Source organism: Phocoena sinus, chromosome 1, assembly GCF_008692025.1.
Source record: "Phocoena sinus isolate mPhoSin1 chromosome 1, mPhoSin1.pri, whole genome shotgun sequence".
In the NCBI taxonomy this organism is placed as follows: Eukaryota; Metazoa; Chordata; class Mammalia; order Artiodactyla; family Phocoenidae; genus Phocoena; species Phocoena sinus.
Genome location: NC_045763.1, coordinates 77,996,110 through 78,068,198, shown reverse-complemented (window position 1 = coordinate 78,068,198; position 72,089 = coordinate 77,996,110).

Genomic DNA, 72,089 nt, shown 5'->3' with positions numbered 1-72,089 from the left:
AGTGACACATTATTCAATCATTATCACAGTACCTTGAGGAAGAAAAAACAAACCATTTGTGTTTCTAATCAAAACACTCTCTAGGGCTTCCCTGGTGGCGCAGTGGTTGAGAGTCAGCCTGCCGATGCAGGGGACACGGGCTCGTGCCCAGTCCGGGAGGATCCCACTTGCCACGGAGTGGCTGGACCCGTGAGCCATGGCCACTGAGCCTGTGTGTCCAGAGCCTGTGCTCCACAACGGGAGAGGCCACAACGGTGAGAGGCACGCGTACCGCAAATAAATAAATAAAGTCTCTATAAATGACTGGCATAACTCCCAACTTCCATTTGACAATAAAATAATTTCAAAAGCTTCTAAGAGATGGTGATTATTAACATTTTCATGGGTGATTTTTTTCTATTTTATATTATCTTACTATAAGTGAAGCTCCCACTGTCAGAAAGGTAATTTTTATTCTCTAAAATCAAGTCTAAGTATTACCCAGATTAAGTTTAGTTCTTTTCCCCTAGTGATGCTATTTTATACCAGGTTTATTTTATTGTGTTTCCTGTCCTTGGTTGATTTTCTTTGTCCCCATCCCAAACACTTGATGACTTTGTCATATCCCAATGTGTAGACCCTATCATCATTCAACACAGTTACACAGGCTTCTCTTTAATCTCTTCTTGATAAATTCTTTCCAATAACCATTTAGAATTATCCTGCTCTGGTTTCTATATTTTCCTTCTCCTTGTGGTGTTGAAGTTCATGCAAATATGGTAGCCCAGCCTTTTAAAAGGAAGAAGTCTGTGTTTCCTGCACTGAGCCCCAAGGACTATAGGTCTGTTTCTAATTGTGTCTGTGGCGTTTTCTGCCACCTCATTCAATGTACCTGTGGTAGGCCTAAGCAAATGATCACCTATCTAAAGCAATTTACGTTCTTTTAAAACTACACCTCATAATTTTCTCCTCAATTTACTCCACAATTTCAACCTCATAATTTACTGTCACCTTTATCTGGTTTGCTTCATTGTCCAAATCACTAACAAAGGCAAAAGAATAAGCAAATAAGGACTTACTACTGACTTTGAAACCCATCTGTTAAAAAGCTGCTTCTTCCACTCCCAGTCAGATTTTAGTTTACCGATACTGACTGACCTTTTGCTATAGGACAGACTGTGATAGATGCTTTCATAGACATTTTTTCATTGCATCCTCACAACAGTTCCTGAAGAAGTTTTTTTTTTTTTCACATGTGAAAACTGAGGCTCAGAGAAATTAATAAGCTACATAAGGTCACACAGCTAATGAATAGCAGAGCCAGCATTTGAACTCAGTTTTTCCAGCACCAAGTCTAGTTCTTATCCCACTATACCATCTATAATATTAATTTCTGTTACTTATTTTATTTTCACTTTAGCTTCTTTAAATAGCCATATAGACATCCTAGTTTAATTTATTTTTTATATAAAATATGTCATCTATTGTTTTAGCATATGATACATAAGAATTTTTAATCATTTATCATATACAAATGGAAGCAAATGAATTTAGGTCCCTTGATTTTTCATTTTTAAATTTTTTTTAACAAAGCCTATTTATGTAATACCCTACTTACCTGGTGAGGTAGAATTTTAAAATTTAAAATTTCAGTGGCTTCTCTGCTCACAGATGAAAACACCAAATAATCTGGAGACAAATTTTCATCATTGTGAGAGGCTTCCCTTGAGTGCGCCCTTTTTGTTAAGAAAATGTGGGAAGGGAGAGTGAAGATTCATCACCATAGGGGAAGGCCCATAGTAAAACCGTATGGTGGCTTGAAAAAGATGGCACCTTTGGGGATCCTTTAGTATAGACAGTTCTGGAAGCAGAGTTGACTCATTTTTATCAAGATCAAGGCTCTCTGGTTCTCTAAGATTCAAGGTATTGGGTAGCTCTCATATTGGACTGTAGTTGCCCTGTGGAAGGTACATTGACAAGAGAGGTCCCCAGAGACCCCAAAGAAAAAACCTACCAGTGGATGGGGGGACCTGGATGCTGACTTGAGTTCAACACAGACACCTAAAGGTTGGGTTGGAGAACTGGTTCCAGCATAGCCTGTACCTGTGTCTGGAAGGCTCTCTGGAGCCACCGGTGGGGTTTGAAAATATACATAACTAAGTAAATGAAATTGAACTAAAAATTCATTATTTTGATTCCACAGGAAAGGCGCACATGTCCCACTGCATCCCAGTGAGTGCAGGACCAGTCTTCAACAGCGACATCTTGAGGCTGAACTATGGAATAGTTCTTCAGACAGTACAGTCCCCCAGAGTTCTTGGGCAACTCAGAATTGAGTGGACCTCAAAAACAAAATACCAAACTTCCTGAATATAAATGCAAGTGGGATTTCAAGCAATTGATTAAAAAAATAAAATTGATTCATTATTGTATCCTAAGATTGGAAAACAGACTCTTGTGTACATACTGACTATACTCACTGCATCTTCATAGCAGCTTCTTTTTTTTTTTTTTTTTTTTTTTTCAGTACGCGGGCCTCTCGGGCCCAGCAGCTCCACGACATGTGGGATCTTCCCGAACCGGGGCATGAACCCGTGTCCCCTGCATCGGCAGGCAGACTCTCAACCACTGCACCCCCAGGGAAGCCCAGCAGCTTCTTAATGAGTCTTTTTGTCCCCCTTTCCCCTCTCCTTTCCAATTTTTCCCCAGATTTCTAAAAATCAACTGTGCCCCAAAAGTCTGCAATGTCTTCTTATCACCTACAAAACAGAATCCACACTCTTCACCATGTCATTCAACATACCCAATCTGACCCCTAAGCCCTGAAGGGATGTAGAAAAGAATAAATATTTATTATCTATCATGTGAGACACTTTATATATGTTCTTGTCATTTAATTTCCTCTTCAACATTATTTTCCACTACGCTCTTTTAATTGAGGTGTTAATTACATACAGGAAAGAACACAAATCCTAAGTGTACAACTCAATAAATGTTTACACATGTATCTGCCTGAGAAACTATTATTGAAATTGAGTTGCAGAACATTATCACTTCCCCAAAAAGCTCTCTCATTCCCTTCCCACACTATTCTCCCCAAAGGTTACCACTATTCTGACCATTATCACCATAGGTTAGTTTTGCCTATTCCAAACTTCACATAAATGCAGTTGTACCGTATATATTCTTCTGTGTCCAGCTTCTTTCACTGAACATTATTCTTTAACTCAATATGAGTACCACTATAGAGTCGTTTGTTCTTTTTCAACACACATAATGTTTCATCATGTGAATATAACATAATTTCCTTTTTTTTCAACATCTTTATTGGAGTATAATTGTTTTACAATGGTGTGTTAGTTTCTGCTTTATAACAAAGTGAATCAGCTATACATATACATATATTCCCATATCTCTTCCCTCTTGCATCTCCCTCCCTCCCACCCTCTAACATAATTTCCTAATTTTTCTTTTATTGATGGACAAATGTTTTTTTCTTTTTTGCTATTATGAATAAAACTGTAGTGAATATTCTTGTAGATGTCTTTTTGTAAACGTGAGCACTTATTTCTGCTGGGCGTACTCCTAGGAGTAGAATTTCTGGGTTATAGGGTGTATGAATATTCAGATTCATAGAAACAACCAGTTTTCCAGAGTAATCGAAACAATTTATATTCCAAACAGCACGTAATATAAAAACTCCATTTACTCCACATCTTTGTCAACACTTAGCATTGTAAGTCCTTTTCATTTTAGCCATTCTGGTATGTAGTAGTATCTCATTAAATTTTCATTTTGATTTTCTTGTTGAGTAATCATATTGACTACGTTTACATGTGCATATTATCCATTTGGATATCATTTTTTAATGAAGTGCCTGTTCACGTTTTTTGCCCATTTTTTAAATCAGAAACTTGCCTTTTTCTTATCATTTTGTAGAAGCTCTTGATATATTCTGGATACAAGTTCTTTGTCAGATATTTCACATATATTTAAAAATAGACGCATACATATAAATATAGATATAAAAATGTCTTCTCTCATGTGGCTTGCCTTTTTATTCTCTTAATGACATCTTTTGATTGACAGAAATAGTTCAATTTATCAATCTTCTATTTTATGATTGGCACTTTTGGTATTCTGTTTAATAAACCTTTTCCTTCCCCAAGATTATGACAATATGAAAATATTTTCTCATGTTTTCTTCTAGAAGTTTTATTGTTTTCTATTTCACTTTCAAGACCATAGTCCATTTTAAATTAATTTCTTATGTTTGGTGAGATCTCAGTACCCACTTTTGAATTCTTCTACTCCAGACAAATTGATAAACTCATTGCTATCTCCTAATTCCTCCTTTAAAAAGTAATATTGGATAATTCTGTCTCTTTACTCCTGGCTAGAATTCTATGGTCTCCTATTTCTGAGTCCTAGAATCTGGTCCCATCTGTGCTCTTGCCTCCTGAGTGAGAAGTGCACTTAGCACTTACCGTTTTACACTGTTAGCTATTTTCATATATGTGTTACCTTGCTTCCAACTAGACTGCACACTTCTTGAGGGTAGAAATTGCCCATAAAGGTTGCCCTGCATATCATAGCCATTCCACAAATATGAGGTGGCAGCTGATTAACATGTGTACTTTCTTCTTTGAGAGCATCAGGGGATCTGCTGAGGACGATTTGCTGTGTGGCCATCTCTATGAGTGGTGCTGCTGTCGTGCTGACAAATGTGTGGAGTTCAGTGGGACAGTTTTTAATATCATCAAGGTAGTATTTCCAGGCCTTTTAACAAGTATTTTCCAGGTTTATCTCCATAGTCTTGTAGATATTCACTTCCATCTTTCCACGTTGCACATTTTTGCTTATTTGTTAACATCCCTCAGTTTTCATTAGTGCCTTGACCAGTCTATTTTATTTTATTCTATCATTATGGTAGAAAGTACAGGTAACTTTTTTTTGATGTAGCTCCTTTAAAAAAATAGTCAGAATTAAAAAAAAAATATGAAACAGATCCAAACTCTTCTCCACACTCCCTTTCCCACTCAGGGAAAGAAAAAAATCAGTGGGTCTAAATTTGTCATCTGTCCTCTTAACAGTTATCCTGTGTCTGTCATCTAGATCTGTTGATTTCCAAATATGTCAGTGTACCTGTTCAAAATTATTTTTTTCCTGCTTTGTGACTTTAACAGAGGTGTCAGTATTTTTTAAAGTATTTTTTTTCAAGCCCCTCACTTTAAAAGAGTTTAAAAACAGAGTATTACCTCATTGATTTGGAGTCATAGTTAGTGGCCTTGCTTGCTTTGCTTCCCACATGAGGTGCCAGTGCCTCTTCTTCAACTTAGCTACTTAATTCAGCTTATTCATTCTGGTTTTTGTCATAATTATCATTTCCTCTAAAAAAAAAAAAAGAGTAGGTATTATGAGAAATTTCTCTAGGGCTCCCTCCCTATTTCCTCACTGCCATTACAGAGCCTCTGTCCCATCAGTCTTGATCAGGCACGTTGGATATTCTTACTCTTTGCGTTCTTCTTTTCTCAGAGCAATTGTAATCTGCTTTAATTATGGTGGATACTCCAGCAGCCTGCCCTTCTCCTGGGTTTTAGTATTCCCTCCTTCAATACCATACTCACTAGATTTTTTTTTTTTTAATTCCCCCAAATTAGCTCTCTTGAATTCTAATGCCCTGATAGGACTGCTTGCATTCTGGTTATGAGTAAGATCCCACCAGGTTTCAGAAATGCCGACGAAAGCAAAGCTTCCTTGCATTTCTGCATACCTCTGAACGCTCACCTTCGTTTTTCAGACTCCTTTCCAGCCTCGGGCTTTGCCTTTTACTCTGCTTAAATTGCTATGGCAGACCTTTTTCCCTCCGAGAAGAGGGGAAATGTTGTTTTAGATGCCTGATAATATATGACTTTTGACCCTCTTGTCCTTTTAAAAAATTTCTCCAGTAAAAGACATTTTTAAAATAGCTATTTATGTTTAAATATAATTTTTAAGTTTTATTCCATACACTCTAGTTTTTACTCAATTCTTCAATTCAACTAATTCCCCAATTAGTTGATCTTAAGCTCCTGGCCAATGCTGTCACCTTCCAAGCTTCCTCTCTGATGTCCAGGGGAATTTTCACATGGTGAAGAAAGTGCAGAGGCCAATGGCACATACTCCAGCTCACCCTGCCATTCCCCATCAATGCTTGTGTTGTACACACACACACACACGTGCCAGTGAATAGCTCTTCTTTCCCACAAAAATGTTGGCTTTAATCATCTCAATACAACCAAACAAGACATATTTATACTTATTTTTATGAGGGTAGAGATTTCAGAGCCTCCAATGTTTATCTCTGAGAATAAAGGCTTAGGACATCTGCCCTTACGGGAGGGAGATACGCCCATTACACATCATGCTTATGGTAAATTCATAGTTGACTCCCAGCCCCCAGCAGCCCCAGAACCACTCTGCCTCCAGTTCTTATTACTGTATCAGTGAGAATGCATTCACTTACAGTTAAAGAAAACACAGCTCGAGCTGATTGAAACAAAAAAGCGGATTTACAACTTTCTATCAATGAAAAATGCAGAAATATGGCAAATATCAAGTGAGACTCAATCCAGTCATTCTGCACTGTCACCAAGTACCTATTTCTTTTTCTCTGTTCTACCCTCTGTGATGTCACCTCACCATAAAGATGGTTCCTACTGTGGTGCAAAAATGATATCAATAATCTCCTTGCCTACATTCGTTCTCTTTCAGATCTAAGGAGGAAAAGAGCATTATTTCTGCATTTCTAGTAAGCCTTGGCATTCCTCGAATTGGACCGGCTTTGGTCACATGGACCTTCCAAAATCACTGAGACTGGCCAAGGGGATGCATTCACAGGCTTGGCCTGGGTCACATCACTAACCCTGAAGTCAGGAAAGAAATCTGTTTCCTAAGAAGTACATGTTTCGCAAAATGGAAATTATAACCACCAAGAAGGGAGAGGAGGAGGGTACTTTCTGGAAACAACACAAAAATTGAACTCCATAAAAATCCTACCCTAAAGCATGTTGAGTTTACCCAGTCTACACTGCAGCCCTGTTGTAATAATGACAACAGGAAAAACCCTTCCATTTAAAAAGAGCAAACATATACATAAACAGAGCAAAATATATATCCTGGCTTCTAACAGGAAGCAGTTTGTTTCCTTGGGAAAGTGACTAGAAGTCTTTCCACTTTTATTTCTCCAAGATTGCAAAGAAGATTGTTCTAGAGACAAATGCAGGTGATACTAAAAGTTGTCCAGTTGTAGCCCTATTTTGTCCAATTTTTTAAAATAATTTCTACATCACCAAGAGAAAACATTCCTAAATATTTCAGTTAGGTTAAAACAGTGTCTGCACACAGCAATGGAAGCAAATGCTTTTATGCTGCAATGAATAAACATTCTTCTTCGGGATAATAAATTTATTTAAATGCATAGCATTCAAGGGGTTAAGAAGCAGGACCCGATCTGTTTGGCTTTGCCTTGGATCGTTAGTCCTTTGAAGTCCATTTACACCAGATGGATCCTCAGGGATCCCTGCCAAACAAGAATGAGAAAACTCAGGTGAGAACAAGGATCTGAGAGGTGAGCTGTAACACGTGTCATTCTTTCCTCCCCGGGATGATTGCTGGGGAAATAGATACAATGTGTAGCCGTAGGGGGTCTATAAAAGAGCAATTTCTTTTCTTTTTTTTCTCTCTCTCTCCCTCTCTCTCTTCCTTTCTTTCCTTCCTTCCTTCCTTCCATCTTTCTCTTTCTTCTTTCTTCTTTCCTTTAACTGGAAAAGTGTTAATTTTTTTCTTTCCTTTCTACATCTTTCTATCTTACCTCATGTTTCAAATCCAGCCAGAGGGTATGACTACCTAAGGTCCATCCTAAGCTGAACTGGGCTCAGCTGGGGGTGGGAGATGGGGTGACTCAGAAACACTTTCTAGAGTCAACTGAAGTTCAGAGAAGTGAAGTGACTTACCTGGGTCTCTCAACTAGAAAGCTAGCTCTCCAAACTCTGAGCCAGTTCAGGGCGCAATACCTGTGAGTTCCCACTGACAGCGCAATGCTTATTGAAACTGAAGAGACAGATGAAGTAAAAAAAACTTTCCAGAGCTTAGCACATAGTTTCTCTAGGAATGACACTAATTTTCCTGAGTGCTTTTCAGGGTTGTTCAGAATGTCATCTGTATCTCACTTTTTTTTTTTCCAGTTGGTGTCCGTGATTGACTATGAAACTTACAAGAAGCTTTGCATATACACCCAGCATTCGGGAAGGAACTGGGGAAACACTCTTTGGTTTTGGGACTTCTCCAAAATCTCTCACTGAAAAATATTAAAGCCAACTTTTCAACCTTCCCCAAAAGCTTAATATGGGAAGTTTTCCCATCCATCAGATTCTGAGCTAGGAAAAATGGAACTAATGGTTTTGAAAAATTACCTACATTTTCCTATGTACATTATAAATCATTCAAGATCACTTATTGATGTCAACCTGAACAGACAGCTTACATTCTCCTAGTTCCTTCAAATGTGTCTTAATACAGAACAATTTCCTTTAGTAATCTCTAAGGAACATACAGATATTTAGTCAAAAGTCTGCCACTCTCCAATTCTGAATGTGCACAGAAATGTGATATTTTGTAATCTGTTTACTTTTCTGTCTTGAAATTTAAAATAAAACGTAAGTCCTGCTTGGTTTTTTACCATAACTGTGTTGATTAACCAATAAATAAATATCTGTTCTGAACATACCGTAACTTATTATTCAGAATGCAGTGCTTAGAATTTTCATGAGTTACAAGACCAGTTGTGACCTACCTGCTGCTAGCAATCAGTAGCAAATCTTTTGTTAGAAAGTCTAGTTTCCAAGGAGCTAAGTGTGGCTTTGACATTTTTTGAAGAATCTTGGGCAGTCTTGTAACAGAGGTCTTGACAATACAAAATTTTTAGTTTAAAAAAGAAACAAAACTCAAACACTTCTGAAAAAGAACCTAGTAGAATTCCTAAAGCATAACTTGAAAGGAGTAGCAAGTCATGTGACCTTGCTGCCAATTAACCTTGACTCTAAGGCCAGAGGTCAGGGCTATTCCTATAGATATGTCCTCCAGGTGTGGGGTTAGGGGGGAAAAAGGTGACAATTTGGAGGACAATTTACAAGCCACACATAATCATCTGAAATGTTGATTCTGTGTCATCCTAAGAATTTATGGCGGCCAGAAGGAAAGCAAATACGTTGTGCTAATTCAAGCAGTTACGGCTTCCTTCCCTGTTACCCTGTACAGGAAAACTCCTACAGAAGTTGTAAATCTCACCTTTCGGCAAAACTAATGAGATGGTGTCACTATGTGGGGGGAATGACCTGGGGCCCCTATGAACAGGAGGCAGTATAAAAAGGGGCTTCCGAAAGTTTCACCTGGAAACTGAAGAGCTAACCAGGAAATGAGAACCGTCTCCACATCAATGAGTTCTCCTTCATCTATGGAAGTGAGAACCCATAAGTATGGAAGGGAAGGCTGGTTGATTTTCACAATACTGATTTTCCTAATAATTGTGGTAATAGATTTGGTTTGAGCCAGGAACAGTTGTTTTTTTTTTTTTTTTTTCTCTGCTCCTTTGCCTTTCATCGATTCATTTATTCACTGAACGATCATTGACCATCTAGACACTACATTAAGCTCTATGGAAACAAAAGCGAGTGATATATAATCCCACTGAGTTCACAGGTTGGTAGAAAGGGAGTCATGAAAACAAATAAAACAAAGACAATGAAACAAGTGCTATAAGAGAGAAATGATGGCATCAAGATTGGTGGCAGGATTTGCAAAATGGATAATTGAAGTTTAGAATTTAAACCGTGGTCATGAACCAGACTGAAGCTAAGGGCCCTGAAAGTGATTTAACTGAAGACCATGACCTCATATCTACAATATTCAACACAGAAAATACAGGTTAGGTGGTAAAAGAAAAGACTTCAGACACCCCCTCAGGCCTAGGCCTTGCTTTTCAAGGTGCTTTGACTGTAGTTGAACCACATTGTTAAAACCACTTGACTATCTATAAGCTACTTATTTTACATTAAAATTGAACCCCTGGGCTTACTTGCACATATTCTTAATTAATTAACTTCTTCTTTCATTAAGCAATAGATCATAGATGAGGACTTCAGGATAAGTATAGAATGAGGCTTCTGGATCAACTATAAAGTATCAACTTGGGATAACTGGTTATTGGGTCTGTGTCCTGAAGCTGCCTTATTCCCCCACCCCCACCAACATATGTGATCTCCAATGACAGCCATGTCCCTGCTGGATTCAGCATCATCCCCAAGGAAAATCTGACTTCTGTGGGAAAGAACTGTAATCTTTTCACATGGATAAAAGCAGGTAAAAATTAACTTTTGGGGCAATGTCGAAGGGTAAAAATTGATGTGCGTGGAATTGGAGTGGGTTGGAAAAGCATGTTATCCACCATTACCTTGACAAGGATAAGAGTTCCTGGCATGTAGAAGGACCTACACAAATATTCAAGGAATAAAGGTGAAAAATGATAACAGAGGCTAGATTGTGTTGAAAGAGATGTCCTTTTTGATTATTTGTGTTTCACCTGGAACTGTAAGAGGTAAACTAGAAGAGTGCTCTGTATGGATTATTTCATTTGACATTGTCTATTTTGCACCGATGAGGAAACAGGTTGCCAAGAAGAAAATTTGCCAAGGGCTTTCCTCAAGACAACATAGCTAGCAGCTGCCAGACCCAGAATTCAAATACAGGTTTGAACTGATATTTTTTCCTGATATTCTTATACCATGGTAACGCCTCACCACTTACATGGGTCCTGTAGATAAAATGCCTTTATGTGTGAACACCGTTTTCTGCCTGATATTATGCATAAATATTGAAAGAGAAGGCATGAGGGAATGGATATTAGCACATGAGGAGGAAAGAAGGCATCCTTCTAGGTAAAAATAGCAAATAACTAGTTCTCCCCTATATAGCTCACCAGAAAGGAAACACCTCCACACCCTGATACAAAGCTCTTTGGGGGTAACACTGCACTTGCCACATCTCCCAGGTCTCTACAGGAAGAACTGCAAAGAGCAGACGAGGATTGATTGCCCATTAGTGAAAGCCATGCTACTTAAATTGTTCTCAAATGTCTTTAGTTCTTAATGGAAATTTTAATAAATCCGAGGACTTGTGGAAGCATATTGAATACAACAATACTGGGGGGGGTTAGAGAACAGACACAGTCGTGATCTGGATTCACCTTTTGCACACCTTTTCCAGTTAGTCACGCCTTTACCCGTGCATTTGAGTTTTCCTGAGGCATTTATGTGTCCTACAGAAGAGTCCATTGGTTCTTTCCTTTACTTCATGGGAAGCCCCAGTCAGGGGTGATCTTCAAAATATTTATCAATTCTTTATCGATATTTACCAATACCACTGGATCCAGTTGGAACAGATCACAGCTATGAACACCCAATACCACTGTACCAGCTTACTTACTACGTATCAGCTTTTCCTGAACTTAGATTCAGATCAATGTTTCCCTCACTTATGGGATGAAGATTAATCAAAGTGTAATAAGATACACACACACACACACACACACACACACACACACACACACACGCTCACCAGCCTGAACAAATACCTGAATTTTGTCCTTCAAATGAAGTAATCACCTCTAGAGGATAATACAGTTATTTAATGTGCCATCATTGCCCAAAACACACTTAAAACTCCTCTTGGAATTGCCTTCAGGGTCAGTTTATGAACCACAAAAGACAATTTTTCTTTCTTTTTTATAGTCACACATCTTTTTTGACAAATTCCTAATACCTACCTTCATTACCCTTAATCAGAAATGGCTCTAAATCACTTCCAGCTATTTCCAAAAATCAACCCAAATTTCAAAAGACAAAATGTGTCCCAGTTAAGTCCCAATATGCAAACAAATGTGACACAAGCTATGGAAGAAACTTTAAAAGAGAGTAAAATATTTTTCATGTAAAATTCGGTTGCTTTTTTAAAAAATACATATAGTAAAAGTCCCATAAGAAAAGGTACAGTCTATTATTGCTCAACCTTGAGTTGATGTGCCTCCCCACATTCTCATCCACAGGAAACAGTCTGCCCCATAGCCCCTCTTACTCAGGCTGCCATGTTTTGGACCATGTGACTGGACTACCCAAACTCCATCTTTCATTTACAGATCATTGGACCAGTGGTGTACGCCTGATTCAAGATAACCAATCTGCAAGCCGGCCAATACCTGTGGCCTGGATCAAAAAGACAAGCTGGGCTAATCAGAATCTCAATTTTGAGATATGAATTAAGAAAGATAAAAAATATATGTTAAGCACTATGGACACTGAAATTGAAAAGTCGTAATATGATAGGAGGAAGTAAGGATAAGCAGAGAGAAGGCCACGACTGCCAAGTATAAATCAAAGTTATAAAGGAATGGGAATATGGTAAGCAGGAGAAACAGGACAATGGACACAGGAGACTGGAGTAGACGGCCAAAGAGAATTGGTTATGGTTTGGGAGACCACAGAGAACACTTCTATGTTGTCTTCCCATCATTGATTCTCTCCTCAGCAACCCCGATTTTCAATTTGGGCAGCTATGGGATTCTGAGCATGTGACTCTACCCATGCTACCAGAGGGAAGCAGTGACCCAGGCGAGGCCAACAGGCACTTATTTCAATGGTTATAGTGATTGGCTTAGGGGTAGGAATGTGGTCCAAGCAATTACGGTGCATATCAGGACTTTTGTGTTGAATGCTAGAAAAGATATCCTCTCTCTCTTTTTATCTAGAAATAAGAAAAATGTTTTTCTGAGAGCTATTGGTAACCATTTTGAAATAATTGGTCAACCTTAAAATAGAGCTGACACCATGGAAAGAACAACAGAGACACTGAATAAAAAGATACTGGGCCTTTGGTGGTATTTTGGAGCTTCTAGATTAAGACTCATCTGAAGCTATAGATCTGCCCTCTATTTTTTTTTTTAACTGAAACCACTCAGTCCTTGTTATTGTTTAAGTCAGTTTAATTGACTTTTTCTTATTTGCAAAAAAACAAACAAAAAAACCGCATGTTGACACAGAGAATAGACAAAAACCTGTCTCCAGAAACTCTTCAATTCCTAAAATTTCAGTTTAAATTCTAGTTTATGTTTATCCTCCAGAATAAACCCTCTTCTAAAAGCTAACCTAAGTGCTTTTTTAACCCCAAGAACCAATCTAGATGAATAATGTGATCGATAAGCGATTATAAAAGATTACTTTTATGTTTCTAGATGGGTTCTATTCTGATACCAAGCATCTTACATCTCTCATTTTAATCCAGAATCCAACAATCTGAATGTCCTTTACTTTAGTAATTAGCTGTGTTTTTTCACTATTTAAAATGGAATATCCTATAGATAATGATATTAGAGAATTTAAAACGACAAGTTCCCAGTGAATTTATTTATTAAATCCCCCAAATAAATTATAAATATTTTAAATAGTAAGTAGCACTCATTAAACAAAATTACTCAATACAAAAGGATGTAAAGACAAAAGTGAAATTCACTCCCCAGACCCTCCATACCTACTTCCCAGGATTCACTGTAAAGGTTAGTTTGTATTCTGCTAGATCCTTTGTCAATATGCACATATAAATTTTGAAATGACAATAGAAAGAGACTGTGCATGCTGCTTTCTTCAACTTGTTTTTTTTTTTTTTTTTACTCAGCAGTATATTATGGGCATCTTGTCACATTATTCCCATTCATTTTCATGGCTGCATTCTATTCTGTGGCAGTGCCATATTTATTTAACTTTTCTCCTTTTGATGAATATTAGGGTTGTCTCCAATTTTGTTGGTGATACAAGTAATACTATAATGAGCATCTTGTACACATTTTCTTATATATTTGTACAAATACTTCTGGCAGAAAAATTGTTTGGAGGGTTCAAAACTTGTCAGTTCAAAAGCAGTGAAAGGCCAGTATAAATTACTATATAAAAAAAATTTTAGTACATATAAATGTACTAAAATTATATAATATTGTACAGCAACTATACTTTAATAAAAATCACAATTAAAATATTTTTAATTTTTAAATTTTGATATATCTGTCTAGTTGCACTCCAAAACAGTGTAGCCACTCTCACCAGCAGCATGTGAGAATGTTCCCTTTGTTGCATTCTCACCAATATGAATATCATCAATGTATTCATTTATTCTTCACCGTTAGATTTCAATCTTAAGCTGTAATAATAAGAGCAACATCTTGAAGTGTAGGGAAAATATCATAACAAATATGACAGTATTAACCAAAAAATTTTTTTCATGAAGTAGGAGATATTTAATAGTTTTCTAGGGATTTTGGACAAAATGTCAGTAATATTAATAAAAAGTCAGTTCCAGATACTCAAGGATGCCATAATAAAAATTAGATAAATAATGTTAAAATGAGGTCTAGCTTTAGAACAGACACTTGTCATTCCCTCTATAGATTAGTGAGACCCTGGACCCTACTGCCAACCTAAAACCAAAAGATATTTATTTTAAATTCTACTTCCTTCTCTTGAAAAGTTTGGGGGAGGGGATCCAGCAGAAAAATAAAATTTGCATGTAGATAATTCTTTCAAAAGTAAGTATTCTAATTAAGGTAAAAAAAATCAATATCAAATGAAGCAAATATTTATTGGAAGCATTTTAGAAGGACAAAGCACTATGATAGGTGTTCCAGATTGGGAGCATCTTGTAGTTCACCAACTCTCAAGGCAACAGTGAGGATCAAAAGGATATCAAAAAGATATTATATTGCCTCTAAGTAAGGATTTATACTGATTATTTAACTCCAGTGCCTTCAATTTGTAAATTAAATGACTAACTGTGAATAGATTCACTCTTGAAATCTTTGTAGAGTTTCTTCCCCACCCCCAGCTCCCGACAACTGGGGAATCCTGGTATTTGGTGGAGGGGGCAATTGGGAGGCAGAGGCTTATCTAATGCTGTAATTTGATAAAGTAGCCAGAAGCTACAGCACTAACATACCACTTTCTCTCAGTACCTACCCAGCCTGTCTTTCTTAATCATCTCCTCCTGCTAAAAGGTTTGAAGCCAATCTTCTTGTCTTAAGAATACAATATGTCAGAACATCACCAATTTACTTGTCTTCCTTGATGCCCTGGCTTGAAAGACCTGAATCCCATCAAAATTAGCTGTTTATTGGAGACACCTGGGTGGTACTATTTCCATTAAACAAAGGAAGATATTTTCACTAGAGTTTAGAAACCAGAAGAAATGCTGAACTAGAAACTACAGGATCCAACAATGGTATACAAATCTCGGTGGAAAAACCACCCTGGAATATCCCTGCTTGTTTTTGACTCCAAAAGCTCATTTTATCTCTTTTCTCACTTAGAGGATACAACATTTTTTGTATCTACAACACGTAGAATATAACTTGCTGAGGTTCTTAGCCTGTATGGTATGAACCTAACTTGTATATGCTGGTGGCAACTCCTTGAGATTGCTGTAGAATGTGGCTGTCTTAAACAGAAGCCAAAAGTAAACCCCCTAAATCCTTTCAGTGACCCTGATTATCTTATATTTCACATATAGTTCATTTTATAGAGGTGCTAACCAAAAATCTAAACTCTCCTTTTCATGTTTAAATTGTAACTTTACATAGATAAGAGTAAATTAGTCTTAAAGCTCTAGTAATATTAGTTACATTCTTATTTCTCAAAACTTGAGTATCAAAAAAGAGACTGTCCTATTTTTATTTGAATCTCAAGTGTGTAGCTTCATCTTTGCCTCTTTATAAAAGTACAGAAAAATATCTAATGGAGAATATGATGGAACAATTCAAATTCGAATGAGACAATCCTGGCTTGGCAATATAGAAGGAAATAAAGAAAGGATTTGCATGGTAAAGTTGGTTTTGGAGTCCCATATCCTTTCTGATGGCAAAGAGTAAGAGTGCTATTGAAACAACAGCCTGAACTACCGGTGGGGAAAGTCTCTCTGGCTATTCCACTTCCCTTACCCAGCAACCCATTCCCACTCCCTACTCAAACCACCCAATCCTCTGCACATAGGCAGACTTCAGTGAGGAAGATATTTCAAGCTAAAATAAAACCAGAGTTCAGGGTAATATGAGGGAACCAAGGGAGACGTGTCATCCACAAAAACATGGCTTAGATGAAAGCGTATTTGAACCAGTGGAACAGCTATGAAGAAAGATGAATGAAGATATGTTCCTTTATTCTATTAAATCAGCAAGTCCAGAAATGTGGAGACTTGTTTATGTGCTAAACACTGTCATGTGCAGTGCTGAAGAATGTTTATTTCCTAGATAACCTATCATCTTGCTATGTGTTGTATATGGCAATACAGTGAAATCTTGAAATAGGTGAAATTTGAGTCCTTCAAAGAAAATAAGTAAAATCAAAGTTAACAGAATTATTACTATTGATAAGACACAACTTTCTTTGTTCTATTAAGGCACTTTAATGATAGTTTCATACCAGTTTTCAAAATATTAGTAGACTTTCCTCACTAATCATTTTAGCCATTTGAGAATTTTTTTTTTTTAAGTTCTTTCCTAAGCAATATTTTGAAGGCCCTGGAATTTGAATTCAATATGGTTTTTGGATTTTATCTGTTGTGGAAAAAAAAAAACAGCTTAGACTTTGTTTGAAGCTACATCCAAATTTTGAGGATTTCCCAAATTATCTGAACTTTGAAGCCATGGAAATATAGCAGAATCCAACTTTCTTGCAAGATTTTCCATATTTTCTGTTTGAAGTGATGGTTTTGGGGATAGAAGAGGAGAGTAGATTTATTGTATGGTGTCTGAGCTCACAGAACTTTTGTGCTGTAATAGTCTTGTTTTCTGTCTTTGATGAAAACAAGGTCTCTATTTTTCCAGTTTTTAAAATATTATGTTTATGCAACTTGTTTGTTTTTCAGAAATGCTGACAGTGAGATCTGGGAGAGGCATGTGGATCATGATCTAGCGGGTCTGATTTGTTTCTCTATCCACTTAATCACACCTTGCCCAAAACCTCCAAAACTTGACACCCTGCTTAAGCAACTGATGCCACTGGGCTTAGAACAATCTCTTCTTTTGCTTTATTTCCTCCAACGAAGGCATTTAGAACAAATTTTACTCTCCCAAACTTGCCCTCTCCTAGAAAATAAATAATAAAATACACCCAAGGCAAGGGGCGGGAGGGGAGGAGAGTAAATGAAACATTCAATGCAGAGTTTTAGTGAAAAATCCTTGTGGTATTTTGCTTTTGAAATGTGTTTAGCACAGACTTTAAGGATTGGCAATTTGTTTAAAGAAATGGGTAAAATATTTAAAATCACCACTTTATTTAAACTATTGTACCTCCTTCAGTAAACATTCAGTACATAATTGAACCCTGTATGAACTTGTGCTTTTGCTGGTTAAATAGAATCTAAGCTCAAAATGAAAGGGGGCTGCTATTGAAAAAGGGACAAAAAACTTACATGTGCATTTTTTTGGCCCACACACAAGCACTCCCCCCGCCCCCGCAAAATATCATGTGAGTGAGATCCTTTATTAAGATGCTCCTAGTTTCCCCCCTCCACCCCCTTGGCCTCAAAGTGTTAAACTGAAAGCAAGCCGTTAACAGAAATGAGTAATTATTGAAGCTCTAGCAGGCAGCTTTCATTGAAGTTGATTACAGCAGCCATATAATCACTTTTAGGATGCTGTAATCACAGTAGCAGGGAATGCTTCACTTGGTTCTTATTGTTTTCGCTCAGGGTGGAGGTAGGGGGCCTGCAAGAAGCCCGTTTTACCACCTCGGTACAATTTCTGCTGCAAAAGAAATCTACACAGCCCTGAATGGAGTTGAGAATCATTTATTCTTTCTTTATTAGCATTTTCTCCTCCCAGACACAAGATCTGTTGGAGTCAGGAAATTGCTGTTATTCAATATGCAAGCCAGAGGTTGTAATGACCGCTTGGAAGGCTAAGACGGCTAAGACCAACAATTATAGCCCTTAATGAATAGGGGTAATCTAGTTGAGACTAAACACTAGTAGCAACTCTGGGCTGTCTCTAGTTAAATTAAAAGAACAGCAATGCAAAGGAAGTTAACAAGAATTAATTAGTTAGATCGAACTGAAAACCTACTCATTAGAGATGTTATAGGCAAAGTAAAAGCCTATCTTCAGTGCAATTAGGTAGACAAATGAATTGTACAGCTGACTGACTCACACCTGCTAACAGCTAAGGGCTATAGCGCTATGTATGGGATCCACTTTTTTCCAGTTCATGCATACTTGCATAGTTTAATGGATCTTACATTCTCAAATTAGCCTCCATTCCTTCAGACTTTTACTTGGATGTTTGATCTAAATATGGGCAGTTTCACTGTGGCAGGGATTTAACAAGCACTGACTGAAGAGGGCAAAGGATGTGTTTGGAACCTCCCAGAGAGGGGTTGTCTTGCCTAAAAAGCCCCGCGCAGGTTCTCCTGACCACTTATCAAAGAAAGGAAGTGCATCTTAAAGGGTGTCAGTTTCCAGATAGGCCTGTAGGCTAATTATTCGATCTTAAATCATTAAAAGAAAGTCTGTGGTACCTGCCGGTTGGAAGCAAATAAATATTAAAAATAGGAAAGTAACTCTAGAAAGATTTATAACGCAGTTGTCATTTTTAATGACACGGAGGGTTAGGAGTTATGCACGACGGGGGCGGGGAGACACCAGGGCAAAGATGTCTGCTTTGCTTTTGGAGAGGGGGGTGTACAACAGATAAGGAAAGGAGAAACCCTAGAAATCTTAAGCTGAGCCCTTTCTGGGAGTTGTTATCATAATTATACACTCTGGTATTTTTTCCAGATGTTTCTCTGGTCTTTTTCTACCTATTGCCTTTTGGCTTCCTTGCTTTCTTGTACAAAGTCCCTGAAAGCTTTCACGGCCTGATATATTTGTTCCTGCACTCTAGTTCGGGATGGACATTTAGTTAAAGTAGGAGGAGTAGGCAAAGGAATTCTGGAAGTGGATTCATCTGCTTATATTTATGAGTCGGGTGACAGGCGAGGGGTAACTCGGTTCATCCTGGAATGGTGTCCTAGGACAGCGATCAGAAGTCAGAAGTTTATTTTCCAGTACTGCCCCAGTGTCTCAGGATGAACTTGGAATAACCTCTTCGTGGCCCATATTTTTGCCTTTTTAATAAGGGTGATCACCAAGGTTTCCAAAATTTATGGATCAGTCACAGGGGGAAAATTTCCACTAGTCCCCCTCTCACCACCTCTGAATCACCTCTGCAATACCAGCCACACTGCTCTCTGCTGTGGCACCATGGCATTGGTCTGGTACCAGTCTCCCTTTCAATTTTCTTTCTTGTCAGTAGGGCCGGAGGACAGACCAGGCAAGTGGGAATCCAGACTACTTCTCAACCCCACTTTTCTCTCTACTTTAGTCCCCCCTAGGATGCCCCCTACTGGTGTGATGGAGGATGGGGCATCTAGACAGGCTCTTAGGAGGCAAGTGTTTAGCAATAGTTGAAAGTCCTGGTGGTGGCTTTTAATCACCTTCTGATAAGGGTGGGTCCAGTTAGACTCACTCCTTTGAGTCTCTGGAATGGGAGGGTCGTGAGTGCATGAGTTGCAGCCTTCCCTTGGCATTATTTTGTGTTAATAGCAGTCACAAAACCCAGTGTAACTCAAGTGCCCTCCCGGGCCGCCATAACCTCTAAAGCTCCCAAGTGAAAGCCATTGAGCAAAAGCTTCTTTGACATTTTAGCCTCTTCTGCTAATACACAATAAGCACGCAAGTAATTAGAGACTAGTTTAGTTTATTTAACACAGCTCCTCCTCACTCTGAGCCAAAGAAAGCCCTTATGATGCTGCCCAATTATGGGTCAGAAATAAATGACTTAGGCAACAATGTGGGGGAAAGGCTGCAGAGAGACAAAGAAAAGAAATGTCCTCTTCAACTACGAGCCAAGAGAACAAACCATGAACATGCTTAGAGTGTCAGAATACAAAGCCAGCTTGGACATTTTCCCAGTCTTGTGTGAGAGCTGGGCGGCCAGGGCGAGACAGTTGAAAGCTTTTGGGGGTCTCACCCCACAGGGAACCTGGAGACTCATGGGAGAATCCCCTGAGGACAGGAGTGACATTGTTAGGAGCCGCACCAGTGACTCTTTGTCCTGTCACGTCATTCCCCTTTCTTCCAGCTGTTGGACTTCTGACAGCATTGGCCTTTTCTATAGGGTTCGTTCACTTCAACTTTTTTAGATCTTAAGTTAACGCACTCATGAGCAATTTCCATCCCTCAAAGCAGTCCCAGCGAGAACTCTGATCCAGCTGTTGGCCTGACAACAAGCTTCCATTTCCAAGCCTGTCAGGCCACTCACATTTCTATCTACCTAGATGGAGGGACTCTCACTTCTGTTTTACTGATGGAACTAGTACTAGTTTCCTAGGGCTGCAGTAAGAGCCAGTCCTGGAGGCTACAAAGTCCAGAGGCTCTAGACTGAAGGCTGAAGACTCTTCCCTTGCCTCTTCCAGTTTCCATTGGCTCCTGACATTCCTTGGCTTGTGGCCACATGGCTCTAATCTCTACTTCCACTTTCACATGACCTTCTATGTTTCTCCATGTCTCAAATCTCCCTCTCCCTTCTCTTAGAAAGACACTGGTCATTGGATTGAGGGCCCACCTTAAGTCCAGGATGATCTCATTTTGAGATCCTTACCTTAATTATATCTACAGTTGTATCCTTAGTCCACATAAGCTCACATCCTGAGGTTCCAGGGAGACATATTCTTTGAGAGCCCCAATTCAACCCGCTACAGGACTATCATTGATGATGCTGGTTCGTTAAAACCTCACTTCATAAAGTGTATTCTGTGGAACACTAGTCCCTTGAGATTCTTTGAACAACACCTCACCTCACCCCCGCCAAAAAAAAAAAGGAGGTAAGATGTTCTGTTGTCAAGTAAGTTTGGAAAAGCTGCATTCCCTCTTGAAGCGTCACAAATCACAGAAGCTCATTAAAGGTTTGCCAGGTCCTGCAATTAGGAAGCTGTTTAACTTTGTCAAAGTCATTGTTTCCCCAAACTTAACTGACCACAAAGAGCTTCTTCTTTTTTTTCTTTTAAATAACACGTTGTTAACGTTCCATGGAATGTACTGAGAAATATCAGACCCACAATATTTCAGTAAATTAATATGAGCCTCCAACCTCACACCTCTATTATCTAGTCTTTCCTGAAGTTTTTCTTAGGATTCAACAGTAGCCCACGGATAGCCCCTTCTATTTCTTTTGTTTACCAAGTTGTAAGCAAGCCTATTTACAGCATGACCTCATATCACACGGATTTAGCCGGACTGTAGGACAGGTCTCCTGAAACAAAAAAAAATATTGCATCAAAACATGATCTTTTAAAGCCTTTACAAGGAGTTAGTATGGTCCAAACCCAGCATTATGAAAAAAACTCATTTCATAATTTTTCCATTTTTGTTGATCCAAGGTTTCCTCCCCTTTGGTGTTTAAGCTTTGCGATATCTGGCACCCTTTTACTCAAAATAGCATTACATGTCAAGGGAGTAAAATTCTGATCCTGAGTGTACCAATAAAGACCTGAAAAGCTTTATGCAAATCACTTAATTTTACAGTGAAGCCTCAATTCCTCAGTCTGAAAAATGGGTTTATTTTAGTCTAATAACCTCATGGAATTATTTTAAAGATCACATTTGAAAATAGATATGTAAACATTTTACCAGCTTTAAAAAAAAACACCTTAAGTTTTTTACTTGTTGTTATTAAATAGCTTTTGGAAAGGAAATTGGGAATGACTGCTCTTTGTGAAAGAATTAAGACAGAACCTATTAAAATACAGTGCTGTGGTTGAGAGTCTGCCTGCCGATGCAGGGGACACGGGTTCGTGCCCCGGTCCGGGAAGATCCCGCGTGCCGCGGAGCGGCTGGGCCCGTGAGCCATGGCCGCTGAGCCTGTGCGTCCGGAGCCTGTGCTCCACAACGGGAGAGGCCACAACAGTGAGAGGCCCACGTGCCGCAAAAAAAAAAAAAAAAAAAGAAAGAAAAAAAAAAAAAAATAGTAAAATACAGTGCTCACGTGTAAATTATACTTGAGCCAGTGAGGCCCATGTATCCTGAAACGAAGGAAAGAGGGAAGGAAGGAAGGATGGAAGGAAAGAAGGAAAGAAGGAAGAGAGGGAGGGAGGGAGGGAGGGAGTCCACCTAGGGCCGGCTTCTGGACAGACAATCTGTGCAGTCACACAGGTCCCATACCTAGAAGGCCCCCACGTTGGTTTAATACTCTGCTCTCACCATCTTGAAATTCTTAATAATTTTTGAGCAAGGGGCCCTGCGTTTTCACTTTGCACTAGGCCCTCCAAATTATGTAGCCTGTCCTAGACCCACCCTTCCTTTCCCTTAACCTGGTAAGAAAGCTATTGAGAGACCCCTCTCCAGCTGAAATCAGACAACATTCCAACTAAATCGATCTTACAATTTCATTTCTGCAAGTAAAGGTTACCATTAAGGAACCTCATTCCAGTTCACCAAACACTAAAAACCAATCTTTGGACCTGCTCCAAGTCCTGAGTCCCTTCATATTTTAAGTTTACGCAGTTTGAAAAAACCCAGGCCACAAAGCCAGCTAGAACATTTTAAATTCTGGGTGTGGCCCAAGTGTTATTTTTAAGCCATTAAATGAGTCCTTTCAAAATTTGAACTCTCACAAAGTTACTCCTGTGCTGAAAGCTTTTTTAATGATCAGAAAATGGCAATTTGCAATAAAAATGTTGACACAGGCGCACTCCGGGGGCAGGGTTTCTCTGCTCTGAGCATAGCACGTGGCAATATGGTACTGCGGGCAGCAACACATAACTGACAAGAAGCAGAGTCTGACCAGGCATGGAGGTCAGAGTTTGAGAGTTTGTGAAGCTGGGATGGATTCTATCACTGGACTTTGGTACACATTCTTGCCAATTGTGTTGGCCTGTACTGCTGCATATTTATAATAACCAGGTATATTCAGATTTTACTTGTTTTACTGTATTCACTTCAAGGTGTTAAAGAGAATGGCATTGTCTCTGTAACTTCTGCTGCTCAGAGAAAGATAAAGTTTAAGAAAGGATACTGAGTGAATTGGCGTTGAGGTCCAGAAATTGTCATTTATTTGGATAGTAGAGGTTATTGAGTTGTTTTTAGGGACCACTGAGTTCTCTCTCTTTCATTCTCCCTCTCTCAGTCTTGTTCCTTTCGATTGTTTTAATATCTTGGAAATTTGGACATCACTTTAATATATCTTTATGATTTTCCTCTCTCAGATTCAGAAGGCAAGTGCTGTGTGCTTTTTCCCCATCTTCAACTTTGCACGGAATTGAAATGGTGTTGGTGCACTCCTTTACCGGCAACAAAAATAGCTTAATTTATGTGGCCCTGTGTGTTGCCAAGCCAGCTCAGTTTGCACCCTGTCCACATCACTGATGATGGCACATCTCACAACAATACTTGTTACTAGTGGAGACTGATTCAACAGATGGAGTCCAAAACAGTGTTTACACAAGTTCTATAAAAATAGTGGTTTTTACAACACATTGGCAATTTTATGGTAGATTGAAGAAGAAAAAAGAACCTACTTATCATTTAGATTAGCTTTTCCCATAAGATTGTGAAAATGTTAAGAGAGATTAATCTCAGACCAAAAAAGAAAAAAGGAAAGAAAGAAATACCTGGTATGGTAAGAAGAAGTGAATATTAAAAGAGAGGAGAATCTCTCAGATAGATACAGAAGACTGAATGAGAAACGTTGGTTTAACCAAACTATGTACCATTGCCAGTAAAATCATAATACTTCTTAGGTATCATGACACCCTTCCATCCATCAGAATTAAATAAGAATTATCATCACCATCAGACTTTGGAGGCACATGGAAGCTTCACTGTGGGTCAGACCACACTGTGTCTCAGAAGCTAAGTGAGGTCTACACATAACCACAAAAATCCTAGAATTTTAACATTAAGGAACCTTTAGCGGTCATCTAGTCCAGCCCTATCCAATAGAACTTTCTACAATGCTGGATATGGTCCAAATCTATGCTGTCCGTTATGATTGCTATTAGCCACCTGTGGTTAGTAGGCATGAGAAATGGGACTGGCAACCAAGGAATTATATTTTTCATTTAATTTCATTTAAATTAATTTAAGTTTAAATGGTCACACATGGCTAGCAGCTACCACAGTCACTAACCCAGCATGGTTCAGCCCCTCTGGTTTACAGACAGGAATCGAATCTAGAGAGGTTCAGGGCCTCATGCAAGGTCCCACATCAACTTAGTGAGGACCCATCACCATCAGAGCAAGGGGGCTGCCTCCCAGGCAGCTGCTCCGTTTGCTCGGTGCTGGTGCCCAGTTCCTGGTCCCCAACAAAGCCCAGAGTTGCTCAAAGTGAAGTGAAAAAGACCAGGGCAACATCTTATGTCTTTCATACAGCTCAATAGACTCAAGTTTTAACTTTTTATAGATTTTCATTGATGTTATAGTTTTTCATGCTATTATATACAAATCCCATATTTAATTTTAAAACTATTGAAGAGATAAGTTAAAAATTGACAAACCTATGTTGTCTTCCAATTTGTTTTATTTTTTAAGTTTTACTGGTCTCTGAAGTCTAGTTCCAGAGTCTTAGAACCAGGTATTAAACCCCAGGTAGGCAGTGCACCAGAGTCAGGTGTAACCTCTAATTATGTCATAATTTCTCAGAAAGCAATAATTTCTTATACCTCTTTTGAAACCTCCACAATGTATACAAACTTGCTAGACACATAATAGGCATTGAGTAATTCCTCACTGGACAGAATTAGATTTTAAAAATGACGCCCTCTCTCATAAGGCAAACATGCAAGTTATCTAAGCAGAGTATTATTTTAAGTGATTGTCAGTCATTTACACAAACTGATTTTACCATAAGGAGTACTTTAAATAGATGGCATTTTCTAATTCATAAAACCCTTTCACCCACATTCTCTCCTTTAATCCTAACAATATTATGAGACATAAGATAGAAGACCACTACAATTCTCATGTTGCAGTCAGAAACCAGATGCAGAAAGGTGAAGTATTTGTTCAAGGGTCCACAAGTAGGTGTGGAGCCAGGACTGCGGTAATGCCCTGAACTCTGTGGCCAGTTATCTTTCTGACCCATCTCAGAAAGAGAGTGAGGAGATGAAAGCTGGGGATAGGGCAGCAACGCAATCTCAGTAAACTCAAATTTAACGACCACATTTATAGAGCACCTTCTGTGTCCAGGTTCCAGATAGTGTAGGGAACACAAAGATAAATGATTCAGAGCCCCAGCTCTCAAAGAAGTTTACCTGAGAAGCAGGCACTGCAGAGAGAAGACAGACCGGTGAGTTCAGATGGCGGGGGTGGGAGGAATGGGTACAGGCGTTCAGAGCCTCAAGTGCCATCCCAAGAGGAAAAGCCAAAGTGATGGGGAGGGAAGTGGGCCCGATGTGCCCAAGGAAGCAGGAAGCCATTGAATTTGTTTTTTTCCCAGCTTTTTGGAAATATAATTGACATACAACACTGTACGTTTAAGGAATACAACGTGATGATTTGATGCACGTATATATCGCAAAACGATTACCACAAAAAGATTAGTTAGCACATCTATTACCTCACACAGCTGCCATTGTGTGTGATGAGAACTTTTAAGATTTAACCCCTTATCAACTCTCAAGTACACAATACAGTATTGTTAACTCTAATCACCATGCTGTGCATCAGATCCCCAGAACTTAATTATCCTGTAACTGCTAGTTTCTACCCTTTGACAAAAATCTCCGCATTTCCCCCAGGCCTCACCTCTACCACCAAGCTACTCTGTTTCTATGAGTTTGACCTTTCTAGACTCTACATGTACTTGAGGTCATACGCTATTTGTCTTTCTCTGACTGACTTATTTCATTTAGCATAACGCATTCAAAGTTCATCCATCTTGCTGCACGTGGCAGATTTCCTTCTTTCTTGTGGCTGAATAATATTCCATTGTGTGTGTGTGTGTGTGTGTGTGTGTGTGTGTGTGTGTAGATATAGATATAGATGATATAGATATAGATATGTCACATCTTCTTTATCCATTCATCCATCAATGGACTCAGGTTGTTTCCATGTCTTGGTGATTGTAAATAATACTGCAGCGAACATGGGGTTGTAGATATCTCTTCAAATAGTGGTTTCACTTCTTTCACAGATATACCCAGAAGTGAGATTGCTGAATTATATAGTAGTTCTATTTTTAATTTTTTGAGGAATTTCCATAGGTTCCCCCACTATCTTCCACAGTGACCGTACCAATTTACATTCCTGGCATTGAATTCTTAAGCATAGGGGGTGACAGCAGAAGAGACCTAGGGCCACCTATGGAGAGTGAAGAAACAGTAAAATCAATATCTCCTCTTGCTCAGGTACTCCCTTGCTTCCCCTTCCTCAACCGTGTGGCTTACATTTATGCACGCAAACAATGGAAGCAGCCCATTTTACCTCCAGTCATTGTCTGAGTTGGAAAGTGTCTCCTTCTAGGGAGTCTGCCTTATTGGATATGGCCTTCCCTAGCTGGTAGCTGCCTCTGGGCCACACCTGCCAAAGCCAAACCCAAGAACTTCCTCCAGTCCCGGGCTGAGCAGGCTGTTTGGAATGCATTTCACAAGCTCCACCGGTGAGTTGAGGCTGGGACTGGTGTCAGGCCACAAGGAGCCCAGTTGCCACATTCCCCAAAAGAGCTGCCAATGCAGAAAGGTCTGGGAACACATGCTAAGAGAGGGTCTTGATGTGGAAGAAACAGGAATGTCAGAGACATGGCCAGTATTGAGAAGGAAGGGAGAGAAAGAGCAAGATATAAAGGTGAGGCTGCAGGGGAGGAGGTGAGGGACAGGAAACTGTAGAACGCATCACAGCGCACTCAAGAGGGCTTAAGAAACTGTTCAGGTGCTAGACGGAGTACACCCGGGTGCTGCCTCCAGGCCAGGAAGATAAAAAGCTCTCCAGAATCGCTGAGGTCTTTTGTCTTCCTGGAAGTATTTTGTAAGCGATGAGCATCATCTCTCTTAATAGCCAGTTTCTATGTCTTATCAAACTAATGATTGAAGAAGTGCTTCCTGGTACTAATCAAAAGCCTCCTGCTTCAGTGTTTTGTTTTCTCTGCCTTAGTCACTGGGGCATTTAGGGCCACTGATGCGTGATTAAACAGGCCCCTGCCCTAAGATTATTGGGCTCTTCCCAGCAACTTGTGACGCGTAGCCTTTGCCATGATCCATTTATTCTTTCAACAAGCACTCAGTAATTGCCTGTGATATTCAAGGCACTCCTACTCAAAGTCAATGTTAATACTTCTCTTAGGCCAGTTGTTTGGAATGTTACAAAATATGGTACAAACAGGATTATTTCTTAGACAACCAGTGTTATACAGGTGAATGACTAACAGGTCAATAGCACACACATAGAGGCTGTCCAACTTCAACAGAAGAGTCCTTTTTAGAGAGTCTGTTCTAGATTCCTTGTGACCATCTCTCTGGGTCTAGCCTGTCCCTGGACTGAGGACATCTTTCCCCAAGTTCCTTTGTGACTCTACTAGACCGTTCCTTACTCAAACCTAGTTTCCTACAAACTATACCAGGCACCTAAGGAAAAGAGAGGTGTATTTGTTTGTTCCGTTTTTCCTACCCACCAGCTCTCATTTTCTGTCTGAGCTGAGCCCCACTCTTTTCTGAAATATCCTGACTCCCCAAAGAAAATGGCATTTCTGATACCCAACTCCTACAAGAACTAATTCTCAGTTTCTATGTCTGGTCTCTATCTCCCACAGAGACACCAAAGTGTGTTTCCTTTTATCCATGGTTTCATCTAGAACCCAGAGCCAGTGTGTCCCGTGATGGGACCAGAGGCATCTCTCCTCTGTCCATTGCTGATCACCTCTTAGCAGCCAGATCTGGTCAGTTTATAATGGTTCATTCATTCATTCAAAAACACTTATTGATTACCTACTCTGTATCAGACACTATAGATTCTAGGGCCATAAAAGAAGGAAGGTGGTGGCAGAGGGGGAGAGAAATAGTGAGCCCTTGTGCTCTAGGAATTTACAGTTCAGTGAAAGACAGAGACAAATGCATAGATATTTATAATACAATATAATTAGTACAGATAAGAGAAAACACCTTTTGCCAAACAAGCATGGAGAGCATCCAACCCACACTCAGACCCCACACGAGAGATACAAATGAGAGGCTTATGGGGTTAAAATTTCAATATTAATAGAGCCTTTTCACCCTACAGTATTTTTTTTAATGTAGCTATTTTCTTCCTCTTGAGTTAGGGCCGTAGCACATCATGTATGCACCAAAATGGTCATACTTATTGGTAAATCACCACTTCCCTGAATCCCCAGTGCCTCTCCTGCCCCGACTCACTGTCCTCTTCCCAAGGCACCATTGCTCCTTCACTCCATAAGCTGGTGCCTGGCATGGTGGGGACTGCAGATCCTGCTTCATACTGGGTGTTCAACATGCTCAGTGTCACCCTTGTGCTGTCATATTTATCTCTCTCCTCTGCATCTTTCTGCACAAGTGACAAAGATGACACTGAGAATAGACTGACGGAGAGATAGAAGCAATATTTGCTTATGAATTTTAGGGTAAATTTAAATTTGTGTTACAAATTCTCTATTTTTACAACATACAGATTTCACGTTGGGGTCGATGTTCTAATATTTGAAGGGTTGGTGATCTCCAAATAGTGCATAATATCTGATTTGCTAAACCTTTCTCTGCCTAACCCAAACACATCCAGTGAGCCTACTATGGTACAAAAGGAATCCAATCCATGTTTGTAAGTCTAGTTTCAGCAACAGCTAGAGATGGAAATGAGAGGAATTTGGTTGAGGGATTTGTATTGTTGCCTTAACAAGGAACAAGTTGCAAGTTGACCCTGTTTGCCGTTTTTCTACAGGATCCTCTGAGAAGTTGGTTAGGGCTGCTTCAGGCCTGCTACCACTTAAACCCAGAATGTACATGGAGGAAAATTTCAAGGTGGGAAAATTAAGCCCTCAAAATACAAATCTATATCTGATTTAAAAACCTTTTAGAATTAGTGTACCTGGTCCTAAGACCCTGCCTGAGTCCACAGGTATAGAACCTCCTGAAGAAGATTCCATTTTGTCTGGCCCTCCCATAAGGTCAGGTCGTCCAAGGAGTCCTGCTTGGCTCTCCTAATGGTGGTTCTCAAACTTCAGTGTGGATCAGAATCACCTGGAAGGCTTGTTAAAATACAGATTGCTGGGCCCTATACCCAGAGTTTCTGATTCAATAGGTCTGAGGTGAAGCCCAAAGAATTTCATTTCCAATATGTTCCCAGGTACAGATCCTGTTGGTCCAGGGACCACATTTTGAGAACCACTGCTTTACAAAAACCACAATACCGCTCATGGCCAATTTGCAATCCCTATCCTTTTTTTCACTGTTACACACGGAGATCCTCTGGGCTGCATAGAACTTAACTGAGTAAATCAAAGAGAAAATATAATTTGGCCGTGACACAATTACTAAAAGGTTTACAACACTATACATCTTTCCAACAGCTGTATTCTGTAACCCCTTCCTGATGGATGGATTTGAAAAATTCCATAAACATTCTTAAAGCCTTAGTGTTCCCCAACATTTGCATGGGGCTTCCCATCCCATGCTTCATCATGGTCACTCAGGCCTAAACCATCACTTCCCCAACTGCTCTCACAAGAGGAGCATAAATATCGCAGGAGACTAACTCAGAACTTCTCTGTCAACAACAGACTTTTGAATGAGAAGAAAACTGAGAGAAGCAAAGTAACACATCTCTTTGGGGTGGATGTCCTCATTCCCTTTAAGCCCAGAATAATTTTTTTTCAGCCTGGGGCTTATGAAAATCTGCTTATTTGCATGATTTTATTGGGCAAGTTTTTAAAACACATCCTTTCCTGACAAAGCCACCCTTTTGTCCTCCTTCTTTCATCTTTTAAGTGCTTGCTCTGTCAGTAAAATTAAAAATACTTGACAAGCTTTATACGTTCACTGGCTTAAAGGGCTGGAGGCACAAATATTTGACTTCAGCATGTGCTTGTTTATTAACTATAGGTTAATTTTTATTTGAATCACGATCTCTCTATCTGCCTACACAACCACAAACATGTACATTCATTGTTATCACTGTTTGCATCAGAGAGCTATTAATCAATCATTAAAAGTTGCTTCATACCATGGACAGAAGATTATTCCTGTCTTATTGTTGAAAAGCTTACCTAAGCTGATGTTTTCAAAACTGAGACAGTTCATCACATTTGGCATATTTGGGGTTTTGCTTAATACACAAGCCTACCTTGTCCAAGTGAAAGTAGCAAATGACAAAGATCACACTGGGGATATACTGATGGAGAGATAGATCACCCAGAGAACGTATCTAGTTGAAAGCATCTGAATACGTTTTCAATGGTGAGAGTCAGTAGTGAAGACATGTATTTAAAAGAAGCTGGGACAGTTTCATTTTCAAATTTAGTGTTTAGACCAAGATATTTCTATTTTTAAAAATCCCCATGAATATTTTTCATTTTCTATTCTGCTGTTTGTTTATAGTCTCACAGCTTTTCAGCATCTTGGATTGTTGCAGGTGGGAGATATTTGCCAAGTTCTAACAATATGTATCATTCAACCTTCTAAGTAAGACTTATTAATTTTTTTTTTCATCCCTCTGTCTCTTCAGTAGTCTCTCTGTGCCTTAAAAATAAAATAAAGCATCTTTTTTAAAAACGTGAGCCACACGCACAGCCTCAGAGGAAGTCTTATCTAGTTGTTAGAGCGTGAACCTGGCTCTCCAGAGCCCTGGGTACAATTCTCTGCTCCACCACACACCCTGAAGTTGTCACTTATACTCTCAGCGTTCCACTTTTCCCATCAGCAAAATGAGGACAGCATTACCTCTTATAGGTGTGAATGAATCTGTGTTGGCAAAATGTTTTGAAGTTCTCTGATGAAAGCAGATAATGTGGAACCCAGTATTTGACCAGATCCATATTCCCTTGAGCCTAGCGGGAATTAAATAAATATCTACTCTCAGAGCATTGTGAAGGGGAGGCCCTGGCCTCTTATTATGATACTTATCCTGCAAAAGGAAACAGGTCCTGAAGTGTTTGTGTTGTTTTGTTTTATTTTTGTTTTTCTCCCACTAGCAAGAAAGAAAAAGCGGTAAGAGCCTAGGGTCATGATTATATACTCTCTGATCAAGATAATGAAGTGCACTGGCATATCATCTCCTGCCACTCAGTGGGAGAATTTTCAGATCTTGTCCTATGTACATTTATTAACATGGGAACATAGGTTTTTTGTAAAGAATTGGGCAGGATAAGGAAGGTCTGGAAGTGGAAAAAAATCTTATTCATTTCTCTATTGAGAATATTGGAGCTGCAAAAATAAGCTCACGAGTGAAGGAAACTGGAGAGCAAATAGTTTATTTTAAATGTATGCACACACACACACACACGCACACACCCACATCTATACCCATGGAAATAAGGGAGACAAGAAATTAGAAACAAAGAGAAGAAATCTTACTGTGAAAATCTGTTTTCTATGCCGTTTTTGGATACAGGGAAGGCAAAGACCTTCAGGAAACATTTTAATGTTAAACAACATGCCATCTATTGTCTAGAGCTGGGAATTGAAAAGACCCAACGTCGATTTCTCATTCTGTCCTCACGCATGACAGCCAGTAAGCTTCATGACCCAGTTTATCCTGCAAACCCAAGACTGTAATGATTTAATGAGCAGATATCAGTAAAAGGGGTATCTTTGTTAACCTTTGTTCCTCAAAAAATAGGCAGTGAGAAAGCAGGAATGAGGGTAAATCTTTAAAAGCATTGGTGTACAGAGGGAAAAAAAGACAAGACTTTTATCACTCATAAAAGCCCTGTAAGTTGAAGGAAAGAAAATAATAGTTCTACAGAGCATAGGTAACATACTAAATATTCATTTACATTCTCCTAATTATAGATATATCATAAAACAAAACAAAGTCAGAGAATCACAGCATTTGGATAAAACCGTAGCAATCATCTAATTTAATGCTTTAATTTTACCAATGAGAAAAAAATGAAGGCTAGAAAGTGACTTACCTAAAGTCACTCAAGTAACTAGTAGCAGATGGGAAAAAACAATTCAGATCTTATGAATCTGGGTCTACTGCTTTTTGTACTATACCACACCACCTCTTTAAAGAGAATTCCTTGTAAGAGAGTCAGAAAACATAACTACATAGTCTCAGCTCTGAAATCCTGGTGTGCCCACCAGAGAAATGTTCACCCTCATATTTTCTATGAAAGCCTTTTCATTTAAGAGTTTCAGTTATTTAATTTGATTTAACATAAACTAAGCACAGCTATCTTTAATGATAAGAATGTCCCTATCCTCCAGGGCCCAGAACTAGATGACACTTCCCATTACTCTTTGCAGTTATATATGCCCGTGTGATTGACTTCTAGCCAATGAAATGTGAGAAGTGACACATGTCAGCTCCTAACCTGCCCAGTAAAAACCTCCCACTTGCTTCCTATCCATCATATTCTTGCAGCATTCACTAGCTTGATGCAAGTGGGGACGGTGACCTTAACAAAATCATAAGTTAAAGATGGTGGAGCCACAAGATGGAAGGAGTCTGGGTCCCTGAATCCCCACATGGAGGAGAGTCACTCACTCATCACAACAGTCATTTTAGAATTCAACTTAGGAGAAAATTAACTCCTTTAAGATTAACCACTTAGATACAGGAATGTATGTGCTATATCGGCTAATGGTACCTTAACTAATATACAAACTCAAGCACCATATATTTACCCAGTTTGCAAATGCTTGTGTGGCTTTCTTCCTTCTGCAGTGGTCATGTAGCCTTCTTCATAAAACCTTGATGAAAGCCATATATATTCGACATTATCTTTTAAGAGAGCTCAGTACAACATGAAAATAATTCAATTGTTGATGGCAATGAAATACAAATCTAAATATAAGACATGGATGATTCAAATGAAAGGAGTAGAAGTTTTAGGTTGTGTAGATAGTTTTAACTCAGCTAGAGCTGCCGTATGCTTGCCTCATGCCTTGTATTTCTAATTACATTTACAAGGAAATTTGGTTGTCGAATTAGACCTTAATCTGACAATTCCAAAGTCATACAAATTAGTGGACTAAGCAAGAGCTCCTGGCATCCGGATGATTTGAAATGATGTGTGTTGCAAACAGAAACATATTGTTTGCAAATGCCCATTTGAATAAAAATCTCTATAGCTTCTACAATCAAAGATATTGCAAAGATAAGCCCAAATATAGAAATATAGAGACATATGTGTGACTTCAGACACAGGAGGGTGGATTTTTGTGACATGTGTGAATTGTCTGTTGGAAGCCTTTTTGTTTTCTTTTTCTTACTTTTATCTTCTGCCTTCCCTGTGGCAGCTCTGCTGTTGGGATATGAACAGTAGCCACGTTTTTCACTCTTTAGGCATGTTTTCTTTGGGTCCAGGGTTCGTTCTTCAGCCTTAATAACTGGGAGAAGAATTCTTAACCTAGACCGTAAAATTGTATTATTATCCTACGAGGTTAAAGGCCCTTTGTAAGTATGAGCACTTAACTTCTGACCTTAAAGAGATTTTAAATATGTAAAACTCTCGATAGGGGAGTCTGAAATCATCCTCAAATTAATCTATGCTGTATTAACAAATTGGAGTGGATATTTAGAAAGTACAGTGGCAAAATTTCAACTGTGTGGTTATTAAACCTAATTTGCCTGCTGATGGATTTATGTCCCCTGTCTCTTCGGAATCAAAAGCTTCTCCAGAGGATAAACTAAAAGAAGCTAAATAAACATCACCAGGCTGAATGGACAGCCTATTACAATTCTGTCTTTACTGAGGTATCTAGCAACAATACAAACCCTAAGAATGAAAAGTGAATCACTGTGTATTACTTCACAGAAGATTGCAATGAGTTTTCTGTGGCGTGTCCTTGTAGTTATTTTATGACAATAAGAATCACATCATACAAATATACTATGGAGAATTAGTTTTGTCTTTAGTATTTAGTGGGATACTCTGTTTGAAGACATGAGGTGAGTTCACCTAAATAGAAAAGTTGGCCCTAGGTCCAATGGATGAGAAGCTCAAGGGCTGAATATTCAGTGCTTCTGTTCAATATGTCCTAGGAAGGTGTTGAACTTCATTTAGAAAAGTCCTGACTGCTCCTAACTTTGGTCTTCTTTTGCAATGTAAGTACCTGATTACATTTTAGAGAAGAATATGGCACAAAATTCAAGCTCGTTGGGAATAGACAATTTTACTTTCTCACCTAAAGGTTTATATCCCCACCTGCCTCTCCCCCAAAAAGGTGTTTTGGAGGTCCCACTGTTTTTGAGACATACACAACCTATAAACAATTCATTTTCTTCTACAAGGGAGTCCCAAAATTGCCCAAGGTGAGAATAGCAGAAATACCATGACTACAGAGTTAAATTTTCCATAGAGAATTGTTAGTTTTTTTTAGAATTTCTCCTCTTTGTGGTTCATTGTTTATCGAATCTGCATTTAATCCATTAAAAAAATAAAAAAGCATAGCTGCATACCCTGGCTAACCAGAAAATTTATATCTGTAGATACATACTATGGAAGTTTTAAATGATTATATTTTATATTCAGTATGCTTTCTGCTTCTTAAAAACTGAATGTGTCACAAAAATACATGGCACCACGATGGTATCTTTGGTTAAGGAGCTAGACCACTGAACTGGACGGCTGCCCATGTGGACAGTTACGTGTGACTGATGAAAACACAGGTCCTAGGTATCAGAAACAAGATCGTGGATAGGAGCCATCCTGAAGGGACCCTGAAAGGATGTGTCAGAGGTGATGCTGGCTACTCTGAGGAAAATGAAGAATGCCTACTTCACTAAAATAAAATGATATTCATTCCTTGCGTCTGGAATTTATACGTAAAGAATTGTGTGGCAACTTCAACCTAGTTCTAAAGATATAGCTGTAACATCACGTGCTTTTTTCTCATTTGCTAGACATTATCAAGTTCTTCTAAATCAAATTTTCACAGCCAAGTATACCTTCAAAAATGTCTCTTAAGGAAGGACTATATTTATATATATCCTAGAAGCAAAAAACTAGAAAATCAAACTTAAAATTACATTTAAAATAGCATTAAAACCTAAAATACTTAGGAATAAATTTAACAAAAATGTGCAAGACCATTATATTGAAAATCATAAAGCATTGCTGAGAGAAACTAAAGAAGACAAATAAATAAAGAGATAGAGCATAGTTTCTGTAGACTGAATTGCATCCTCCCAAAAGTCATATGCTGAAGCCCTAACAGCCAATGTGACTGTATTTGGAAATAAGGCCTTTAGGTCATTAAGGTTAAATGATGTCATAAGGCTGGGGCTCTAATCTACTAGTGTTGATGCCTCATAAGAAAAGCTAGAGACACCAGAGTTCTCTCCCTCTGCCATGTGAGGACATAGCCATGGTAGCCGTCACCAAACCAGAAAGAGAGACTTCAGCCAACGCTTCACTCTTGGACTTTCCAGACTTCAGAACTGTGAGAAGGTACATTTCTGTTGTTGAATTGTTGAAGCCACCCAGTCTGTGGTATTTTGTATGGCAGCTCAAGCTGACTAAGACAATAGTCTTGGATTTTAAAATATTATTATCAATACTATAAATATTACTATATTGAATATTAATATTATTAAGAAGTCAATTCTCCCCGGACTCATCTAGAGTTTCAATTAAATCACAGTCAAATAAATATCTTTTCATTGGTAAGAAAAAGGTTTTTTCCAGAAATTGACAAGTTGATTCTAAAATTTACCTGATGGCAAAACTGGAAGAGACAAAGCAATCCTGAAAAAGAAGAGCAAAGTTGAAGGACTCCAATTATCTACCGATTTAAAGATTTTCTTTAAAGCTACAGCAATCAAGACAGTGTAGTATTAATGAAAGGATAGACAAAGAGGTCAATGCAACAGAATAGAGTTTTCAGAAATAGACCCACACATACTGATCAATTGAGTTTTGACAAAGGTGTTAAGGAAATTCAGTGGGAAAAGAAAAGCTTTTTCAAAAGCTAAGACAAGATTTATTCATATCCATATGAATAAATGAAATGGACACTGACAACCACCTCACACCACACACAGAGTAATTTGAGATGGATCATAGACCTAACCATGAAACCTATTGAAATCTGTAAATTTTCTAAAAGGAAATGTAGGAGAATATCTTCATGACCTTAATATCCAGAAAATACTTTTTTAGAGAGGACACAAAAAGTACTAATAATAAAAGAAAAAAATGATAAATTGGACTTCATCAAAATTAAAACATCTGCTCATTAAAAGGCACCATTAAAAACGTTATTCTCTCAATATTCTTTTCTTCCCTACTCCGTGTGTGTGTGTGTGTGTGTGTGTGTGTGTGTGTGTGTGTGTGTGTGTCTGGCAAAGGATACATCCAGCATATATAAAGAACTTTTAAAACTCAATAACAAGACAGACTATTCAATTATTAAAAAAGAGAGAAAAGGACTTAAACAGAAAAAATTCAGTAAGCACATGAAAAGGTGTTCAATATTATCAAAGAAATGCAAATTAAATCTCAATGAGATTTAATTCTTCACATCCACCACAAAGGCTAAAATAAAAAAGACTTATAACACTAAATGTTGGCAAGAATGTGGTATAACCAGAACTCTCATATATGCTGATGAGAGTATAAAATGATACAATCATTTTGGGAAAATGTTTGAGAGTTCTTATAGAGTTAAACATACACCTACCCACTAATCCCATCCCAAAGAGAATTAAAGGCATATGTTTGCAAAAAGACTCCTACATAAATGTTTATAGCTGCTTCACTCATAATAACTGAAAACCTTAAACAACCTAAATGTCATCATATAGGAGAAGAGGTAAACAATTTGTGGTATATTCATACAATATAATAGTACATAGCAATTAAGAGGAACAAACTGCTGATACATACAGTAATATGGTTGAATCACATAACCATTATGTTGACTCACAAGCGAGACACAAATAAATACATACTGTATAGTTCCATTTATATAAAGTTTAAGAACAGACCAAACTAATCTATGGTATTAGAAATCAGAACAGTGGTAACCTATGGGAATAAAGATTGGTTGGAAGAGAACACAAGAGAAATTTCTTGAGTGTTGGGAATGTTCTGTTTCTTGATATGGATGTTTGCTGTATGTGTGTATATATTTGTCAAAATTCATAGAATCGTACACTTAAGATCTGCGAATTCCAAGTCATATATATTTAATCTCAAAAGAAATATAAAAAAGAAAAAATAGTGAAGGAAAAGTACAGTAGAAAAGACCTGAGCTGCTCCAAACTTTATAAAATACCTCAGTTCCGCCCTCCAAATGTTCTCTAAGCTCACTAAATATTTCTTCTCCCCACTCCGCATCTCAGGGGTCTACTTAGTCTCCAAAAGGTGAACCAGTCTATGAAACATGAAGGTTACACTGGAAAAAAACAAAAGACCAGGAAGAGTGGAAATATTTTATTCTAACAATGATCCACCCTCGTTGCAAATATTTAACACTTTTCAGAATTAGGTGCATCTCTATCCAGGTGATGATGACTAATTATGATTAGTCATTAATATTTGTATAGTGAATTATAATTGACAGGCTGTTTCTAATATGTGAGAGTATGTATGCCTTGGTGCTATATTAAAATCTGTACCCTTCATTTGTTCATTTTCTATTCTGGTCAGTGAATGAACATTAAAAACTGACTTGCTTATCCATATACTTGTACTTAAGAATCAAATGAATGATTTCCACTTCCACTTTTACAATCACAAAAACCCATTGTGCTTCATTCCTTGGATGCTAAAACTTTAGAATCCAGTGAGTTGGAATCACACTGAATGGTTCTATACTTTAGGTTCCTTTTTGTTACTCATTTATTCATTAAACAACTATTGCATCCATCAGGAGCTATGTGCTGGGCATTTTCTTGATGTTAGAGTTTCACAGTAAATAAACCCATTCCTCACTTTCAAGGATGATCCTGTAATAGAGATTTAAATAATACAATACAAGGATGAAAGCATAAATAAAGGCTTTTCAAAATATTATGAGAGTCCAAATGAAGGAGGTGTTAACTGTGTAAGGTCTCTACTTTGAATCTCTTTGGAATAAAGTGAGGATTAAATAAACAAAAAAGTTATCCAGACTGGGATAGGGTGCCATAAAAAGCATCAGAGACCTTATATTCAAGTCACTCTTGAAGACAAGCATGATTAGCCAGGAGAAGATGTATGTAAGATGGAAAGGAGATTAGGGGGAAAAAACCTGGGCAGAAGAAAGAAGATGAGCAAAGGCATGGTAACACAAAAGACCAGGGGAGGTCCTTTCTCCAAAGGACCTACTCAGCACTGGGTAAGTAGTGACCACATGCTTCAGGGCAAGAGGAGATACTTCCAGGAAGGGAAAGGGGTCAAATCACAATGATCTTGATATACCCGGCAAAAAAAGCCTAGAAGTTATTCTGCAGACTAAGAGAAGCTGCTGCCAGTTTAAGCAGGACACTGATGTGATCAGATGAGCACTTTCAAAAGATGCCACTGGCTTCAGCATGTAACAGTGGCTCTCAGCCAAGGTGTATCTACACAGGATGTGAGTTGCATCAAAGGCAATTTTTTGTTAGTTGCAGTTAAACTGATGCAATTTTGAGTGACACGCTATTTTTATATGTATTAGAATAAAATTAAGACTATCATTCATTCACTTGTTTCTCCTTCATTCACTTTGATCACACACGCTGAGATCTTCCATGTGTCTCTCCTCAGCTGCTCTCCACCGTACTCTGTGCCCTGTGAGGCTGATTTTTGTGGACTATAGACCACGTTCATGTGCCCCCTTTCTGGCTTTCAGCTGGGTTAGGACTACAGGGGCACGAGCAGGATATTGGAATGCAAGAAGAGAGTGACATCAGGATATTTTTTTTTCCCTCCCATCCTTCTCTACTAGGTTTGTTCCCAATGCAGGTTGGTTGCATCCCTCTACTGAAGGCCGCAGGTCCTGTCACGTGGTGCCCTCACACGGCTTTCTTTCCAAGTCCCAGCCATTGTTCTGATAACTGTTCCCTCCTTTACCCACTCAGCCAGTGGGTGGTTAATATTCCCAGCTCTTACCAACCTGAGATCCCCTGTGACCTTCTGCTCCTTTTCTTAAATTTTATTCACAACTTAGTAAATAATCCCTTTAGTTAAACCTTCTTAACTTACCCAGTTTAAGTGTGCCTTCTGTTTCTCCAAGGATGCTGACTGATCCATGTACATTTCTCTCATACTCACAATGAGCCAGGAACTCTTCTCAGCCCTGAGGAACAACAACGAAGATGACAAAGTCCCTCATGTCTTGAAGCTTAAAGTGGAGGAAACATTCAATGACAAATAAACACATAAATATACTATAATGCTTAGACGTTTGTGTGCTGAAAAGAAAGGTAAAAAGAATAAGCAGTTGTCAACTACTGGGGCTGGGTTTGGGGGCTGGCTAGGAATCCTGCTTTAGATAGAGACCTAAGTCAAGCTGATGCTATTTTTTTGCACTGAGCTGAAGCTCCTCCACATTCCTAATATGCTTTCTTGATTGGGAGTGGAAAATAGAGAGAAAGGAACAGACACAAGATGTATTTAGAATGCAGTTCCAACAGAACTGGGTGATCCATGTTCATTGAAGGTTGGTTTCTAGATGGATTGTTTAATGGTGGCACTGGTAACTCATGTGGGAAGCAAATGGAAAAGCTGATTTGGTGGAGAAGATGCTAAGTTTAGTTTGGGATATAAATGCTTCTTTGATATTCTGATGAATATATCCATTTATCAGTTGAAATTATAGACATGGAGCTAAGGGGAGAAATCTGGACCAAAGGTACGAATACACATGCACCTTCAACTATGAACAGTAGGTGACTACTCGGTAGGAAAGAAGATGGTACAGAAAAAGTGTTCAAATGAGAAATGGGCCCAAACCAAATTAACATTAAATGTGTGAAGAATGAACCAGTAGAAAAGAGTGAGAAAGAATGATTTAAAATGTAAGAGGAGAAAGAGGATTGAAAAGAGTCTCTGGAAACACAGAAGAAATTTCAAGGATGTCCAAGCTGTATGGAAATCAGGTAAAGTAAGCACTGAACAGTTAAATTAAATCATTGGGAAAATTCTGGTTACACTAACCAGAGCAATTTCAACAGAAAGATGGGAAGAGAAGCTGGGTCAATTTTTACCCTAAGTGAGTGAGAATCTGAAAGAAAAATTAATGGAAATAGGTGTGCCTTTGGAGTCAGAGACCTGGATTTGAGTTCCTCTCCCACCTCTCCTCTCAGTATGTGATTTACACAAATCACTTAATCCCTGAGGGTCTACATTCCTTCCTCAGGTGGAAAACAGAAATAAGACCATTTCCCCACCCACCCAATGTATTTTTCTGAGAGTCAGATGAGTTAGGTCGGTAAAAATACACTGTTAACTATAATTTCGTGTTCCACAAGGTGAGGTATTGCTGAGCTAGTAATAGACATGGCTCTATTGCATCCATGCAATGAGTGATTTCCAGAAAAGTTACACCAATCAAATAGTAGTCAATGTTTTAAATTAGTTTGCTATTCAAAGAAAACTATGGTGAATCTTTGGGAAAGTGACAGAACTTTTTTAATGTGAACAGTCATGCTGCAATATTTTCTTTCTTTCTCTCTTTCACCTTCTTTCCAGTTCTTTTCATTCCTCCTTCCTTCCTTTCTCTAGTTCTTTCTTTTTTTCTTCATTTTACCTGTATAGTTTTCTTTAGGAAGTGCAGGACACAAATAAAACAAAGCCTTAGTGCCTCTTAGGAAAGAAATTGTAGTAAATTATGAAGGGATGAGACAAAGAACATACTGAAACAGTCTTGGTAAAGAGAGAATACCTAGAATTATAAAGAGAAATAAACTGTTCTTCAAATTGTCACACATGCCAATACCACAATTGCACAAAGGGACAGCAGCCTTTTGAGCTGAGGGACCATTAATTGGCTAAGAAACACTCATCAGTAAGAAACAGGCATCAGTAGGGGACCTCAAACATCAACAAGGGAAAAGCATAAAGCTAGAGGAAAAAATCTGAGAAAGAAAATCAGATAATAGAAACACAAAAGGGAAAGAAAAAGAGAGAGGAATAGTAAAGAAAAAACAGAATGAAACTGGAGGAGGCCTTTAACTTCAGAGGTCAACTTGGATGGGAACCATGACCCTACCATCTCCCAGCTTTTTGTCCTTGAACAAATTATGTAACCATTCTGAGCTTCTTTCCCCATCTATTAATGTAGACAATTACACACACTTTATAATGTGGTTGTGAACATTAAATGAGAAAATAAGTGCCAAGGAGATGTCTGGTACACCAGAAATATTCACAGACAAGTAGATGTTACCTTTTTTTTTTTTAATTAGGGGTCTGTGTTGCCCCAGTCTGACTCTGCACACCAAACAGACCAGAATAAAATAAGTCTTGTGAAAGCAGTTCTGCAAGCAGTGTGCCTTATACTATGGCTCTCAGGGTATTTGCCCAGCCATGAGGGTGCACTCATTCAAATATGCCTGTGTCCCTTTTCTTCTAGTCTCTTTCTCTACCTTTACTAGAAATTAGCAACCCTTTCCACTGCATCTGGTTTAGAGATTCTGAATACTGTATGCACTAAAAGCTACAGTCATAAACCGCTAAAAATTACCACATTATTTATTCAGGGTCGTCAGCTTCCCTGCTTCTGATGACCCCATATTATCACACTCTGAAATTAGAAACACTGCATTTGCAATTTGACTGTGTTGGATCTGGGTTTTCACAACATGCAGTTTGCACAGTAATAATACTGATAGATCTTTCATTTTTCTACAGAAATTAATTGCCTAAACCACAGTGATTTATAGTCACACTGAACATGATTATTAATTTTCCTGATGATTATACCTGTGGGCGGCAACAAATCTACTTGTGATAGACCTGGCTTTGAATTGCTGCTAAAACTAAAATGTCCATAAGGTAATAACAACTAATTTTTACCTTAATCAACTTACACTTAAAAGAATTTAATATAGGGCACTAGTGCCTTGTGGGGAAACTTGTTTGAAATATAAGGTGCTGAGTTATTTATGAGAATAATTATATATTTGTTACTCTAGTTTATACTGGGAAATCAGAATCTGAAATTAGTCTGAGATACGTTAAATAATATAATGAACTCAGTGGAGTTGTACACAGTAAAGAACTTTTGCACTAAGGTAAATATATAACCTGGCATAGCTACTCTGGTTATGAAAAAAAAGATTATTAAAACTCACTAAACCATGCTGCCTTTTCTTTCTTCCCTTGTCCTTGTAGTTCCTTAAACTGCTGTCTTTGTTAACAAGAAAGGTAAGGCATTTGATACCTAACAGTTTTGTCCTTACTTCCTCATTACTCACCCTAAAATTATTTTCCAAAGGCCTTCTCTTGTATTCCAATGAGTACAGGTCCCTATCAATGGCTCGTGATGAAGGGAAAGAACGTTGGATTGGGGAAGTCGAACCCAGATCATGTAGTCTTGTGTCTTACAAGCACTCCTTGTTCATTTCATGGTGCTGGGGAAGTTCATTCATTTCTGTAGATTAGTTTCTCTCTACTGGAATACAAGTTACAAGAAAGAGAAGGCTCTGATTATTGGTTGATATGTGTACCTTATATAATTCTGTATGTTCATATCTGGAAATATTTAAGGCTTTTTCCCTGATTGGTGGCATTATGCAGTTATGCAAATAATCTGTTATATCTAGGCACATTATGCTGTTATGTAAATTATCTCTTTCATTTGTATTTCCCACAGAGTAATGGGGTAGGGAAGAAATGCTCTCCTGCATTTCCCCTGGTTTTTAATGAGTTGTTCAGACACATTCAGCTGGTGATCAGTCTTGGGATCTCTGCGGCCGGGTGTGAGTTAGCCTTTCTGTCCCATCACCGCCACCCGTCTCTAACTTTCCTATTCAATTCAGCAAATATTTATTGAGTGTTTATTGTATACCAGGTGTTTGTGCAGGTGGGGATGATCCAAAGGGGCTCAGGTCTTGTTCAGGTAGACTCTGGGAGCGGGGAGGGGTGTTATTTGCCTTGCGATCTTCCCTCTCTGACCACCTGGACACATGATGAAGGTCAGTTTAACTCTATCCATTTTTAGAACTTCTTAGCCATACTAGAAAAGATTTTTTAAATTCAGGAAAAAGCATTTAAGTAAAAACAGGGAATGATTTAGAAGGGCTAATTGCATCTTATGCAATGAAATATACCGAGTAAGCTGAATAATTTAAATATAGATATGGCCGTAGACAACAGGCTACAATTAAGATACAACTCTAACTATAAGGCAGACCTGGGATGAGCTAAAGTCCCTTTGCATTTGGAAGCTGAGTTATCTACTGTCATCTACTTCTGGTCTCTTGCAATATCACACGTGCTAGTCTACAATTCACAGGAATTTAGATCAGATCGATCATTTCCTTTTATCAAGACTGATATGCTAACTGTAGAGAATTCTCAGCCTCTCTATCAGCATCTGTTCAACATGTATTGATTTATTTAACAAATACTTATTAAGCACCTCTGGCCTCAGGGTGCCAGCCCTCATGGAGTCTGGTGGAGAAGAAATTAAGCCGAGAACAGAGGTGCTAACTCTGCTAGGAGCTAAGAAAGAGAGGCACTTGGGCTAGAAAATGTCCTGTCAGGGAAGTCAGGAAAAGTTCAGACTTTCAGGTCCTGAGTTTTTTTCAACCATGTTTACCTGAAATCATATGTTTTGATTAGCTACCGCACCTATCTGTGCAAAACCTGGCATATTTCTCAGGACAGACAATCTATAAAATCAACTGATTTCTTCCCTCTGTGATAAGTTGTCGAGAATGGGATTTTTTGTTTAATTCCTCTGGATTTGGGTAGGAGTAGAGCAATTTCTGGTCCGAGTACTCCACCAAAAGTCTTTCCCCAGTTCTTAAAAAAACAAACAAACAACCAAACAAAAACTCTGGAGTTTTCTTCTGTTCATATTATTGTTGTTATCTAACCATTTCATAATCACTTATACATCTGTTGAATCAGCAGTAAGTACCTGAGCTGAACTGATGGTATTATTTAACTCCTAAGTGGAGAATCTTGCTGAGGAAGATGAAAAGAAAGAAAACATAATTCTTAAAACTCTTGAGTCTACACATTCTCAGTAGAATATGTGGTTATTAACTGCTTCTGATTATAATTTAATTCAATAACATTTATGATGTATGGAAATTGTATTATTGTTCCCAGTTATTCACCCCTCTTTCCCTGTAAAAATATTCTAGGTTTAATCTATTACTATGTGACTTACCTTCCTTGGGAGAGTAAACTCTGCCCACCTAGTATCAGCGTGGTCATGTGACTAGCTTTGGCCAAGGAGATAAGAGCAAATTTCAGGTATACCTGTTCTGAGTAAAAGCTTTAAGGGTCTTTACATGTGTTTTCTTCATCTATCTCTTACTCTTTTCCCTCTGATGGAAGGATGACATATCCCAGAGGAGGCCAGCTACTTCTAGTTCGGGATTCTGAAATGAAAAAGTCATATGGAGCACAACCAAGTGAGAATCAAGCCTGTGTGGTGATAGCCTTCCATAGGGAAAGCTGACTCATATATTAAATACCACAGGTGTGAACCAAAAGGACTATCGTTCCAGCCCTGGAGGCACTAGTTCTTATGTAGTGGTTTATAAACCCTGAGAACTGTTGGAGGCCACGGTGAATTTGAGTCATTAAAGTAAACTTCATTCATACACACACACACACACACACACACACACACACACACACACACAAACATACCTTCTAGGTTCTCTGTAGGATATGAAGATACAACTCCTTTCTCCCTAATGCAAAATGCAAATTTTAAAAAGAGTCAGTATGATAAACTTAAATTTAGAAAAACAAGACAAAAGAGTATCTCATAATTCCCTTTTGATTTATCAATCTCTGTACCCTTGTTACTTCTTTATTTTAATTCTAAAACTTAGCAATTAGGATTAGTAGCTTCTTGATTGTCCTCATTCTCATAACCAAATAGGAAGAGCAATTTGCTCAATTCCTCTGCAGATGCTTTGAGTGGGGCCTGATTTCAACCCCCATGGCTGATACCAAGTATTCCCAATGTCCATTCTTTGGATCTGAGCTAACTTCACAACTCTAACAAATAGTTGCCCTTGATATGTGTCTACGATGTCTTAAAGCTAGAAGGCCATCAGCAGCCCAAACAGAAAACCTACGAATTCCCAGAGTACAACATTCTGTGAGCATAAGTACATTTGGTGAATTTACAATAGTTGGTAGCACCCTTCAATATTTATCATTTGGGATAAAATTACATATTTACAAACAAAGTACTCCTGGAAGAAATGCAGTGTCATGATCCAGTATCCAGGCACTTATAGACAGGTCTGATCAATCCAATTCTTAGGTGTGTTCTAATATTGCAGGATATACTTGTGTCTGAGAGATTATTTTCATGAATTGTCTCCTTATACTTTTCTTGTGTTCTTACTATTTCAGAGAAAGAACACAAGTTATACTTGTAGTATTTCCATGTTAATCACTACAATAGAGTACATTTTAAGGGAAAGAAACAGAGAAAGAGGAAGTAGAGATAAACTGATAGAAAGGAGGCCAAAATAAAAGGAGAAAGAGTCAGGCAAGGAGGGAAGGAAGGGGCAGCTGATGAAAGAGGTAGAAAGGAAGAGGCATAACTGAAGAATAAAGAAAGTGAAAAGCAAAGATGTGACTTGAGGTAGTAGAAGCTGGGAGAAAGGGAAGAACGTGAGAAGTGGGGAGAAAGGGTAGAGACAAAAAGTGGTGCTTTGATGACAGTGTAAATACAGAGAAAAAAACTAAAGTTAGTAGCTAAGAAAAGATGAAAACTGAGCATTTTATTTATTTATTTTTAAAAACATCTTTACTGGAGTATAATTGCTTTACAATGGTGTGTTAGTTTCTGCTTTATAACAAAGTGAATCAGTTATACATATACATATGTCCCCATATCTCTTCCCTCTTGCATCTCCCTCCCTCCCACCCTCCCTATCCCACCCCTCTAGGTGGTCACAAAGCACCGAGCTGATCTCCCTGTGCTATGCGGCTGCTTCCCACTAGCTATCTATTTTACGATTGGTAGTGTATATATGTCCATGCCACTCTCTCACTTTGTCCCAGCTTACCCTTCCCCCTCCCCATATCCTCAAGTCCATTCTCTAGTAGGTTTGTGTCTTTATTCCCGTCTTGCCCCTAGGTTCTTCATGACCATTTTTTTTTTTAGATTCCATATATATGTGTTAGCACATGGTATTTGAAAACTGAGCATTTTAAAATGAGAAAATAATCATTTTAAAGCTTATTATAAATATGAGAACAAGGGGAAATGTTTAAGGATTTAGGGATCTAGAGGAATATGGTGACACAGGGGAGAAAATGGAAGTAAGGCTAAGAAGAGACAGGGTTTAAAATAGTCAACTGTTACTCACTAGAGGAAATGGTATGGAAAGAAAAATTAGAAATGAGAAACTAGAAATGCATTGATTTCTTTTGTTTACCATTATAATTACATTTTGTCTTTTTGACTGTTTATTATTGTAAATGGATAGTCCCAACAACACCAGTATTACATACTGTGCATCATTCTCTAGGTTATATTACATATATAAATCTGGAACAGTATTGGATGAAAATGCAACCAGAAGGGAAAGCACACATAAAAGTCAAAGATAAACTGTAACTTGACAATATGCACAAAAAAGTCATCTGTTCCAAATTATATACCCTTAGCTTCCTAATGCCAACTTTAAATTACGTTTGCCTTTCTCGTGCACTTTCAGACTTGTTAAGCAGAATCACAAACTAATATTTGTTTTGGTATATATTTGGAGGAGAATCATCTCTCATTGCAGTTAAGTCAGTGAAGGTGGTGGAATCATATACCTTCTCACTTTGACAGATGGAGATGACCCATTCTACATACAGACTAGTTCCTCTGACATCTCCATGTGGACTTTCCCCTACATCATCTGAAGAGGGGCTCTTCTCCGCACATATTTCCTTTTGTAGGTTTTTCACACTCTCGTCTCAGGGAATTAAGTTCTTTCCTTTGGGAATAAATTTTATTTTAGCTGAGAAAAAGATTGAGGCATCAGTACCCTTCATGCAAGAAAGAAAAATAAAAGATTCTCTTACAGTATTTGTGCTTTGTCTTTACCTGGCCAGGCTGAAGTTTGCTGTCTTCGAAAGTAGGAAGTCTTTTGCAGAATAAGCTGCTTGCCAGATTTAGCCTGGGCCTCATGGGCCTGAGATTTACTGTTTTTAATCTTTTTTTCTGATGGGCATTCTAAATACCTGTTTCATGCAATGTTTAATTTCAGCACAGCAGGTATTAGTGTATCCAAAAATGGGAATAAGCCACCTGTTTCCTTGTATGATGAAATGCCTAAAACACAGCTAGGTTTTTACAGCATCTAGTCTTTTATCCCCTTAACAGCCAGTACCTATTCCTTTAAAAATGATACTTTCGATGGATTCCTCTGACCTTTTCTAAGATAATCATCCATAGCCCATCTTCCCCACTAAGAATGTGAAACTCCACATCTGTATTCATCTGGACAGGTTTTGAACTGAGACTCACACACAGGAGAAAGGTTTAGGGTTGCTTCCCTTTAGCAAGATGGCAGCCCTAGGACATCAAAGAAAAGCAACCTCTCTAAATTTTTCTGGGCAGATGTTTAGAAATTATCTTCAAGAGAAATTATCTTCAAAATTGTCAGCAACTCCATTAACAATACCCTTGTTAAAACTTACATAATCTAAAGAAATGTTCAATCCTTAGTGCTCAATGAAGAATTCACCTCAATGGGATACGACTTGTGAAGCTAATAGAGCAATGGTAGACTAATAGGCTCAGTACAACATTTAAAAGAGAAGGCAATTACCTCTTTTTTTTGTTTACTTTTATTTATTGCCTCTTTAATTGCTCCAGGAAGGCAGGCCAAAAGAATTGACCATGCAGTTATATAAACTTACCAAACATGCACATACACACACACACACACACACACACACACACACACACATACACACACACACACACATTGCAAAGGAGAGGGAAAAAAACAGACATTTTCATATAGGAAAAGAGTAAGTCATCTATGCATTCGAGAGTGAGGGGGTTCCTTACGTTAACAGAAAAACTATATCAGTCAACAAGTATTTATTAGGTGTGTGTACCTAACTGGCCCAGTGTGAAACACTTTCCACATGAGATACGTAATTCTCTATGATGAAAGCACTTCAGTGTCCCTTCTCCAAGACTTACCCATTTCTTTTTCCCCCAGGGTCCCCTCCTACCACTTCCCCTTAGTCCCTTTCGGAAATAAATACATAGATAAAATTAAAATTTTATAAAATATTTTTTAAAGGGGAAAGCCTAGAATTAAGTGGGCTCAGCAAATCTCAGGAAGTAAAGAGAAGAAATTATTAAGAATAAAGAGCTCAGAAAAAAGGTCTTGTCCCCTTCAATCTGTTCTCCAAATTGCAACTAGGAGGATGACTCCACAGATCAAAGCTGATAATAATACTGATAAATCAAATTTGATAATGATATTGATAATGTTATTCAGAACTGTCACTCATTGAGTACTTTATACATGCCAGGTATCATAGTATATACTTTCTGTACTTGACTTTCTCTCATCATATCAGTCCCCTGTTAAAATGGCTTTCCTTTGCCCTCAGGATAAAGTTCAAGCTTTAATAGCAGAACAGAGAGGACCTTGTTAAATCTCACCTCTCTTTTTAACCTTTTCAGTCTCATTTCCTACTACTTATGTTCCATACACCACTCTTCAAGGAATTCTTTCAGTTCTTCTAATATACCTTGATCTCTCTCACTTTAGGGCCAGTCTTACTTAGTTTGAAGGCCTCAACTCCCATATCACTTCCTCCAGGGAGCTTTATCTGACCTTATGCATTCTGGAGAGCTGTCTCTTCCCGTGCACAGAGCACCTGTGTTCACTGTCATTAATGCACTTATTTGGATGTATTATCATTTCCTGCAACCATATTCTCCATTAGACCATAAATTCCATATGGACAGAGAGACTGAATGCCAGACTTACAGATCGTTTCTATTAAATATTTATAGAATTAATGAATGAATAAGTAAATCCCCATCCTGTGTGTCGCTTAAAGGGAGAGGAAGCAGAAGTGACTCTCCCTGTCTACAATGTAAGCCTACCTTCCCCCAGATGGGAGTATAGAATTCAATGTCTCTGGTATTCATGTCATATGAAGTCTTTCGTACCCAAAGAACCGTGGGGTATTTTCCCTGTAGTCTAGCACAGTGTTCTATGAAATGAGTTATGTAGGATGATAATTTGTTATGCAGGAAAAGAATATCGTGAAGTTCATTTATATTTATATAAAAATAAATTTTATAAGTATTTGCTCTTTTAATCAACTTTCATGCCCATCCCAATGTGTATGTACACTGGGCAGTCTTGACTGGAGTGCCAACCACTGGATTTTGAGGAGAGGGAATGAGAGCACACACAGCATGCCATTTCTGAGGATTACACCACGTACTGATAAGATGGATTTATGTAGTCTGTCATCCAACTTTAGTTACACTAACCTCACAAAGTGGACACCTTATGTCTTTAAATTGCTACAAAGCTACAGCTTGAAATGAATGCAGATTAAAAAACTACAGATCAAAGATGAAAACAATAATGTAAACACAAGCTGACGTCTACTCTTCCTTCAACAGCCACATTACTAACTAAAAGAAGGGCAATATAATTTTATATGGTAATAAGTCAACCAAATATAATCAAAATATGTTTTAAAGCAGCTACATTCATTGTCATAAATGATAAATTTTGCCCTGGGCATTGCTTTAGATGTTAACTGATGATAGTGGCACATGTATATAATTTATAAACAAGCATGTATAGATGTGTGCTCAAGGGAATTTTTTATTGAGGAGTGTTCAATCGAAAGAACTTGTGGAACATTGGTCCAGGAAGGAGCAAGTCCCTTCCCTCTTGCCCATTCCACTTTCCACCCCGTCTCTCTTTGTCCTCTCAAAGCCTGAAGCCTGGTACTTCTTTAAAGGCCACTTTATTGTCCATCCAATCCTGTGATACCTGCCCACTTCTCATCTGGGCCAACCCTCTGCTGTTGTAGAAGTAAAGCCACTGAATCAATGGTAAGCTGTGGCTTTTAAGTCAAAACTATAAGGCACTGGAGAAATATCTCCATTGAATATTCCCTTAGTGTCTTTGACAGTGCAAAAGAGACACAGGCAACTCCAGAAGACAATGAAATATAAGCCATAGTCCCTGCCTCAAGGAGCTGGTCAAAAGAGTACAAATTAGCGAACAGTTAGAAAAGATGGACCTGGGTCACAAGTGTCCAATTCTTCCTTCTTTCTCCTGATCTCAAGACCAGTAAGCAGGCTTCCTTCCATGATCCCACGTCTGGAAGTAAGTGTGGGCCCACGAACAGAGCCACCCTATTTTCCACTCTGATATCCACTAGTGTCACTGCAAAGGCTTTCACCTCGTCACACAAAATGTGTTATGAAATTTCACAAAGGCCAAAACTATCAATAAATAGTGATTTACTGGATCTGGATTGAAACTGTAGGACCTGTCAATATACAAGGTTTTGATGACTTTACTGGAAATTCCGGGAATAGAACAGTTGTCTTGAAGAAGGCAGGTGCTCATTGAGGGTTGTCCTAGAGGAGATTTTTAAGATCCCTGCTTAAAATTTGACATATTAATGATCTACTATTCAGCCCAATATTTCTTGCTATGAAACTGTTTAAAGGAATTCACTCACCATTGTCCTTGTTAGTTGGAAATGAATGCTTATCGATCCCAGTATTGATCTACTACTTTAGATAAAAACAGTACTTTTCAAAGTACACTCCAAAGAGTTTAAAGACTAAAGTAAAAATGTAACTTGTGCTGGTTACTAGGTGATTGATCACAACTGATTTTGCTACCATAGAACATAATTTACTGTGACACTGCTTATCTGGGCTCCAGAGTCGGCCCTCATTGAACTGTGCATTATGTATGAATGATTGATGCGGGTTTGAATATTTTGTTAGATTCACATTTCAATCCATTTTATGTAGCTGACGTACAGAAAAGATGAGTCCTATTGAAAAATTCTCCAGGATGAATGTAACAAGTATGAATTTAAGTGATCACCTGATCAAGCTAATTCCTGCTTTGTTTAGAATCAGAAACGAAAGTCGAGCCTGGCTCATTTGGGCAGTATTTTTCCAAAGGGAATACCTTTTATGTCTGTGTCAGAAATTTTAAAAATAAAAACTGGCTGAAACCCTACGAAGTTCAGAGAAAAAGAGAGCAGTCAGGTATATGTGCGTAGAGAGAAACAGCAAAAGATGTGTCTCTTGGTAGCTGTAACATTTGACCTTTATATCCTGACCCACCTTAATTCAACCTATTTATACATATCATTGTAACTAACTGAAATATATATTTTTAACATTTGCAAGGGATTAGATTAAAGCCCATACAAATGGCAGTGGACATACAGTGATATAATGCCTTCTCCATCAGATTATGGGCTGTGAATTCATGATCTCTTTGTCCACATAAGAACAGGGTTTGACGATGTAAAATGACAGCTGTTTTCATCCAGCTTTTCTTCCCAGTCTATTTCACACAACAGTCCATCATTAGAGATCATTACTGTATTACTATTGTTAACAAGGAAGAATAAAGCCTATGCCTTCGTCTCTCTTAGATATAATAAGTCTTAGGGAACAAGAGTACCCTAAAGGCCCTTCGCTTCTAAAAATGATTAAACTTCATTCAAATCACAGCCTGTAACCCACTTCTGGGCATAGTATCAAAGTCAGCTCCATAGGTGTGATCTAAGGCAGGGTACTATTCCTGCCTCAGGTTTTGCACAAGAGTAGTTTGCATGCATTATCCTCAAAGAACAGATTGCCTTTTACCAAAATCCTATGCATTTTGGCACTTGGTGAGTGTCTTAGATGGCATTAACTGTAAAACATTTCTTTTTACATAATTATGGCTTTGTTTTGAGTGTGTGCTAAGATGGTTGTAAAAGTTTTAAATGTGAAGCGCTTGGGGAACCAGAGAAAAATCTTTGAGCAAAAATGAAAGCCTGTTGTTAACAATTAAAGTTCAACATTTTCCTGACAGTCTTTCAAAACTTAAGGAGATAAAGAAAAACTCTACGTTATTATTTTAATAATTGTTCCCCAAATTACACCATTATCAGAAATGTATAGAAAATACAAGTTGTGATGATTGCAAAACACCTGGAGAATTAGAGCTATTGTTTTCTGGGTAAATTTATGTAGCAATAAGACCACCTTTGTCAATAACTGATAAAAATAAATGCAGAGAGGCCTGGTGTTCATTCTAATAATGAGAAATCCTTCTCGGTGCTCAGGAAAGGTCTTTGCCTCAGGCGTTTACTCAGATGCCTGAATCCACCAACCTTGCCATGAATGTGTTAATTGACATGCTTGTATAAATTTTAGTCAAGCCATAATATTTTTGCATGGCAACTATTAAAAACATTTTTTCTCTTAATTTCACCAGGGAAGCTGAGACTCTGAATTTTTCCCCCTTGCAGGAGGGAATAATTTAGAATTTCTTCCATCCCTGTCAGAAGTTGAACAGACGAACAAAACAGATTCTTCAGAGACAATTTTACACAGAGTTACATCCATCCAATTCAATTATAAATTAAATTGACTAACGAACCATAGCTCATTATGGGAATCAATTACTCAGAACTGTCTTTGGACCAAAAATGTGGAAAATAAAAAATAATGGTCATACTTCAATATACCAGATTGTCAACGTTTGAAAGCTCTGTTTTTCTCTAGCTTGGCATAGTTCAACGCCAAAAAGAAATGATAATCATTTGTTTTACAGCTCCTAGAGATGTTCCCATTTTACGAAGACTAGTTAATTCTTGAGTTTTGATCTCTTTGGGACGAGTACCTCAGGCTTTTCTGAGATGACAGGCCAACAACCCTGGAGTCATGTAATCGCATGGGGATCTTTCAGATCAACTTATGCAAATGTGTTATTAAAAGGAGTCTCGTTTTAGCCTCTAGTGCCACCCAAGCAATAAGAGTCAAAAATCTTGGGAGGTCATGTTAAAAGCATTTTATTAATAAAACGATTCCAGTAACAGGATGGAGGTGGGGGCATTACCCTCTGGAGCATTTTCGGTCCAATTGTTTGGTAAAAGGAAATCCATGGAGAGTCCAATGGCTGCCTTATTTACCGAGCGGTAGGTCCTGATAAAGGAACAGTATTAGAACAATAAGACTCTCCAAAATCTTTCTCCTTTTGTAGTCCACAGCCCAGAAATTTTCCATCTGTTACAGTGAATTAAAAAACTGTTCTGCTTTGAATGTGTGTAGGTACGGGTGGGATGCATGAGCACATACATGTATCAACATTGGGGATGTGTGATAACACAGTGCAGGAGTCTGTTGCCCACATAACGTATCACAGTAAGGTAGTCAAAGAACAGCGCTAAGACTTTTTTATGAACTGAACTTCTAAAGATGCCTTTTTTTTTTTCTCATGTACTTCTTATTCACCCACACTTGAAGGGTAGCAAGAATAGATATTTCGAATTCAAGTGTTTACCTAAAGAACTAAGATCTCTAAAAAAAAAAAAAAAAAAAGGAAAAAAACCCCACTTCTTTGTGTATTTTTCTCATCCAAGAAAGCCAAAAGGAAACTGTTCACCCAGGAAAAGCAGTACCATACGTGAAACAAGTTAATCCTCATAAATATGTAATTCAGCATCATTTTGCTTAGAACCTCATATTTTTAAAACATCCCCTTCTCAAAATGGATAGAATCTGAGTTTGTTTCACCAGAACATTATTTTTTAAAAAACATCAGACATAGGAGAGAAGTGGCTGGAAATTTCCAAATGTGTGTTTTGACTGATACAGTGAGGATGGGGAGAGCACCTTCCTCATTTGTTCACTTTTTTACCATTAGAACAAGGGGGAAGAATAGTTGCATTTCCCATTTTGTTCAACAGAAAGGGAAGAACGACAAATGGACACATAATTAGAAATATAAGCATTTAATGAAAGGTCCCTTGAAAAATCATCTCAATAAATGGGGCCATAGGTCAGGAATTCAGGTTCAGGGTTCATAACTCATAGTGCAGAGATTACATAATGTGTTTTGGATCATTTAAAAGGGAGGTTGGGGCCCGTGAGCCATGGCTGCTGAGCCTGCGCGTCCAGAGCCTGTGCTCCGCAATGGGAGAGGCCACAACGGTGAGAGGCCCGCGTACCGCAAGAAAAAATAAAAGGGAGGTTGGTTGATTTTTGCATAAACACAGCTCAACTCATTGTTTCAATGGCTTTCTCGTTTGTGAACAGCTCAAACCTTGGGGTCAGGTTTGGATTCAAATCCTGACCCTGTCCCTTACTGTCTGGGAGACAATGAGCAAGTCCACCTCTCTACACCTCAGTTTCCTAAGCCCTAAAACTGGAATAATAATAATACGCATTTCCTAATGATGCCAGAAGAATCAAATAAGGTAATGCACTCGAAGTACTTAACATGATGCCTGGCACACATACGTGTTAGCTATTATTCCTCTTATGGTTGTTCTTCTTATTTTATAACTTCAGAATAGGCAACAGTACAATTCCAAACCCAAAGGGAAGAATCCCTTTATACCCTATTCTCAGGCACTTTGTTAAAACTGGACCATGTCCTGTTTCTCAAATCGCCTGCCAATGTAGGCCTTGAGTAGTTTGTAAGGCTGCTTACAAACGCTGGAATGGTACCCAGGCTCTGCAGCTGGGCATCCAAGAGACTCCTGTGGAGCACATAGTACAGCTGTCTTTCTTCAGTCGCCTCATCCTGCTGGTGGCTCCACCACTTCCCAGTTCTTGGCCACATCCCCAAACCAATCCATGGTCAAGGGCCACCCCTCAAACAGAAGGCCATCACAGAAGATCACTGCTATCTAAACGAAAGCTGCCCTGCAGTCTATACACACTCAGGACTCGGAAATCAGATGGTATTCCTGATCATCTGTCAGAATTTTGAAGGAATGCTTCTTAAAGGCCCCAAGCATGATGGAACAGTGAACTGCATGAATGTCTTGCTCTTGAGACCATGTGCAACTGAATATTAGTGTTATCAGAAGTAAATACCTTTCTCTTTACTCCTTCATGTAATGATAGGCCAAGAATCTAAGTTTGAGAAGCTGAAATCAGACTTGCACTATATCGCAGGAGTTCTTGGCAAAGCCTTCTGCTGTTTTAATTTTAGCCAATTAGAAGAGCCAATCTTCTTTTCGTTCAGAAATGTATTAAAAGATATCACATTCAAAGGCTGGCCATGCCCACAATTAATTACTGGTGTCCAGCTAAAGGTCTATCATTAGCTATTGCCATGACAACCTTTAGAAGGCCTTGGCCCACCTGTTGCAAGATAGAAACAGCATTAGGCAGTTGGTTCCTGTGCTTGGCCTCCCTCTGGCCTATGGGGAATTCGTACTAATTAGAATTAGTTGTCCTTCTGTAGTCCAGCTCCTGACACAAATTGCATTCTGTAGCTTTTTGTTCCACTTGAGTTCACAGACAAAATAGCCCATGCCATGTTTGAAATGAAGCAAGGCAATATAAAAGGATTTTATGTAATTGGCTAATATACTTTAACATTTTAACTAATATCTTCAGTGTTGGTTTCTTGGAAGGGATCTTGTTTACTTTCTTCTTTTACTCAAGAGTTGTTTATGATCATACAGCATGTAATTTTAATACGGCTTGTTTGGGTGTCATTAACCCATTGTCAGGCCCAACTGCATGTAGAACAAAACAAGTGACCTTTAAAAATGATAGTTTGAAATGGCCCCATGGTGATGGTGAAGAGAAGTACAAACAGCAAAGAAAACGAAAGGACCCTTTCTCACGTCTCACTAAAGAGAAACTTGATTGAAAACAAGAGCCCATAGAGGAAGAGCCATAATGAAACAGAAAAGCCAGGAAATGAAAGAAATTATAAGGATGTTAGCATGTGCAGCTTTGCCAGAAATACTGGGCCACAGGCTCTGTGAGATCCAACAAGAAGCAGCCACAGGACCCACTGAGGGAGACTTGAGAAGAGAAACACTGGTTAATGTTGACCAGGAAGGACTAACTTTTAGCATATCAGGATTTTAGGAGTGAAGTGAGGAGATACCACAAGTGTTATATCTTATGTTGCATCTTCCTGTGCAGGACAAGAGGAGGGCATTGGCCATGGAACAGTGTCATCTAAGAAGTAAAGTCTACAGAGTCTTTCTAATCACACTGTGCAATCATTTTAGTTATTTTTAGAAATAGTGAAACTCCAAAACACAAAGTAAAATTGATGGCCTAGGAATTCTGGTTAGATTTTTCACGGGGCTGAGGGAGCCTGGAAGCCTCAGTTCACCCACCCCTGTTTAGTCAAGAACCAGAAATAAGACTTGATTCTGTGCTTTACCTTTCCTGTCCAGGTACCTAAGTTTCCAAGAACTCATGAGACAAATGATCTCATGCTTGTTATTGACTTTGTCTCTCTATACAAGAGGTTTTCTAAGCAAAGTATCTTAACCTTCCCACAAACAAGTAAGATAAAGTTTTATTTTTATTTTAAAAAGACCCAGTGAGAGCTAAGAGAGTGTTCCTTTCACAATAGATGTGTTTTTAGCTGGGGAAGACGGTTGCAAAACCACCATTTGCTTGTTCATGAAACGAACTGTAAGTAGTTTTAAAATAAAATCTATACACATCCCAAATTCATTCTCCAAGCTACCATATCAGCCTCATATTGTTCAGAATGGGACCGAGGCCAAGAACAAACATCTCTCTTCCTTTCCCTGACTTTGAATCTGAATTCTGAAATGATAAGAGGTACTTTAAAATTCTTAAAATAGATGGATTTAGGAATGTCGGAGCCAAGGTAGCGCCTAGTTACTCATAGATAAGCCAGCACTGCCTTCGTGAGTGCATTAAATGGAAAATGTATAAAATGTGCAAAATGTGCAAGAAAAATCACTAAAAAGTCCAAGGAAATTTTAAAGTCTCAATTTGACTGAGAAAATTACCTATCTTTTCAATTTTTTCTGTTCTAAAGTACTGCAAAACTACTTGAGAACAAGAAAGCCGTTCATTTGAAAACAAAAACCTTCCAAATGAAAGTGCCAAGGTGTTTATCAAAGAACAGGACTCTCCACATTTTCTGTGTTGGGAAATGTTGTTTATTTATTAGTTTGTTAAACACTCCTTTTCCTTGAGCCACTAGCGAAAGAGCAAAAAATTTTTTCACTACACATCCATAACAGATAACATCAGTAATAATGACATAAATGAAAGGGAACCACAAAACATGTGGTTTGTAAACCACATCACAGCCCCAGTTGAGCAGGCCAGATTAGTTAATTGACTTGCCAGCACAAACAGGGTGAACAATACACAGAAGTGTCTCCACTGGCTTGCTCGAGCATAACATGGGCAACCCTGAAAGACATTTCAGTTGATCTGAATGCTTTTGTGGGTAGTTACTCATTAAGGACAGAGGTTCCATGGGGAAGATGCAGAATTGGTCCCTCTCTAATAGGAATCAACTCACATTTATATCAAGATTTATCCTGGAGTCACCTTTTCCAGTAGGGCTTTTCTCTTCCTCCCTACCTCACTCCTAAATTTAGATGAGGTACACCTTCTTTGTCCTCCTGTGACAGAATGTGCCTGTCTCTAGCTTCACTCTTCACCTTTTTTTGGCATTCTCTCCAGTCTATAGATTTCCAAAGCAAAGTAGCTTCATTTTTCCATGAATACCAAGTAAGACACAGAAATTAGGTTTACTCAAAGGGACCCAATATAAGAGCTGAAAAAATGTCCCTACCAATGTTTTGTATTCTTCTGATTATACACCTGCTTCCTGTACCAGTCTATGAGCATTGGAAGGCAAAATACCTAATATCCCCTAATACCTACTATCATGCCTGGGGCATAGTAGATGCCTAGTAACTGTTTGATGAATGGATACATGACTTGAATGAATTTCATTTTATGTGACGACCATGGTAAAATAGCAGTAAAGTTTGACATTTATCTTTACTCCACCTGCTTCACAAATTGGGTTAAATAAGGTCATTTTAGCCGATTAGCATTTTAGTAAAGAATGGGGGTGCTTTGGAAAAATGCTACCAGCAGCCAGCTCTTTGCAGAAGTTCTGCCTAACTGGACATAAAGTGTTTAAATTAGCAAATAATATGTCCCCTTTGGTCCTGACACAGTTCATCACTCTTGGCTTCTGAAGAAACTGTAAGAGGGAGATGAAGGACGATTTGTAAAGCCCAAGAGAGGAACAGTGCTAAAGCCAGAGAGCTCTGAGGTCTCAGTGGCGACTAATGGAGACTTGCCGGGGCAACTGACCAACAGCCTTTATTCCTCGGCTTAATTGTTCATGACGATCTGAAAATTTTTGCTGCTTCCTGAAGAGTAGATCTCAACTGTGACGTAACATTGGGGAAAACGTAGGCCTAAAGCTAAAAGTCACATTTAAGGAAACTCTGGGCTGACAACTCCTGAGCCAATCACAATAACCTCTTAATTTTTGCTTATAACATTCTAGGGTTCTGAAATACTCTTGGACTGAAAACGAAAGGAAAGATGAGGCTCCTTGTGATTGACAGGTACTTCTAAGGCCTGTTGTCTCTCCACAGTTAATCTTGTTGATATGACCTTTCTTCACATTTCTTTATTTTTAAGTCACCAAGGCATTTCTCTGAAAAAATCATCTGTTGCAAAAGGCCCCAAAGCAAGTATAAAGGAGAGAAGAAAATCATTTATCAAAATTGTATGAATTTGCAATTCATAATAAGCAAGAGGCAACTTAAGGAGATGGTTTTCTACCACTGACACTGTTGTCAAAATAAATGTGGGGAAGATAGTTACAGTAATTAACAAAAGAGTTAATTTTACTTTGTCATAAGATAAGGCTCAGTTTGAGTTCTGATTAAGAGAAGATCCATACCAAAGCTTTTTCTTCATTGCCATTGATTATTATAAATTTAGACTAGGGATACACATCAGTTTCTCAACTATTGACTTGCATTGGAAAAACACTCCATCAACACCCAAATGCTTTAACCACAGCCCTCAGTTCTTTTCTCCTATCTCCAATCCATGATTCCTTCACCTACTCAGCAAAGAAGGTTGACATTATATTCTACTTAAGCCAAACACAAAAATGTTAGGCACCAGAATATATTTTTCAGATGAAGGTGTTAGCTTTCTTGCTGGAAAATAATGTTCTTTAAAGAGCCCCTGAGTCTGTTTGAATATGGTCATCCAAGAATCACATGATCCGGCAGCAAGTGAAATTCCCCTAGCAAACAAACCACAAGAGTGATCATATCCTCCAAGTCAGAACTTAATAATAATCATGCAGTCGGCTGAGGAGTTGGTGTTTTGTAAGACTAATAAGCTTCAAGCCGCAGGGGCATGCATGAACACACATGTGTCTGTTGGGGAACTCTTGGCATCCATTTAGCCTTCAGTGAGGGTCCAAAAACATTATAAATGGGGCAGAAGAAAATATACATACTGCATTTCTTTAGTAATTGAAGCAATTAGATAACCTCATTCTTAGATGCTTATAACATTCCTCATTAAGTTTGACTACGTTTATGAACATTTTGTGCCTGGCTACATTTATGTACATTTTGTGCCAACTTTACCTTTAAAAAAGAAAAAAAGAAGGTAAATGAAAGATTTTAGTTATCAAATCTTGGTTGGGACATGAGAAATGTGCCACAGATATGGAGGCCCAAGGTTCTCTTCTGGTACCATATCAAAATAGGCTGTGATTGAATCTGCACTTGGGAAGAGGCTAGTTGACCTTGAGAAAGTTATACCATTTCTCTTGGCTCAGTTTCCTTGTCAAGAATTGGGAGTGGGTAAGATGACCACTAGGCCAATTTCCAACTCTGACATTTAGTAAGCCGGGCCAAGACTGGCAATGGCTAGCTTTAGAAAGATAAGGAACTGACCGTTTCTCCCCAAACAAAATGCTAAGGTCTCCAGACAAGAGCATACACAGCCTTTGTTTTTATTGTTTAGGCAGAAGGAGAAGAAAATTAAAAGAAAATAATGCCACTGTATCAGTTAGCTATTGCTGTATAACAAATCACATCAAAACTCAGTGGCTTCAAACAAAAATATTTATTGTTTTTCATGAGTTTATGGATCAGCTGAAAGTTGGCTGGTCTGGGTCAGACTCAGCTCACCTTAGCAGGGCATATTCATCTGTTTGTATTCAGCTGGGGAGTTGTCCAAGGGCTGTTGGTGTAGGATAGCCTTCCTCACCTCACAGGGTGACGAAGGGATGGTTGAGCCATGAATCTCTCAGCGTCCAGCAGGTCAGGTCAGGCTTGTTCTTTCTTGAGATGTAGTCTCAGAACTGGACTACTATCACTTCTGCCATGTTCTATTAGCCAGAACACGTTCCAGGAGTCAGGAAATAATATCTGCCTCTTGATGGGAAAAACTACAAGGTCGTATGGCAAAGGCTATGGATGCAGGGAAGGGTGAAGAATCATGGTCACTTTTGCAATCAATCTACCACTGTCACAAATAACATTTTTATGGCTGTGAGAATACAGTGGTAATCAAGATCCAATCATCACCTTCAAGAAAATTACAGTTTAGAGTAGGGGAAAGAACCTGACACCGCTAATTAGAATGCCGTGTAATAAATATTATAACTGTGGAGATAGTATGGGATCTAGATGTGGGGCAACTCCTGCTCAAGAGACTCAGGGAAAGCTTCTCAGAGGTGGTAATCTTTGAGCCAGGTCCTGTTCAGGTCTGGATCCCAGTGCCTGACTTGGTTCCTGGCTCACAGTAAGCACTCAGTAAATATTTGATGAACAAATAAATGAAGAATGAGGAGTTGGCGCAAAAAGAATGAAAGACAATCATTCCAAGGAGAAGAACCAGCATGAGGGAGGAAAAAGGGACTTACCATTTCATCTCTAAGAATATTTATTTTTTCAACATGTGTTTGCTAAATGTCCACTAGGGATGAGGAACACGGACCCCAGGGAGTGGGAAGGAGACCAAATCTTTACTTATACTCCCCTCCATGTAAGGGAGCATGCCTGCCTCCTGCAACTCCTGTGCCCCCCTCACACAGACATCATCACCACTACCCTCCATGTGATGAAATCAACGTTGGTGAACCCAGTGAGGATGTGAGCCGATGGCATCTGGTAGGCTGCTCAAAACTCAAGATGCACTCATTGCACAGTGGCCAGATCCCTGGTTCATATCTCATCAAAAGCCCTCATTTTTTTTTTTTTTTTCTTTTTTTTGGCGGTACACGGGCCTTTCACTGTTGTGGCCTCTCCTGTTGCAGAGCACAGGCTCTGGACGGGCAGGCTCAGCGGCCATGGCTCACAGGCCCAGCCGCTCCGCGGCATGTGGGATCTTCCTGGACCGGGGCACAAACACGTGTCCCCTGCATCGGCAGGCGGACTCTCAACCACTGAGCCACCAGGGAAGCCCAAAGCCCTCATTTTTATTCCTTAAAAAAAAAAAAAAAAGTGCTCAAAAAGGAGGCAATCCATAAGTAATGTTACTAGTTGGAATCCCAGACTATCTTAGAATACTTTCTAGGTTTTATGGAAAGCATATTTTGGTCCTGGGGCACGTACATGCCTTGCATAGTTTTACAGATCTTGTAAATATTGGGTTGGCCAAAAAGTTCATTCAGGTTTTCACAGAAAACCCAGTAAATATACTGGTCAACCCAGTATGTCAGTGCTCCTCTAAGTGGCGTGGGCTGGGTCAAGCTACATCCTTTTCAATCTACTCCCTATTTCTTAAGGATAGTTGTCAAAGGTACAATACCATACAAGGTTTGCAGGGTGTTTTGGCTGGTTCAGGAACCTTTGTCGGTGGCTGCCCAAATCCTACAACTTGGGTTTCCTCCCTACATATAACACTCATGTGAAGTAGAAAGCTTAAGGATCCTTATCAAATGTACCCAGAGTAACCCATCAAAGCATAAACAGAATATATAGATTAAAAGTATTAAATGTCCCTAAGTTTGTCTGCTTGAATTCTATCAGGCTTATCTTGACTTCTTTTAAGGGCTACAGACATAAGTTCATTTCCATGGGCTGAAATATAGCTCTCAAGTCTTTCTACTTGACTTTGTAACACTAAGTAGACATGTATGATATTCAAATACTTAACAACCAGTAGGATATAGGTACTGACCAATCAGAATGGATATGTGGAGATCCCATGTGTGCCAGTCATTAACCTTATTTGTTGGGCGGCAGGGAGTTCTGGAGGAGGCATTGGTGGGTGGGGGCAGAGGTAGTAGGGGTGCTTTTGGAACTCCTGGCTGCTGTCCTTGACCAATGATCACAGTTGGCCCTGAGCTGCACAGTACATACCTGGTTCACTCTGATGAACACCTGTCTCTGTGGTTATGATCAATCATGATCAAGCTCATTATAACATACTTTAAGATTGCTAAATCAACTACACTTCAATTTAAAAATATTACTGATTTCTAAAATCTAAGGATAAGGCCAGGTACAAATTGACAAATTTTCCTTGCCTTTATTTCAAGTAACAGAAAGAACTAGTCTTTGTGATTGTAGGGAAGAAATTATACTTTTAAGAAGACCAGGATGAGTAACAAATAGTATGGGAAGTCAACTTGCTAAATGTGTCCTTAAAGTAAAACAGCTGCCAAAGTCATGTAAAACCAGACCTTGCTTTGGGTTGGCAATATCAACATCTCCGTTCTCCTCCTCCATCTCTTCCTCACAGACTTGGATTCTCTCAATCCACAGGTCCTTAGCTTGTGTGACTGGAGGTCTGGAAGTCTGATCTCTAGCAGTGCAGGCTTGTTGTAAAGAACTTGTGGGAAAACAATCCAAAGATCCAGTGTTTGGTGCAGGCACTCAGCTTCATGTCCACATTGTTGTTTTTCTGGTCTTTAAAGGCAAATTCTTTACTGATGCAGTAAGACTGGAACTTGATCAACAGAACAAATGTTGCTTTAGACACCATAATGATAATAATTTAATCAAATGTGATTTGCTTTTAATAACTTTATTGGCCCTTTCATTTTGAAGAGTGGCCACGTGAATGGTTTGCTTATGCATTTTTAATGAGAGGAAATAAATGCTTCTGCTTGTAGGAGCAGAAGACTAATGATGCTTATTCCCATACTCTTTGTTTCAAGGAACTAAGTCAGCCGACCCTGCCAGTACAAGCGATCAGTCTGAAACTCCAATCTTGATTGAGCCAGTGGCAGCATTGGACCTGGTCCTTTCTCTGAACTTTGAGGGCATCCACCAGCCAGATCAATATTAACTAACATTTGCACTGTTCCTAATTGTTTACAAAGCACTTTCACTTATATGTGCTCCTTTAAACCATATGACTCCCATTTCACGGAAGAGACACTTGAAGTAAAATGGACTTGACCAATGTCACACCGTGAGTAGTGGTGGCACTGGGACTTGAACACTTCAAGCTCCCACCTCTGCACTATGGTGGGTGGTGTGTTAATATAATGAGCTTAGCAGGTCCATGGTGTAATTGGGAAAAGAACTGAATTCTGTTTATTCCTAAACCATACTCTCTCATACCACAGACCATCTGAAAAAGAAAGCACAAATAAATAAACAAGTCATCATTAAACCCACAAACTGCTGGGTGAACAGACTTTGCCAGGATACTGAGTTGGAATGATTCACATTAGAAAAGTTCATCCACTCATACCTAAGCGTCTCTGTAATTTAAGGGGTTTATAACAAGGGGAAAATAGTTTCTGAACAATCTGAGAAGACAGGACTAGGCCATCATTAAAGTATTTGTGAGTTGTTAAAGAACTTTTGTTCTGCTAGAATTCAAAGCTCATGGAATGAATTGCCCATATTTTATACTTACCCTTATTTGTAAAACTTGCTTTACCAAAAATAAACTTTTAAACCTCAGTTGAAGTTGTGAATTTCAGTTAGTCAAACCACAAACAAAATCGAGAGGACAGACCGGTGAAATTTTGTAATAACGCCAGAACACAGCTCTGATTCCTTAAAATTGATTATTAAACAAAGAACAAGGGCAGAGAAGCAGCTGGGGTAGAGGTAAGAAATAGAAGGAAACATAAGTTGCAGTGGATCCCCCCCACCAGAGTCTCCTAAAAACTGCTTTGAGAAAGAAAAAGGTGACTAGTAAGTTTATTTATGCTTTTTAAAAAGCACTGCCAATCCAATTTATCAGTTACTGTCTTGTGACAATTTATTCATTGCTCACTGTTAGAAGCCAGAAGTTACATAGAAATGCATGATTGGTGATAGCTTCTCTATTTCAATATGGTATAATAGAGATAACACAGTGCCCAAAAGCTCTGCAGCTGACTTTTTGTCTGCTTTGTCTCTTTTCATTACTCTATCAGAATCTTCATTTAATAGAATCCAGAAAAGCAAGGTAATTGCTTCACTTATCAGTTATCATCACTCTCACATACTTATCGTGTCAAAATTATTTATGTGGATAGGCCAGGTTGATCTTGCTGCATTCAGAAGCTTAAAATCTGAATAATTGTTCTGCCAGTTAGGTTATCAAAATTGCAACATAAGCAATGAGCTTCTGTTCTGGACGTTGGAGTGGGGAAAAGGAACAACCTCTTAGGTGTGCAGGTGGGAAGGGGAGTCCTGGACTAGGGTGGCCCTCAGAACCAGCTCTATTGGCAAAAAAAAAGAGAGGAAATGGCCACAGAATGAAGGCCGTAACTGGAAGATTTCATTGTGTAGCTCTATGACCAAGTAAAAGAGAAACGAAGCCAATTGAACAAGTCTTTTGGTGTTTTTCCTCAACAGTCGCTCCCTGAATAACTAATACAATTATTCTATAGGGCATGACAGACATTTCAACTTGGGTCTCGTATATCCACCTTTCCCTTTCTACTTGACCTCCCACAAATGTGTGTTGCATTTTCCTACTTGTAACTCATTTTTTAATTGTCAAGTTTTTGTTGTTTTAAAGATATATTAGGCTAATGCAGAAGGTGGCAGATTTTTAGTCTAGAAGTGAACATTTTTTTCTGCAAAACTACGTGTTGTTTGACAAGCCTTGTTTGGAGGCATCTAGGACTCTTTTTATTTTACAAATGTTGCTAGTAAAAAGAAGCTACTTTAGAGTGTTCATTCTTAGCTCAGTATCAGGGACTGTGCTTATATTAGCAGAGAATGGTTAAGTCCATGTAAATTTTGCTTCTTGTCAAATCTTGTGCGTTCTTGAGAGTCTCAGAACCAACGGGGACTCTGTATCCTAATTCTTCCAGAGCCACTAACCCTTTCTCAAAATGTCTGTGGGGTCTGAGTCATTCTGGTACAGTGGGACCTTCTCATATTCAGCCAGTCATTCTCATATCCAGTCAGGGAATGAATAGAACTAATGGATGCTATTCTCGTGACTGTCTTAAGATCATCTTGGGCTATGTAATGGGTACTTTTTAATATTTTTCAAATTCTCTCAATGTGACAGATAATGCTTTTTAAACTTATTTACCCAGATCCTGCCACACTATTAGCTAGGATCTAACATCAATCAGAAAATTTTATCTAGGCTAGTTGCAGTTTATTTCTTAATGTAGAGCTGATCCTTCATTGCACCTTTAATTCTTCACTTATGGTGGTTAACCTTGGAGCTGGAAACATGTGAAAGAGAGCACTAGGACATATTTGTGCTTTCCTCTTATTGCTGTTTTGGTAAATTTTTTGAAAATGGGGTGACAAATGCATGCTTAAAATCCAGTGTTTATATTAATTCTCTAGTAGCTGCCATTATCCTAGAAGTTAGAACTAAAGACTAGGTGGATATCATGACTTTTAAAGACCCTTGCCAACCCTGGAATTCAATTCTCATTTAAAAATCTAACACAATGAGAATGTGTTTGAAGAAGTGTCCACACCTAGAAAAATAACCAATGTCCCAGTGCCTGGGAGAGTCTGGTATCTAGTGTGCACTCAAATATGTGTCGGGTAAATGAATAACTGAATGAGTGAATAGCTTGCTCCCTAAATTTCAACCTTCAAAATGCCACTGAACACACAGCAAATGTTGAGCACCTCTACCACCTAACAGAGCGGTCTAAGGCCTGGCTCATGCATCAACCCTTTGTAGACATTTCCTGATCACTTGGCACATCCTCTTCTGACTGCTATAGCACTGATACCTACCACCTTGCATCGCCATGATGCATACACATCTCTTACATCCTGTCATGCTGAAGTCAGGAACCTGGAGTCAGGGACTGTGTCTATATACTTTATTCCTCTCATAAAGACTGATGAAGCACCTTTATACACAATAAATATAAGTAAATACTTTATAAAAGAACGAACTGGCCTCAGCTTCTTCAATTGGTTAAATACAGATAATCATACCAAGGTCATGCCCCATGATATAGTTATTATTTCATGAGGCAGTGCCTGGAAGACAGTAGGCACTCAACAGATGTTGGTTATATTTGAACGTACAGAACAAAGGAACACAGAAGACGGAAAACTAACTCAAAATGCAAGGCAAGAAAGGCTTCACAGGGTTCAGATTGGGAGGATAAGTAGAGAAGTTCTAAGGGAAAGAAGGGAAATAGGTAGATCCCAGCAGAGGAAGCATTATAGACAAAGACCAGAGGTAAGAAAGATCTCATCAAATTATAGAGTCAGTGGATAGTGCTGCCTGGGGACTCTGAGGGACCCCTGATCTTTTTCTTCCACTCAATTATTACCTAAATTTTTCTCCTCAGTTAAAAAATGGGGGGATTCTCTTTGCCTTCTTAATTAAGACACCCTATATCAGCACTTGTTTCATTTTATTGGGTTTGATTTTAGAACAGTGATGACTTGATTTATTGGAATCATTTTGAATTTAATTTTAAATTCTAGAGTAAGGCAGCCATCATCAGGTTTTAGTCATATATGCAAAATGTTAACATATATCCTACATACATATCAAGGAAGGATTTGGCATCTGAATTATGATTCTGTTAATATTTTCAATTTAACATCCTATGTCTGTATAATTAAGAACATCTAAAAGACCAACACATATTGGGCAAAAATGGAGAAATGTGGCCAAAATCCAGATGTCTTGAATTATCTAGATGATTGACATCATATGGATTCAAACCCTAACAAAATGATGGTAATAAATATAATAAATAAAAATTCGGTATTTTACATTAAGAAACATTTAACTAGTTTTAGATACTTAATTTTATGTTGATATAAAAAATGAATACACTTCTTTTCGGTTCATTACTGTCATTACTATATAAGACTGTCTAAAACTTATTTGGGTCAAGGTAATCAGTACGCACTGCTTTTTTACTCTATAAAAGGTCATTAATTCTCAAACAACTTTGTATGGCCTTTTAAATATAGGTACTGCACTGGATTTTTCCCAGTGATCTGGGGTTCTGCCAATCCTCCACAGATCTTCACATGTTATCATTCTTGGCTCTTGATTACATCAATTATTTTCTTGGCAAATCCAAGGTAGAGTTGGTCAAGCTCAACTAACATAAAAATATGTAACACCCCAAAGTAAATTGTAGGCCAGTTCAAATTCTGCTTTCACCTTCATTTTTATCTTAGCCTTCTTGTGTTAGGCACATCGCTATAGTTACTTTGCTTCATGATTACAGTCTTCTATATACACACGAAATTGCCAAGAGGCTCAGGGAACAATTTAGAATCATCCAAAGCCCTTAACACTATTAAATCCTACTTGATCTATGAAGAATAATTAGCAAGGTCTAGGGAACTTGTATGGGAATTTACCTATTTACAGTTAGGTCTGTCTGTTTGTGAACAGCCAGATGAGTTTCAGCCAGGTTCAGATAAGCATTTAGAGCAATTCTGAGACAGCTATATAGCTTCTTGGGTCAAGATGATGGACAGACCCTACATTGCCTCCTCTCCATTCCAAATTCCCATTGAAATGACAATATACACATAAAAATAAATAACCCCTTGGCAGCTCTTGAAACAAACAAGAAAAGGGAGGAGAAAGGGGGATGACATTAGCAGACCAGAAAGTTTGATGAAGTCTTGGAAGATAGAAAACAGATTGTGTTAGATAAACTCTAGCAGACTAAATCACAACCCAAAATGTACACAAAAAAAGAGGTAGTAGAGGTAGGGATCATTTTCCTGAAAATATCTCTTGAGAGGCTCTAAGCAGGTACTGGTAGAAGAAATTTCTAAGGGGCAGCAATAAAGATTTGTAAGGGGAAGACCATCTTCAGAGCAGCTAGACTGGATCTTGTATATGGAATAGTTGACCTCTTTGGCAGCTGTGGTGCCCCAAGCCTGTTAATGTACTTGAAAGAAAGGCCACTTGTCTATAGGATTCACCCTTTGACACAGAGCCTGAAGGCAGCCTTTGCATTCAGGAAAGTGGCCTTTTGGGTAAAACAGTGCCTTTGACCTAAAAGGATATTCATGTCAGTTATCTAAACTAAGAGATATAGTCCTTTATGCCCAAATATTAGTGATCAACCAAGGATTACCATAAATTTAAGGGAAACTAAGTAGAAGAAAAAGAAAGACAAAGTTGAAGTTTAAAAAACTGACTACTAAAGAGACTAATAATAGAAGAAATAAAAGAGAGCATTAAAAATTTCTAGTTAGTATCCTCCAATTTTTAAGAATATACTATATTTGTAATATTAGAAAAAGCTGATACAAGTTCTTGGAAATAAAAAATCATCTAAAAGTGAATTAAACTGTGGATTGAACAATGGCAAACAGAAGTAAAGATTTAAATTTAATTTTAAATGTAGAATTGGTAAAATTTTCCAAAATAGAAAGAAAAAGAGAGAAAAAAAATATGAGAAGTCATTTCAAGAAATATAAATCTTCTCTATTCAAACTGTGGTCCATGCACCAACAGGATCATCATCATCTGTCTCATTAGAAATGCAGAATCAAAGACTTAATCCAGTATGTATGATTGAAGTAAAGCAGGCCTAGAACAATCCTTGTGTAACTATTATAAGCTTCTTACATAACTCTGCTTATAATCTCTTACAGGTCATTAAAAAAAAAAAAAAAAAAAAAGACTTCATCCAGACCTACTGAATCAGAATCTTCATTTAAATAAGATCCCCAGGTGATTTGTATGCATTAAAATTTGAAAAGTGCTGATATAGAGCATAAAATTGGAAGACCCAATACCTATGTAAAAGATGATTTAGGAGACAATATAAACAAAAAAGGAGTTGAAATAATCAAAGAAATAGCAAAAGAAAATAGATAAAGAAACTTTCCTGGAACTGGAAAAAATATCAGCCCCACAATTGGCATATCCTACCACAAGCCAAGTGAAAATAATGCACTATATATACCTTTGTAAAATTTCAGAACACTAAGCATGAAGAGAAAAGTCCTAAAAATTTTCAAAGAGAGGGGAAAAAGTGATTACTCAAAAAGAAATAACCACCTAATTGGCATCAATGTCTTTTCAACAATATAGGGTATTAAAAGACTATAAAGAAATTTAAAATCTAGAAGTCTATACCAATTACAATTATAAATAAACTTTAGGTGAGGAATAAAGACATTTTTAGACATGAAAAAAATTCAGAAAATTTACCTCTCATCTACCTCTTCTAAAGAAGATATTATGAGGATGTACCCCCGTAATATGAAAAAATAATCTAAGAAAGAAGAAGAAAAAGAATCTAAGAACAGTTTAATTTAATCCAGAGGTATAATTAAAGAAATCTCAGAATGAGCTGTAGGCCAAAAAAAGTAATGAGTAGAAATTAGAAGGAAATCCGAGGACTTTGTGGGAAAAAAAAAAAGATTTATATTAATTGGAGGTGGGTTGAGAATGGCAGTGTGCATGGGCAAACAGACATAAGAGAAAAGTCATGGTGAAATATAAAGCAAGCTAAAATGTAACATTATTTGAGCGATTATTGATATATATATATATATATAATAGGTATAACATATGCATTTTATTTCTTTATTATTATAATAATAATTAACAAATAAGATTTAATATTTGTTACATTATATATATTAAGCCTTTTGACTTCGGTGTTTGGAACTATATGGGACTACATCACCTTCTCCATATGCTTAATCATACTTGGTTCTAGAAAAAGTAATATTCATAATGTTCAAATATTGATTTTTTTCCAGATATTTATATTTTTAAATCCAATTATAGACAATTCATGAAAGACACTGGATACAGAACCAATGTGTAAATTGATTCCATGTAAATGGAATCAATGTGTAAATGGAATAAATGTAATATACTTACCGATGTGTAAGTATAGTTATTATAATAATAATGTTTGCATAGAAATTGCTTTAAGCTCTAAAAATGTAAAATATAATGATTCGGCCGGAAGGAAGAAAAGAAGGAAGTGTAGGTGCACTTATTTCTTCATCTCACCTAATACGTGGAAGGTAGAGTCAGTCTAAAGCTGGTGACTGAAAAACATAATTTAAGTATATTAAGTAATAAAGATAACCAATGGAAGAACTATATCAAAACAACAACAACAACTTAGAGGGAAATAAAGGAGAAGGGAAAAAGTAAAAGTATGAGTGTATAAAATTTCTCATCTTCCATCTGGAAAGCAATAGATACTCTCTGAAGTCTTAAGAAGACCAAGAATAAAAAGTGTTGTTTAGAAATATGATGGTAAATATCAGAATAGCTTAAAAAGAGAAACAAAATCATTTTCTTTAGAAGCCGTTAGAGTTCAGTAGAGGACAGTGAGGATAAATTTTACTTTTTGTCCATTTCACATGTACACAAGTTTGAATATTTTACATATATAATGTTTAAGAGTAAAACATTTTAAATAAAAAAACAATGTCAATGCAATGTATAATAGATATCTAATTGAAACTAAGCAGAATAAGCACAGAAAATTTACTAGTAAGTACCTGTTGGTTCAGTAAATGTTTTGAGCACCTACTATGTGTGTACTTTTGTGCAACATTGGGTCTGCAGCACTGAGCCAGACAGGCCTGGCCCCTATCATGCTGGAGCTCACTGTCTATCAGTAAAGATAGACATTAAACAAATAATTACACAAATAAATTGCTCAATACCCTTGTGTTACATGCTGTGAAGGATAAGTGTAAAATGAAAAAATATAACAGGGGAATTTAAGTCTGGGAGATGAGGTTGCTTTGGATGAAGTTGTATAACAAGCAAAGTTTAAAAATTTTTGATTTCTTGGTATTAAAATATAAAGGCTATTGGACACACAGGAAATAACCAGTGAGAGACAAATGTTTAACTAAAGGCAACTAAACTACTTCCCACTTCATCACAGTTCTGTCCCTTATTCTATATAATTCAAGTCAGAAATAAAAGCATTTACAGATGTCCATGGTTTTAAATTTACTGAACTGTAGAAATTTCTCCCCAAGATGAATCAAATCACATAAAATTAAAAAAAAAAAAAATGAAAGCTGACAATTTAGCAATCTGCTGTGAAGCTAGGTAAAGATCAACCCACTTTCACATTTGAAAAAAGCATAGTGTTTCCAGAACTGTCAAGAACTTCAGGTTGTAAAGGAAGTAATTTGATGTACTGCACTTAAAAACTATTTACTTACCCATTTCCATCAGCACTCACTCACATAAACTAAGTGTGAGGATCAGAAAGCATATTTTTATTCATCCTGTATCCAGCTGGAACATGGGATAGAGTGTGAC